At 42.3% G+C, this 60,948-nt stretch overlaps 1 protein-coding gene across 2 annotated transcripts; it reads left to right on the forward strand.

Moving 5' to 3' along the window:
- The first annotated feature begins 1,692 nt into the window (after nucleotides 1-1,692).
- Nucleotides 1,693-54,355, forward strand: LOC141046738 (transmembrane protease serine 11G-like). 2 transcript variants are annotated; one of them, XM_073541381.1, is made up of 10 exons: nucleotides 1,693-1,914; nucleotides 18,379-18,506; nucleotides 24,544-24,683; nucleotides 27,608-27,675; nucleotides 29,537-29,694; nucleotides 35,506-35,544; nucleotides 40,403-40,571; nucleotides 42,606-42,865; nucleotides 52,118-52,260; nucleotides 53,060-54,355. In XM_073541381.1, the coding sequence occupies exons 2-10, from the start codon at nucleotides 18,380-18,382 to the stop codon at nucleotides 53,219-53,221; spliced, it is 1,266 nt and encodes a 421-aa protein (XP_073397482.1). In that variant the 5' UTR covers nucleotides 1,693-1,914; nucleotide 18,379; the 3' UTR covers nucleotides 53,222-54,355. The 2 variants fall into 2 exon arrangements, with proteins under 2 accessions (XP_073397482.1, XP_073397490.1); XM_073541389.1 differs by lacking the exon at nucleotides 1,693-1,914 and adding an exon at nucleotides 1,982-2,060.
- Nucleotides 54,356-60,948: the final 6,593 nt, after the last annotated feature.

The following is a 60,948-nucleotide window of genomic DNA, read 5'->3' on the forward strand; positions in this document are numbered from 1 at the left end:
GTATTAGCGTGCACTCAAGGTCACTGTAGAAGCAAGGTGCTGGTAGAACAGACCGTGGTGGTCCCTGAAATAAGTAGCAAAAATTCACCGCACACTCTAATGGAATAATTTGCAACCATCAGTGGAATTTTATTTTAGACAAACAGATAAGTGCCAAGTTACAAAAATTGGTCCACAACACAGTAAAATAGAAATACCCAACGTCTCGACCCTCCCGGGTCTTAATAATGGGGTTTACTTGGGTTCAATAAGAATGGGAGCCAGGGTTAGGGAATAGGCGTATATAAGCTTCCATGCGGGTAATGGTAGGCTGTAAATAAATGGTAACCTTTGGAAGATATGAAGTGAACCAGGTAATGATAGGTAATAGGTTAGAGGTAACCTTAAGAGGCTTTAAGTGGAGGCCCGGTAGAGTCCTGTGCAATAAAAGGCGTTGCTTTTTGTATGTAATATTATTCGTATCCGGTATGGTAAGATATACGTATTGCTGCGCACTTATAGTCAGAGTGATGCTAATCATAGGTGGCCAGCGGTGGTAACTGCGTTCTGAGGCTGTAGGACTGTCAGGGATATGCTTACGCCCTGCTCCCCTGGCTGGTTACCTCAAACCTATTACCTATCATTACCTGGTACACTTCATATCCTCCAAAGGTGACCATTTATTTGCAGCCTACCATTACCCACATGGAAGCTTATATACGGCTATTCCCTAACCCTGGCTCCCATTCCTCTTGAACCCAGGTAAACCCCATGATTAAGACCCGGGAGGGTCGAAATGTCGGGTGTTTCTATTTTACTGGGTTTTAGACCAATTTTTGTAACTTGGCACTTATCTGTTTGTCTAAAATAAAATTCCACTGATGGTTGCAAATTATTCCATTAGAGTGTGCGGTGAATTTTTGCTACTTACTTACAAAATAGAAAATAGCAGCAGGCAGCTACGATCTCCTCACGCAATGCGGCCGCACCATGCCTACAGCATGGCCTGCCATACTGTTTAGCCTAGTGTAAGTTTTTCCTACATTTTCAAGAGAAATAACAGAGGAACAGTACATTGTAGAGATTCAACAAAAAGGTGCTATAGCAATGTTATTTCATGAGAAACTCAAGTATTGATTAAAACACTCATATCAGGAGTGATGATAATAGTTCATCTCAGCAAAGCATATAAAGTTTTTTTTTTCAATACTTCGGTGTCATAAGGTTTAGGAAATATTTGAATTACCTAATTAGGAAATTCCTCCTTTAGGACCTTTGTCTATAAGACTGAGCACAGAGAAGGTCTCTCACTTAAGAGGACCAATGACATCTGTGCATTACAGGGACAACCTATTGATTTCATACTAGAATACCCCAAATGTTACAGTTGATTGCTGGGAGTCTCAGCAGTAGAACACCCTGGATCCAGCTGGAAACCATGGGTTCACCATGGACAGCTGCATTAAAATAACTCCACAGCAAATGTGGCATTCAACAAATGAAAAGCATGGTCAACTCTGAAAGTATTCATCCGTCAGTATAATAACACTTGAACAGTAGGTGGAAATGTTAATAATTTGCCAAGCCTTTGGCTACACACATCTCATTACCATGTGTCCTAACACACCCTTCCAACTAGTTTCTTCTGTTGCAACCAACTTAATTGAGGAAGCAGGTATAACTTACTTGTTATTAATCCAATAGCACCTTCTGCCTAGCGCACAATCTTGTATTATCAAAGTCACCTGTAGACCAGGACCAGTCTGACAAGTTTGAGGCTAAGCACATTTTTGTTGGCTTGTTTAAGGATTGTTCAACCCTTTGGCTCAGTAAGGACAGTTAAAGAACTTTCATACACCAGAGAAACTCTCATAGTGGCATAATCATCACAGAGACGATACAAGGAAGAAGCGGTGAAGGACATATTAGTCACAGGTAAATACTCTATTGATTCTGAAGGATTGTATACCAAGTCAATAGAAAGGCAGAACATTTTAAGCAACGCTGGCACTGAGGTCTGTGTGGATTTCATTTTTCTGCATGGGGATGTACACATCAGCCTTATGAAAACTTGCTTAAAGGTATTGAATGACAGATATTGTAGTTATTTTGTGTTGTCTGATGTTTTGCTATGTTGTGTACCTAGTTGTCACTGTATACAGTTAGAAAGGGTACTTCTTTTTAGTATAGATCCTAGTTCTTTTGTAATTATGCTACACTGGACACTTCACTGGGGAATCTCTTTAATTCAATATACAGCTCTGGCAAAAATTAAGAGACCACTTCTAAATGTTCAATTTGTCTGATTTTTCTCTTTATAATTATATTTTTGAGTAAAATGTAAATTCTTCTTTTAGTCTACAAACTTTTGACAACATGTCTTTGAATTTGCAAGCAATAAATTTTGGGTTTTTTTTCTGAAAAGGAGAAATGGTCAAAATAAAAACAAAACAAAACAGTGCTTTTAGACCTCAAATAATGCAAAGAAAACAAGTTCATAATCATTTAGAAACAACAATACTAAAGTTTTAACTCAGGAAGAGTTCTAAAATCAATATTTTGTGGAATAACCATGATTTTTAAAAACAGCTTTCTTGCGTCTTGGCATGCTTGCCACCAGTCTTTCACACTGCTTCTGGTGCAAAAATGTAAGCAGTTCTTCTTTGTTTGATGGCTTGTGACTATCCATCATCCTCTTATTTACCTTCCAGAGGTTTCCAATGGGGTCCAGGTCTGGAGAATGGCTGCCCATGACAGGATTTTGATGTGGTGGTCTTTTAATTTTTGCCAGACCTGTATTTTCCAGTAGCATCACATGCTGTTCATTCAAATGAAGGACCAATCATGTTATTGATGGGGTTTGAAGGAGGAGAAAATGCTTCGTTTTAGATCTAAAACAAAAGTCCTGCGCTGCAGACCCCTCTTCTTTACATAAAAAGTAGTTGTGATAATCTTTTAATACTCCATATATGTCATGGAATTCTTCATCGTGGATATTGCACAGGAACAGAAGATGATCAACAATGGTTGCCTAGTGGTAATTGACAGCCGAACTACAGCTATGGCTGGGATCGGAGAAACCAATATTGACGGAGACATCTAAAGAGCTTATTAGAGAAAAGGGGCTTTCTCTGTAAGCCCATCGGTGCCCCACGATAGGCACAACAATAAAGCAGAAAATTTAGTATATGGGTGCTGCTGATAATGGACGTCCAGAATATAAGTCAATGTTCTTTTATTCAAGTTACACAGTTCAATATCAAATTGGCATCTTCATCGGGTCAAGGACTAGAGGCTTAAGTTGTACCACGATAGAGGCCTAAAAAAGGACCTCAAATCTGTCATACTTTTTGGGGGGTCAATAAAAGATCAATATCTGTAAGCCTAAATCAGTAGCACTTACAGAGAAAAACTGTAGTTGAAAGCTTCACATCTGTTTTATGTTTCCCATGAAATAATAACCAAACAACTTCATAAAGGACAACACACTAAAACAATTATGATTGGGAATACTGAGTACTCCAAAAACATGTAATGATCAAGCAATTAAGCAATCATCAATCTAAGTTCCCTATTGGGACAAAAAGCACAAACAAAACAAAAAAAGCTAGAAGTAGATGGATTTTTTTTTTCATTATTACCCTTGTTCCATTGAAATGGGGGAAATTAGGGTCTCATTCACAAGATCAGAAGGGATCTCTGTAGTTTATCCCCAGCAATCAGCATCATATTGTTAGGTGATAGGTTGTTTTGGCAGGTCAACCCCTTTAGAATTTTAAAGAACAAAGTTAAAAGTATTCATATTGGGGCAAAAGTACTTTAACTTCATTTAGAGCATTTTATATAGGTTCGTTTCTAAATGAGTGCAGTAATATACATTGCTTGTTCAATTTTGTTCTACAACTATAATACCACAGTATTGCAGCTGTTTTATTATGTCCCTATATAGAGCAGCATATTAAACTAATAGATCCCTTCTAAACCATTCTGGAAGGCTGACAAAGAAGGTCAATAATCATTGCAATAAATGATGCACAATGATGCATTTAATACACTAATGATTGACATGTAATCCTAACTGCAAAGTGAAAGTTTCAATTCTCTGACTACCAGAGGATATCTTTGTCTTATTCGAGATCACATATAAAATCATTCTGATCATAAAATGTCACACATATCTGATAGCCTTCGGCTCCCGTAACTACACTTTAAATATGAACAGACAAGGAAGTCTAGACAAATTTAACCACATCAAATGCAGTGTTTGTATACTAGAGACAGAAATGTCTTGTTGAAAACATGTCACACCACTAAGGGTATGTGCAGACAATGTTCGCTTCGTCCAAAGCACTGCTGGCTATTGAACGCAGGTTAATCCGCCACATTTACTGACCGTGTACACCTACATTAAGTGAGAAAACCATAAATCCTGCTCTTATTATTCTACTACACATAGGGCTATTCACAGGATACTAAATAACAGTCACATACTCATGGTCCCAATGTTATTAATGTAATCAGGACATGTGCTTCATAAGTATACCTAAATGTGATAAACCAGACATGTCAGTATGTTACTAATGTCATCAGTATATGTGGTCCACAAGTATATACAGAATGTCATGTTTGAAACATGTCACACCACTAAATAAGAAAACTACAAATCCTACTCAGATTATACTCAAATGTGGTAAACCAGGCATATTAGTAATGTCATCAGGACATGAGGTCCACAGGTATACCCAAATGTGATAAATCAGACATGTCAGTATGTCAGTAATGTCATCAGTAAACAGTATGTGGTCCACATGTATATATGTCATGTTCAAAAGATGTTACACCGCTAAAGTGGAAAACTACAAATCCTGCTCTGATTATCCTACTACACATAGGCCATTGTTCACAAGATAATAAATAACAATCGCATATTCATGTTCTGATTATTAATAATGTTAACAGGACATGTGGACCACAAGTATCCCGAAATGTGGTAAACCAGACATCTTAGTAATGTCATCAGGACAAGTGGTCCTCAAGAAAATTGAAATGTGGTAAACCAAGAATGTTAGTAATGTTATAAAAACATGTGGTCATAAGGACATGTGATCCACAAATGTACCCAAATGTGGTAAACCTGGCATGTTAGTAATGTCACCATGACCTTTAGTAATCAAGAATACCCAAATGTGTTAAACCAAACATTTTAGTATGTTAGTAATGTCATCAGGACATGTTGTCCACAAGAATACCAAAATGTGGTATACCAGACTAGTTAGTAATGTCATCAGGACATGTGATCCATAAGTATACCCAAATGTGGTAAATCAGGCATGTTAGTGAAATGTGGGACGGGGTGGTCGCTCTGGGTGTGGTACTCATCTCTTATGTCCCGACAGTTGGGTATGCGGACTTGTGCTGTGGGGGTGCTATGCTGTTGCAGGCCACATGTAACCAATGCTGCCGGTTGGCCAGTTTGACAGTCCCTCGGGTTAACTTTGGCTCCTCTTCGTAAGGTCCCTCAAGCCATACAACATGGCTCAGTTCATCCCTGTAAGGGTAGCCCTTCACATTAAGGGCACAGTCAATTGCACCCTCATCAATCTAGGATGGGAACAGAGTCCTTCAGCTCCACTACTTTCCACAAGACAGATACACACACACAATCCCTTAGGGATGACACCCACCCTGGATTAGATTCAGTCCTCGACTGAGAGTGTAGGACCCTACAGCAGCTGCAATGTCTCTTAATTCAGCTAGGGTAAAAACAACAAGTTCAGCTATCTGATCACAGGAGTCCCAGCCTCAGCGACGCAACGAGCACAATGTGAACTTTTTGAGCTTCCGACTACATCTTCCTTCACCGGCCTTTCTCTTCCTCCTGGGAATGCAGAGACGGCTCTTCTTCTTCTCTTGCACCTTCCTTTGGAGTCTGTGAGGAACCTATCGGCACCTGAGTCTGTAAGGCCTCAAGGCTCTTGGCTTGTCTGAGGGCCATGAACCAGGCCATCTGTGGCTCAGCTCCCTGCTCTTGCCCAACCTCCTCCTCCATCAGGCCACCCAGCCTCATCTGTGCCCCACCATCGCCATTAGTTGGTGCAACTGTCCTCACCAGATCCTCTTATTGAGCGGCTCAATCCGTGCCAGCAATAACTCCCACTCCGCCATTAATTCTATCACTCTTCTGTACAGCTTTTTCTCCAACTCACTGGTACTGGTTCTCTCTCTCCGCTGGGTGCTCTTTTCTTTGGCTTCCAAATTTTCTCTGGCTCACCATCCCGTTTCTCTAACTACTCCATCTGTTCACTTGAGTCACACCTTACAGGGTGGGCCTTTATCTTCCACTTCATTTTCCTACAACGGCCACTCCTCTCTGTAGGCTGGCACTTCCAGTTCCAATATACCCTGGGATAGGTGTAACCTCTGAAGGGCTGGACACTGTTTGTCGCCCTTTTTCTTCTTCTACGCACATTACAGAGTTCATGTTCGGTGCCATCTTAGGCCAAGTAACAGTTGCCATCTTCCTTCTATTTATTGCTAACCAGCCAATGTAAAGCAGACAGCTGTGGACTTATATTATCAAGCTGGAAAGGTCCATGGATATTGGACCCTTCCCAGTCTAAAAATCAGGCCCAGAGCTACCCCAGAAATTGCCCATCACATTAGATATGTCATTTCTGGTACTTTGCCCTGCTCTTCCTGGTTGCCCTGGTGTGGTGGTAGCAATTGGGGAAATGGTAGATAGGATTGATGATAGTTGTGATTTGTCAAATTTTATCAGACACCCCCATTACTAGAAAGGAATTAAAAATAAAAACACACAGGCAAAACAAATACTTTCTTTGAATAAAGACTCCCTCACATTTTCCCGCGCTCACCAGTTTATTGAAGAAAAAAAAAATCCCATACAGATCCACCGTAATCCAACGAATCTGAAGTAGTCCAGAAAAGGATTCCTGAAAGACAGAAATAAAAACAAAATACTGTCTCTCGTTCACCATTTTTTTACCCAAAATGTTCCCATGATGCCCATCTATAGTCTATGTGTCATGGTTAGGACATGGTTAATGTCCTGTTCTCACAGGGTTAACTTTTGCCGACCTCTCTTTGGATCTGGGAGGGGTATTTATACTCACTCCAGACTAGCATTCTCTGTCAGCTATACTGTTATTCTGGCTGTGTGTCTGACCGACCCCCCTGGTGTGCGTGTACTGCATTGCTTGTTTGATTCCCGTGTATGACCCTGCCTGTCCCCTCACTCTGAACTCCATCTCACGTTTTAGGTACTATTGTCTTCTCTGGTTCTGACCTCCTGGCTTGGCTATTGTTACTCCGCTACCGTTTGCCCCTATTGTACCGTCTATTGCCCATTCTGGTTTTCTGATCTACTGCTACGTCCTGACTATCCACTCTGTCTAACCCTTTGGTACTGTCCTGCTATCTCGTGCAATGACCTCGGCTTGATCTGATTTCCGCCCCTGTCTATGCCCCTTGGTAACTTGTCCCGTAGTTACCTTTCTAGGAGTTTCCCTGCAGCTCCTAGCTCTGTGGAGCTTAGGCCATGCCCCCAGCAGTCACATGCTTCAGGTCCTGATAGTTTGAAGCACGCATTGTCACCGGTGCTACCCTGCTCCACAGGTATCTTTGAGCACGTTTTTTTGTACTGAGGACATGCGCACTGGCTCAGTGAGCGAGTGTAGTGCGGTGTTCCTGACATTATAGCTGACCATTTCAGTTCTTTTTTTTTTTCTCTGAAGGAAAAAAAAAATGTGTGTTATCCTCTTGGATCCCATAGAAGCTTTGGCTGATCAGGTCAAGCACCTGACCCAAATGTTCCATAAACTCAATGTGGAACAGCGCACGATGGCTCATACCCAGCAACAGTTGGTGGTTACTGTGCAGGGGGCTGTCGATGCAGGGGCTTCTAGTTCTGGGGTAGAGATGTGTCATTAGCGTCCCCCGAATCTCCGGTCAAATTGCCAGACCGTTTCTCAGGGGATTAAAAGGAGCTCAGGTCTTTCAGAGAAGGATGCAAGCTTTTTTTTCTCTAAGGCCCCGCTCCTCCGGTGATGAGTTCAAGAGGGCGGGGGTCATTATTTCCCTACTTCGGGGGGCTCCACAGGCATGGGCTTTCTCTCTCTCTTCCTCTGCTTCTGAACGTATGTCTGTGAATTTGTTCTTTGAGGCTCTGGGGCACATTTATGATGAGCCTGATAGAGTGCGTCTGGCAGAGAATATGGTGATGAGTGTGACACAGGGGAGGCACTCTGCTGAATGGTTCTGCTCAGAGTTTAGACGTTGGACGTCCGAAGTATCCTCGAATGACGCCGCCCTGAGAGGGTTGTTTCGCAGGGGCCTGTCTGACCGTCTGCAGGATGCTCTGGCATTACATCCGCCTCCTGATACCCTGGAGGACGCCATGATGCAGGCGGTCCGTATGGACCGGAGACTTCGTGCTAGAGGAATGATGCAGCAAGAGTCTCCCTTGTACCCCAAATTGTGTGACACTGCACCTGTATCTGAGCCCATGGAGGTTGGGTCAGTCTCGGTTAAGGAGAAATAGAGAAGACACCGTAGAGACAACCTACTATGCTTTTACTGTGGGGCCTCTGGACACTGGAAAAGGAATTGCCCCTCCTGCCCTTCTTCAGAGAACCATCAGAGAAACGACTGAGTCTGGGCAACAATCGAGGAGGTTGTCCAGACTCTCAGGTACATTTTTTCTCACGTATAAAAATGGTGCTCCAGGTTGAATTGGAACTTGCTTGCGGTCCTGTTATGACCACCGCCTTTGTCAACTGTGGTTTCTCCATTAATCTGATTGATGCCCAAGTTGTGACTCTTAATAAGATAGGGACAGTCAAGTTAAAAGACCCTGTTAAAATGGTGGCTGTGGATTCATCCCCTCTTACCCGGGATGGAATTTGTTTTATGTCTGAAGTTTTTCTATGAAAGTGGGTTCCACTCATGTGGAAAATTTAAGTTGTTTCATTATGAATAATCTGCCTGCAGGACTGGTAATGGGAATGCCCTGGTTGCAACGCCACAATCCTCTTATTTATTGGGTGAAGGGGGAGATCACCCGATGGGGATGTAATGATATTGGTCTGTGTTGTAACCCAGTTCCTTTTGTCAATCCGATAAAATCTGTATCTGTGTCATCTGTCGGTCTGGAGGGTATTCCGGAGTACCTGAGAGACTTTAAAGATGTGTTTTCCGAAAGCGAGGCTGAGGCGCTCCCACCACATAGACCATATGATTGTGCTATCGATTTAGTACCTGGAGTCAAATTACCCAAGGCTCGTTTGTTTAATTTGTCCGGGCCTGAGCGCCAAGCTATGAAAGAGTACATTAAAGAAAGCATTCACAAGGGGCATATTTGGCCCTCGGTCTCACCCGTGGCAGCGGGGTTTTTCTTTGTAAAGAAAAAAGATGGTGGGTTGCGACCATGCCTCGACTTTCGAGAACTGACCAAAATTACTGTTAAGAACACGTACCCTCTCCCGTTGATTCCTGATCTATGCAATCAACTCACGGGGGCCAAATGGTTTTCTAAGCTCGATCTACAAGGGGCTTATAACCTTATAAGGATCCGGATGGGGACGAATGGAAAACAGCATTCCTGACAACTGAGGGGCTGTTTGAAAACCTGGTTATGCCCTTCGGCCTCACTAACGCTCCTGCGGTTTTTCAGAGCTTTATTAATGTTGTTTTTTCTGACTTGATTGGACGTTATGTAGTCATTTACCTGGATGACATCTTGATTTACTCTGAGGACAGTCAGTCACACTTGCACCATCTGCGTATGGTTCTTATGAGACTCCGGGAGAACCATTTGTATGCTAAGCTGGAGAAGTGCTCATTTTTTATGCAAGAACTATCTTTTCTGGGTGTAATTATATCCGGGGATGGATTCCGCATGGATCCAGGGAAGGTTCAGGCCATTACAGATTGGGTGCAGCCTCATGACCTGAAGGGGTTGCAGCGATTTCTGGGCTTCGATAATTATTATAGGAAGTTCATTAAAGGGTTCTCGCAGGTGGTGAAACCCTTGACGGACCTCACTCTTAGGCTAAGTGCAGACGTACTTTTTAGCCCTGCGGATTTTTCCACACAGAATTGAAGAAATACGCAGGTCAAATGACCAGCATTTTTCCTGCGGATTTCTTCCTTTTTTGTTGCGGTTTTTGTGCGGTTTTCCCCTGCGGAATTCCCCCTGCGGATTTGGAGAATGGAGCAGGTGGAAAACCGCACAAAAGAAGTGACATGCTGCATATTTTTAACCACAAGAAAACCACGCGGAAAAATCCGCAGCGTCTGCACAGCGTTTTTTTTTTCCAATTGACTAACATGCTACTGTACATCACAATGCGGATATGTAACGTTTCTGCGCGGTAAAATCCGCTGCGGATCCGCTGGATATCTGCATCGTGTGCACATGGCCTCAAAGGGGCAGATGTAAAAAATTGGTCCGTGGCGGCAAAAAATTCCTTCCTGGCATTAAAGAAGTGTTTTACTACAGCCCCTGTGTTGGTACAACCTGATTCATCAAGACCTTTTATCATCGAGGTCGACGCTTCGGAGGTGAGGGTTGGGGCAGTATTGTCACAGGGCCCCTCTACCCTGACTAACCTCAAACCCTTTGCCTTTTTCTCTAAGAAGTTCTCTTCGGCCGAGAGAAACTATGATGTCGGTAACACGGAATTGTTATCAGTTAAATTGGACTTCGAAGAATGGAGGCATTTTTTGGAGGGGGCCACTCATCCCATTACGGTCATCACTGATCATAAAAACCTGGCCTATATCGAGTCTGCTAAGAGATTGACCCCCAGACAGGCTCGGTGGGCACTTTTTTTTTCTCGATTTCATTTTACCATCACGTTCCGACCAGGGTCTAAAAATGTAAAGGCGGATGCCTTATCCTGAAGTTTTGATTCTGTGTCCCCTCCAGAACCTCCTTCCTCCATTCTTCAACCGGCAGTGGTTGTAGCCGAAATCTCCTCTGAGTTACAGAGAGAGATTCTGGAAGCACAAGCACAAGCTCCCAGGAATAAACCCCCAGTTAAATTGTACCCGAGCAATTCCGTCCCACACTCCTTCAAGAATTTCATGATTCTGTGTTAAGTGCACATCCTGGTATTGCAGCTACCCGGGGGGCAGTAGCTAGGGGTTTTTGGTGGCCCTCTATGGGTACAGATATGAAAAGGTTTGGGAATACTTGTGGGGTGTGCGCGCGCTCTAAAAGCTCTCAGGTCCGGCCGGCCGGGGAATTGGTGCCTTTGCCAATTCCGGATAAACCATGGACACACCTGTCCATGGACTTTATCACTAATCTTCCACCTTCCAAGGGCAACTCAGTGGTATGGGTAGTGGTTGATAGATTTTCTAAGCAAGCCCACTTTGTGCCATTACCTGCATTACCATCTGCTGAAACCTTGGCCCGCTTGTTTATACAGCACATTGTTCGACTGCATGGAGTGCCTGTGAATGTGGTGTCGGACAGGGGTGTGCAATTTGTGGCCAGACTTTGGAGAGCGTTTTGTATGAAGTTGGGGGTCACGTTGTCATTCTCCTCTGCCTATCACCTGGAATCCAACGGACAAACTGAACGCACCAACCAGTCATTGGAGCAGATTCTGAGATGCCTGGCCTCCTCCAGACAGGAAGACTGGTGTGAGGTATTACCCATGGCAGAATTTGCATTCAACTGTCGGATTAATCAGTCTACCGGAAAGTCTCCCTTTCAGGTCAATTATGGATTTGTTCCGCAGTTTGGGGAATTTTCCCATTTGGATTCGGATTGCCCTGGTGCCGAGAGGATGGTACAACATCTCCAAAGCCCAGAAGAAGTTCAAACATTTTGCAGACAGGAGGAGGCGGGTGGTTCCTGCATTGACAGTGGGGGAAAAAGTCTGGTTGTCCACCCGTAACATCAAACTTAAAATACCCCCTATGAATTTGGGCCCCAAATTTATTGGCCCATACAAGATTGTAGAGGTGATCAACCTGGTGGCATAAAGATTACAGTTGCCCACCTCCTTCAAAATCTCTAACGTCTTCCACAGGTCCCTATTAAAACCTGTGAGGACAGTTAGAGACGATCCCTCATCTGTGGCTCCACTAGTGTTGGTAGAGGGTCAACTGGAGTACGAGGTAGGGCGCATCGTTGAATTGCGGTGGGTGCGCTGGAGACTTCAGTACCTTATCCATTGGAAGGGATATTCCATTGAGGATCGGTCGTGGGTTCCGGCCAGTTCGGTGCACGCTGATCGACTGGTGCGGGCTTTTCATGCCAGATACCCTGAGAAACCTGGGGGTCCAGTGGCCCCCCATTAAGAGGGGGGTACTGTCATGGTTAGGACATGGTTAATGTCCTGTTCTCACAGGGTTAACTTTTGCCTACCTCTCTTTGGATCTGGGAGGGGTATTTATACTCACTCCAGACTATCATTCTCTGTCAGCTATACTGTTATTCTGGCTGTGTGTCTGACCGACCCCCCTGGTGTGCGTGTACTGCATTGCTTGTTTGATTCCCGTGTATGACCCTGCCTGTCCCCTCACTCTGAACTCCGTCTCACGTTTTAGGTACTATTGTCTTCTCTGGTTCTGAACTCCTGGCTTGGCTATTGTTACTCCGCTACCGTTTGCCCCTATTTTACCATTTATTGCCCGTTCTGGTTTTCTGATCTACTGCTACGTCCTGACTATCCGCTCTGTCTAACCCTTTGGTACTGTCCAGCTATCTCATGCATTGACCCCAGCTTAATCTGGTTTCCGCCCCTGTCTATGCCCCTTGGTAACTTGTCCTGTAGTTACCTTTCTAGGAGTTTCCCTGCAGCTTCTAGCTCTGTGGAGCTTAGGCCACGCCCCCAGCAGTCACATGCTTCAGGTCCTGATAGTTTGAAGCACGCTTTGTCACCGCTGCTGCCCTGCTCCACAGGTATCTTTGAGCATGGTGTTTTGTACTCAGGACATGCGCACTGGCTCAGTGAGCGAGTGTAGTGCGGTGTTCCTGACACTATGTAGTCGCATGTGATGCACCAATTCTGGGGCAGCTGTGGGCTTGTATTTTTAGGCTGGGAAGGGCTCAATTACCATGTACTTTCCCAGCCTGATAATATAAGCCTGCAGCTGTCTGTTTTACATTGGCTGGTTATCAAAAAATAGGGGGGACCCCATGTAATTTTTTAAAAATATTTATTAGGTTAAACCACCCTAAAAACACATGCGTAAATGCGCTTAAAACACAAGTGTTTTTTTAACTATGGATTTACCACATCTAATGCAAGTCTATTGGGAAATTGCACACAGTAGACTGAGCATTCCCGCAAGAGAAATTGACATGCTGCGTCTCGGAAACCCACAATGCAGGTGATATTACACAGAGTTAAAAAGAAGCACAGTTAGCAAGGGATTTCTATAAATTTCATCCACTGCTCTCGTACTGTACAACGCAGCATTTTTGGATGCAGCGAAAAATCCAAAATGCTAGTGGTCACACAGATTAATACAGAAAAGTAAATGATAAATCAGATAGGTGGGCGAGCACTGATGTACAAACCCATATTGTGTAGGTAACAGTACAGTAAATGTAATATGTCTTTTCATTACTGCGAAGTGATGCAGTTTGTCCTGTTGAAATTAATCAGACTTTGAACTAATTGTTTCTCATAATTGATTTTCACAAAACACGGTACAAAATACACAAAAGAATAGTAATCTGGACGTGCCCCAATTTCTGTCAGTATCGCCTAACTTGTATAGAAAATTTTCATATTTCTAATGCAGTAATGCAATTCATTTTTCATATTTGCATGTTATGGCGCTACAGTGTGCTTCCTTTTTTGCTTGAACTACTAAGTGACCATCATAACATTGCGGGGGTGACAACAAGGAGGCCATTATAACAGCCAATGTGGGGCTACTATTAAGGAGGCCGTCACAACAACACGGGGGCTTCTACTAAGAGGGCCATCATAACAGCGTGGTGGCTGCAAATAAAGGGGTCATCTTAACGGCACAGGGCTACTACTAAAGGGGCCATCATAATAGCACGAGGACATCATAACAGTGTGAGAGCTACTACTATTGGGCCCATCATAACAGCGTGGGGGCTACTAATAAGGGTGCCATCATAACATTTTGAGGATTACTACTAAAAGCGTTATCATAAAATTGTGGGGGCTACAACTAAAAGGCCATCCTAACAGCGTAAGGGCTAAATCTAAGGGAGCATCATAACAGCATGGGGGATACTACTAAGGGGCCATCATAACATCACAGGGGATACTACGAAGAGGCCATCCTAAAGGCGTGGGGGCTACTACCAAGGGGGCCATCATAACTGCGTGGGCCTACTACTAAGGGGGCCATCATAAAAGTGTGGGAACTTACAGCATGTGTATCACACATTGAGCAGACTCTGCAGTAATGCAAGTGAGACTGGAGGTCATGTGACTGCTGTAATGCCGGCGTCCCTGCATGCTTTCCCTTTCTTCCCCTGGCAGGGTTGCCGAAAGCTCACTGTCAGGGTCATTCTGTGACTTCTCCTGCTCCGGCTTCCGCTGCAGCTCCCAGGTCCCAGTGCCTGTTGCGCAGGTCTTCTTGCAACGCACGTTGTGCACGCATGTTCCCAGCTTTTTAAAGGGACAGTGCACATATTCCGTAAATGTCCCCAGCTTATAGCTGGGAGACATTAGGTATTTAAGACACCCTCCACTGTAGGGAGATGCCTGAGTAACTTTAGTATAATATGTATTAGCCCACTAGTTCGGTGTTAGGTCCCTGTTTCTTTACCCATCCCTTGATGCTGTACCATAGTCTATCCTCTGTTCCTAACCCTGAATCCATTCTGTGACCCTACACCTGGGCCTATCCCGTGCTCCTGAATCTGTCCTTCTAACTGGTACAGTCTGTTCCGTAACCAGACCCCTTGAACTCATCCTGTCAGAACCTGAACCAGTTCCAGATCCTGGTCCATCTGAATAACATCAGTGTCCATACTGCCAGTAATCCAGATCTTATCCTGGCTGCTACTCTGAGTCCATACCTGCATTCCTTACCCTTGGTGTAAGCTGCTGCAGTATCGGGGACTGCCCTGGAATGGTACCTGACAGCTGCCTGCAGCTCAAGCCTAATCTCACCGTCAATGGCTGTAGACCCTTAGTTAGGCTCCTCCAGGGTAAGTCAGGCCTGTGCACAGTGGGTCCACACCCACCAGCATGATAACTGCAAATATGTGATTTGCGTACATGCGGTTACATGATTTAATATTCTTGGCCTCGCTCAATAGAAGTGAATTGACCAAAGCTGGACAAGTTTAGTTAGCATGTGATCGGAAGGATGCAAATCACATACTTGCAGTCACGTGACTGACCTCTCTCGTTGGCAACACCAAAGAATTCTGATAGTGTGAGATGAATACACAGAAAGATTTAGAAGTCAGTATCAGAAGACAATCCCTTTTTTTTAGGTTTGCCGAGTGATTTTGTAGTTCCAATGTACTGGCCCATCACCTCCCTAAGTAAATGTCACAGTTTGGTGAATTGTAATTTATCTTGATGATAACATGTAGAAATGTCACATAACATTATACAGAATTGTTCCCTCTGTAGGACTGAACACTTCTATGTCTCCCTGATCTAATGCTGTCCTCTCTCAACCTGCGGTACTGTGTAAATGATTCACATTGTGAAAAGTGACATATGTCTTCAGCATTTTCCAACACCACTCTCATCAGTATTTCCGTTTACCTGGCATTTCCTATCTCTGCTGGCTTAGGACTCTTTCACACTTCAGTCTTTTGACGTCAGTTATAAACCGTCAAACTGTAAAAAAACGGATCTGTTTCCGCTTTGCCAAAAATGGATGCATCGGATCCGTTTTTTGGATGGATCTGCTGCAGACGCCAGTGTATGAAATTTAAAGCAACAGGACTCTGTAAAAGGAGAGAGAGCGAGAAAGAGAGAGAGAGATTTTTTTTCAGTGCCAGAATGGCTTTTGGGGTTAAATTACATGAATGGAAGCTCTTCCGGGCATGCTCAGTATAAAAAAGCGGAATCCGTTGGCAGATTCCGTCAACTAAGGCCTGTTTCACACTTCCATTTTTGACCATCAGTCAAAATCCGCCGTTTTTTAAAAAAAACGGATCCGCCATTTTTTTTGGCGGATCCGTTTTTTTCCCCATTGAGATGCATTACCGGCGGATCTTAACGGATGGCCATCCATTGGATCCGTGTTTTTGCGGATCCGCCAAATTTTTTGCGTCCGCTGACATGCCCGGACGGACCATGCAACTTTTTTTTGCTGCAGGATCTGCATTTTAGAGTGCGCATGCCCAGAGGAAGGAAGTCAGCCGGAAATTTAACCCTGAAATCATTTCTGGCGGACGGAAGAAATTCTCTCTCTCTCTCTCTCTCTCTCCTCCCCGGGCTACGGTTCCTTTAAAATTCTTCATTCATCGGATCCGTAAAAAAAAAAAAAACGGTCCGGTGGCATCCGTTCACATCAGTTTAGCAACGGATCCGCTTTCCGCCATTTTGGCGGATTTTGACTGACACAAAAAACTGAAGTGTGAAACAGGCCTAATGGTTTGCAACGGATCCGTCGCCATTATAGCACATGACAGATCCGTTGCTATCCGCTGTTTCAACGCACACAAAAAACGTTTCACTGTCCGTCCACTCCAGGCAGCGGACGCCAAAATTATGACGGATGCAACGGATGACCATCCGTCACAATACGTCACTAATGTAAGTCTATGGGAAAAAAAACGGATTCCGCCCAAAAAATGGCAGATCCGTTTTTTTTCTAAAAACGGCGGATTTCAACTGACGTCAAAAGACTGAAGTGTGAAGGAGGCCTTAGTGGCATCTGTTTACTAGGCAGCAGAATAAACAGTTGCTGGTAACCCATAGCTTTGCTCTATGGCAACTTCAATAGGAGTTAAAAGAGATCACTAGTTAGCTAGGCAGCAACAGATTTTAGGTGAGTTCCAAGTTGGAAGTTGGTAATTGCTAAAACTATTTCCTGGACCCATCAGAGAAGTGTCACCTTGCCGTGGTTGACGGGCACACATGAATTGGCCAATTTATGCGCTAAGAACCTTCAAGTACAGTACATTGTCAAGGGACAATGCATTTGGAAGTTATTTCCATTGATACTATATGTCTTATTGTTTTGGCATTCACAGAGTGCTGCTATGCTTTTCTATATATATTTTGCAGTCACTAAAGTTTACACCTATTCAGGTATGGACTGGGACTCAAATTCAGCCCTGGCATTTGAAATCACACAGGCCCATGCTGTCCGCGTCCCCAAGCACCAGATGGGATATATTACTAATATTACCCTCGATGGAGGAAAGCAAAATTTACTACAAGACCAATATGTCTAATGATACCTGTGGCCTATTGGGGTAAGTGAGGGAGTCAGCTACCTTGTGCTCCGTCACAAGCGGCTCACTACCAGACAGGCCCTTCTGGCATTTGCCAGAATTGCCAGATGGCCAGTCCGGCCCTGCACCTATGCACACTTAGGAGGTGCTGGTCAGGTTTTTTTTGTAAAACTATTTCCATACATATTCATTTTTTCTATTAAATATATTTTCAGGATTTATGAAACAATAAAGGGCCTGTCACACTAAGCGATATCGCTAGCATTATCGCTATAACGTCACTGGTTTTTGTGACGTAGTAACGATATTGCTAGCGATATCGCTATGTCTGATACTTACCTCCGACCGCTCCCCCGCTGGTTATCGCTGATCGCGTGAGAACGTCCTGGGCCGTTTCTCGCCGTCAGCTTCCTGCTGGGCTTCCTGTGGCGCCGACGAGCGACGTGTGGACGTGGGCGGGAGGATGTCAGGATCGCCTCGTCTGACAGGTAAGTAGCAACCGCCGACCGCTGCTATGTCGCTGGTGAGATCTGCCTGTGTGGCAGCTCACGAGCGACCACTTAGCGATGCATCAGCGATCCTGACCGCGTCATATCGCTGGTCGGGATCGCTGGTGCATCGCTAAGTGTGACAGTACCTTAAAGGACTATTCATTGTAGATTAATCAGGTTTCGCTATTCTCAAGGCCTCTGCTTGCTGTGTTTGTGTTACTATGTAAAATGATAGAGGTATAAAGGTCTGATACACGGAACGAATAACCCCAGATTCCACTGCTGGAACCTTTCTTGCAATCAGTGTATATTGTTGTGGGAAAAATGGACACAATCAGGACAGATTAAACAATAAATAGTTTTCAAAGATTCCATTAACTAATTACAGCAATTGGAGATCAATTACAAATGGCAAGCAATCGACAGAACATTTTAGAAAGTTGTCTACATTTTAGAATAGAAAGATATCACTGAATTTGTAGATACTGAACATTAATTTTTCTATCTTTTTTTTAGGATGTCTGAATCAGGTGAACCACCAAAGTCTTCTCGGCAGCGCAAGATCACAATAGCAGTCATCAGCGTGGCTGTCACCATTATCATTATAGCTATTGTTGCTGCCATTGTTATAGATCTGGTCATTGGTAAGAAAGTCAATTACAAGATCATTTTTATAAGTTGAATGTTGCTATTTTATTTGCATCCTAAAGCCTTCTGTAAAAAAAATAGTAATGCAGAATTATTGATTCATGCAATCAAAGGTTTCATTTCAAGGCCAAATGTGAAATAGAAGAGAGGGGCTTCACCAAAAAAGTGAAAATCAGACTGCAAAACGGTGTTACCACTCAGTAAATTATGGTCTACTGTTTATTTTACCCTCTGAACCCATTTAATAAACCTTGGGTCCATTCAACCCAAATTGGTGCATATGTTCTCTCAAACTCAATAGCAAAAGGAATGACCAGGGCTGTACTCTGTCTTTCCCATTTAACATATCACCTCTTATGTAGACATGAGTGTATGATTTAATTAACATTTGTTAATCACTAACTTTTTCCCCTCTTATGCAGCCATTGCACCCTATTAAGACTACTAACATAATTCACCATCTCCACAGTTCCACCTGCTGTTAATAAATAGCTCAGTTTGTGTTTCCTTACAGAGTTAAAGCATGTTACACTGGCCACATCATGAATTGTGTCTACAGAACTGAGTAAAACGTAACTTCTATTTCTCATCTTCGCTGCAGAGATATTGGCTTGTAAAGTTTTGATTCTAATTTGCACTATAGACAAGGTGGTGTTAGCAGAGATTCTTCACAGAGGGCACACATTTTCCCCCTGTATGTCATCGACCAATCATAAGCAGGAGACGTCATGCAGAGGTAAAACGAAAAATCCCATAGATAAATTTAGAACCGACTTTCTCTGTGTGATATGGCAATGACACACAGTTCTGTTCTCCTTCTGAGGTCACATAGATCTCACTGCTTACACCTATTTGATTACAAGTGTGGGGAGGGAGGAGAGCAGAGCTGTATTTCATTACAAACACCTCTCTGAATCGATCACAGGATTTGGAGAATAATAATACTCTGATAGCTGGACAGATCCAGAGTGGTGTATGTGATACACTGCAACTTTCATCTCATAACCCCGACATTGTGGGGGGATGAAGAGGAGAGAAAAGCAGACAGTAAGATGAGAGCTGCAGTATGTCACATACTTCTCTGAATCACTACTAGCTATCGGTGCCCTGCTTGTAGTCACAGTAGATTCCAGCAATGAGATCTGTGTGGCCTAGGGAGGAGAGTAGAGCTATTTGTCATTATTTGTCTCAGCATAGTACAAAGAGAAAGTCAGTTCTGAACTTTTCTGGGGGCGGTTTCTTTTTTTTCATACTGCATGATGCCTCTTGCTGATGATTGGTCAATATCATGGAGGTGAAAAAGTTAATGAATCATTCTTAGTGAAGAATGTCTGCTAACGCTACCTCAATTATATTATAAAGTGATCGTCCAAACTTTTCAAGATAATACCTCGACAATGGAGGTGGAAATTTTTTTTTTTTAAAATATACTGACGTTTTATTCAGCTCTGCAGACACTATTCCATGATGTGGCCAGTTTAAGCATGACACATGACAGCTGATTTAGCCAGCCATCATGTTCTTTAACAGCCTCAGTAAAGCTGTGCTCCATCACTAGCTATTAACCCGTTAAATCTCACTGTCAATCTCTGACAGTGAGATGTAACACGCGGTAACAGGGAGTGCGTCATTCCACGCTCCCATCATAATGCCTGTGTCATGATTGCAGGGCGCCAGTTTGTTGTCATGACAGCCGGGAGTCTGCTGCTGACCCCTGTGTCTATCATTACAATCCTTCTGTGAACAGATCGTGATTTCTGCTATACAGACATACAGTGAATGAAATAATTATTTGAACTCTTGCTGATTTTGTATGTTTGCCCACTGACAAAGAGATGAACAGTCTATAATTTTAACGGTAGGTTAATTTTAACATTGAGAGATAGAATATCAAAAATAAAATCCAGAAAATCACACTGTATAAATTATATAAATTTATTTGCATTTTGCAGTGAGAAATAAGTATTTTATCCCCCTGGCAAATAAGACTTAATACATAATGGCAAAACCCTTGTTGGCAAGTACAGTCAGATGTTTTTTGTAGTTGATGATAAGGTTTGTGCACATGTCAGGAGGAATTTTGGTCCACTCCTCTTTGCAGATCATCTCAAAATCATTAAGATTTTGAGGCTGTCATTTGACAACTCAGAGTTTCAACTCACTCCATAAGTTTTCTATGGGATTAAGACTGGCTAGGCCATTCCATGACCTTAATATGCTTCTTTTTGAGCCACTCCTTTGTTGCCTTGGCTGTATCTTTTGGGTCATTTTCTTGCTGGAAGACTCATCCACGACCCATTTTTAATGTCCTGGCGGAGGGAAGGAGGTGATCACTCAGGATTTTACGGTACATGGCTTAATCCAATTTCCAATTTCCCATTGATGTGGTGAAGTACTCCTGCACCCTTAGCAGAGAAACATCCCCAAAACATAATATTTCCACCTCCATGTTTGACAGTGGGGAAGGTGTTCTTTGGGTCATAGACAGCATTTCTCTTCCTCCAAACACGGCAAGTTGAGTTACTGCCAAAGACATCAATTTTTGTCTCATCTGACCACAGCACCTTCTCCCAATCACTCACAGAATCATTCAGGTGTTCATTGGCAAACTTCAGATGGGCCTGCACATGTGCCTTCTTGGGCAGGGAAACCTTTCAGGCACTGCAAGATTTTAAACCTTTACAGCGCAATGTATTAGCAATTTTTTTTTGGTGACTGTGGTCCCAGCTGCCATGAGATCATTAACAGGTTCCCCCCGTGTAGTTTTAGGCTGATCTCTTACCTCCCTCATGATCAAGGATAACCTGCGAGGTGAGATTTTGCATGGTGCCCCAGATCAATGTCGATTGACAGTCATTTTGTATTTCTTCCATTTTCTTACTATTGCACAAACAGTTGTCTCCTTCTCACCCAGCGTCTTACTTATGGTTTTGTAGTCCATTCCCGCTTTGTGCAGGTCTATGATCTTGTCCCTGACATCCTTATAAAGCTCTTTGGTCTTGCCCATGTTGTAGAGGTTACAGTCTGACTGATTGAGTCTGTGGACAGTATTCTTTTATAAAGGTGATTATTAGTTATGAACGAGTATACTCATTGCTCGGGTTTTCCCGAGCATGTTTTGGTGTCGAGTATTTTAGCGTGCTCGGAGATTTAGTTTTCGTTGTCTTATGTGCATGATTTGCGACTTGTAGACAGGTTGAATACATGTGAGAATTTCCTAACAAACAGGCATTCCACACATGTATTCAAGCTGTCGAGCAGTCGCAAATCATGCAGATAAGACGACGAAAACTAAATCTCCGAGCACGCTAAAATACTCGGAGGACACCCGAGCATGCTTGGGAAAACCCGAGCAACGAGTATACTCGCTCATCACTAGTGATTATGTAAGACAGCTGTCTTTAATGCTGGTAACGAGTTGATTAGGAGTGTCTAACTGGTCTGTAGAAACCAGAACGCTTAATGGTTGGTAGAAGATCAAATATTTACTTCTCACTGCAAAATGCAAATAAGTTTATATAATTTATACAATGTGATTTTAAGGATTTTATTTTTGATATTCTATCTCTCAATGTTAAAATTAACCTACCTTTAAAATTATAGACTGTTCATGTCTTTGTCAGTGGGCAAACTTACAAAATCAGCAAGGGATCAGTATCAAAATATGAAAACATAATAAAACACAAAAGTTAAAATCACCACCCTTTTGCTCCATTGAAAAAACAATTAAAAAAATAAAAAGTACGCATATTTGGTCTCGTAGAGTTCAGAAATGTCTGATCTATCAAAATCTAAAATAAATTAATCTGATTGGTAAACGGTATAAGAAAAAAAAACAAAACACCAGAAAGTGAAAAAACACTGTGATAAATGTCGTTGCCGATTTTTGTAAATAAAACTAACTTTATTAAACATGTAGTATAGACAAATCACACAGGAGTCACTAAAGGCTAAGCTAACAGCTGCGAGCTGATATTAATAGTCTGGGAACCTTAATAAATATTGTCCCGTTTCCAGAATATTTACATCAGTCCCCAGCTGTCGACTTTCCCTCAGCTGGTTGTGAAAAGTATAGGGGACCCAACACCATTTTTTCATCTATTCTTTTATTTATTCATTCAAGATTTACAATCTATTACAATTACAATTTATTCAAGATTTACAATTATTGACTGCACTGTATCACACTGACGTGACATCTTTATTATAATGCCCAAGCGCCAGCTAATGAGAGTACTACCCTCCTCAGCGTCACCAGCTATCGCTCCTATCACCGAGGGCAGTCGTACACTGATGAGAGTAGTAGTACTCTCATCAGCCGATGCCTGACCGGCGGTAACCTTTATTTCTGCCAGTCACATCTGCTGGGCTGACTCACACACTGTCATCTGTTTTACAGCGTGGGAGCCGCAGCGTTGTGAGCATTGGTAGCATGTAATGTTGCCGCAGTTCATAGACGCTGTTTCTCCCCATACTGAGAAACTGGGTCTGAGCAGAAAAAGTAAATTAATGTGCATGCAAAATGTAATTGCATATGAACACATGACCTATACACAGAGAAAACCAAAAGCAAAACACAAAACAAATATCCTGGAATAAAAAAGTAAAAAAATATATTGCAAAAATTGCATGAAGGTAGTAATAATAGTAATAATAAGGGTATTTAGTTAACATAATTTTGATCAAAATAATGTAGAAGCCATCCCGCCACGTCACGGCAACCCTTGTGGGACAGTCCTAACTCTTGTATATACTCCCCATACTGTCACATAGCTGTTCGGGCCCCCCATGGTCCAGGTCCAGGTTTGGGTACCGCTCTGGTACCCGAACTGTACTTTTTAAAAATGTTTGGCCGAACCCGCCAGACCCAAACATCCGTGGAATCGCCCATCACTAATTTTTATACACAGCACTTCTTTATGATGCCCCCCCGACATTGGTTGCAAAAAATGTTTCAGAATGGCTTGTATGAAAGCAACTTAATGTATTAATTTGGGCTACATCTGAAGATGGAGTTAAAGAAGACCTCTCACTTGCCATAAATATGTACAAATTTTTTTTTACTTGGTATTCTCTTAAATCTGCCATAGTTAATTATTTGTTCTCCTTTTCTGAGATGTGGCCCCCTCTTCCCTATATGTAAACCTAATCATTTTAGCAATATGGGTGGGATCATAATCTCTTCTCTGTGTTTCTCTGTGTTTTATAAGACTAGTTTTATGTACAGGGAAGAGGAAGCCATATCTCAGGAATGGAGATGGCATAGGAACATAAAATAAACAAAACTAGAATTGGAAACAACAGCATTTACAAAATGTAGAAAAAAATTACATATTTATGGCATGTAACATGTCGTCTTTAAGGGGTTCTTCTCTGTCAATCAAGATTCTACCCTGGCTGCATCTTCTTATAAAACAACAAACCACGCTATACTCACCTTCTCCGGGTCCACCGGTGAGTCTCTGAGACTGCTTCCAGTGCCTGGCATTGGCTGTGGCGCTGATGTCACATCGATAGTGCAGCAGTCAATCAGTGAGCTCAATTGCTCTGATTGAGGCATATCATCTTCAAAGGCAGAGCTGCTGAGCTCACCGATTGTCTGCTGCACTGTCGATGTGATATCACTGCCAGTCCGCCACAGCCACACAGCCAATGGCAGGCACCAAGAGACACCCTGGTGGACCTTGTGAAGATGAGTACAGTTTGGTTTGGAGTTTTTATAACAAACTGTAGCCAGGGTAGAAACTTAATTGAAAGGGAACAAACCCTTTGACTATCTAGCTGGTACTGTAGTAATCTTCCAACTACACCCTATATGGTGGGCAACCTTGTGTATTTCTGGACCATTCTAATCTACATTTCAGAAATGATGCGCTTTACAAAATATGCCATGACTGCCTTAAGACAATGATTTTTTTATGATTACACACCATTAATTTATACAGAATGTGACTATACTTGCACCCTAAAAACCTGCACCCTTGATCTTTTAGAATCAATATTTATTGCTGGTTTCACATGTTTCTTCAACAGTTAAACACAATTCTAGGTCCAGTAATATTCAACATTACTTCAGGGGTTCATTCCGAATTCTTGATGTAAACTACAATGTTGCTTACGAGGACAGTAGCAGTGATGAATTCAGAAGTCTAGCAGCTGATACCGAATTCATTGTGAGTATACAATAGGCATATAGTCAATTTATGTAATGTATACACTGTATATATGTACTGATATTATTAAGCTGCTCTGGCATTAGCACTTGCTTATTCACAATTTGTCTTTGGAGTAAAATCAATAAATGAAAATTGTAATGCGAGCACAAGTGTTTTCTGCCAGCAATGCCAAGTTGAGTGTTACTTAGATGTGCAGTCAGGGCCGAATTGGGACTGAAAATCAGTGCTGGCATACAAACCAAAACTGCCCACATGCAAATCGCTGTTTTTTATACGAGAGTGTATCTTTTCTATGCAACCTTTTCTGTACAGTTTGTGTGACTGCGCCTATGCGCTCTGATCCCACTGGCAATTTTGGTTTTGTAAGGGGGAACCAGAATAAGGACTCCTGCTATGGGGCCCCATGACTTCTATGCATGCCCCTAGCTGCAAGAGGACCCAAGGCCAGTGCATAATATAATAATTATAATGTATACACTCAGCCAATCCTCCCACCTCGTTAAAGGAGTTTTCTACCCAGTGCAAAGTTTTAGTCAGCAGTGCAGCTTGCTGAATAATAACAGACTGGAATGTTCAGATTCAGCTTTACTAGTTGGTTCAAACTGTTGCTGTGTCCTTAAAGCGAACCTGTCACCAGGATTTTGCTAAGTAAACTACAGACACTTTCAGGTTGCCACTGTTATACTGATTAAAATGATACCTGGGGTGAAGAAATCCGTCTTGTGGTTCTTGTGTAATCAGTGTTAGAAGTTTTCAGTTAATGATATACTCATCCACCTAGGTGACCTGTAGGCAGAGTCTTGTCTTCCTGCTCTAAGGGTACCGTTACACTTAAAGATGCACCAGCGATCCCGACAACGATACGACCTTGTCAGGATCGCTGGTGCATTGCTACATGATCGTTGGTGAGCAGCCAAACAGGCAGCTTCACCAACGATCAGCACCAGCGAGGACGCTGGTACCTAAGGTAAATATCGGGTAACTAAACGGCGTGCGTCACTTAGTTACCCGATGTGTACCTTAGAAACCTGCGTGCTCGCAGCTCCCGGTCGGTGGAAAACGGTCCGAAACGGTCTGTGGAAAAGTAATCACACAGCATGTTGCGATTGTCTCCAAAATTCAGATCACGTGCACCCATACAAGTCTGCGGAGGCGTATAAACTATCAGACTGCACTCGGATGTCATTCGTTTTTAGTAGGGGGAAAATATAATTATCATCGGCCTCAAAAGTCAGCCACCAGCCAGTTCTGGATCACAGTGGGGAAATAGGAATATTTAAATTGTTGTCCACTACTTTAACATTGATAACCTATTCTTAGGATAGCCTTAGGAAAGTTAATTGATGTCTGATTGGTATTGGTGTGACACCTGGCACCACTGTTGATCAACTGTTCTTGGTGCAGGCGGGAACTGCTCAGTTACGAAACTGCATAGCAAAGCTCCGTTTAATGTTTAGTGGCTGCAACCGGGTACTGCACATCGGCCTCTTATTGATTTGAATAGGCACTGAATGTGCAGAACCAGGTCACGGTCACTATACAGTAGCCAGTGCTGTGCTGTGCAGTTCTTGCCCCTGCCGACACCAGAAACAGCTGTTCAGCCGAGGTACCGGGTGCCGCACCCCCACTGCTCAGACATTGATGAGCTATCCCAATGTTTAAGTAGTGGACAACCTCTTTAAATATACTAAATATGTCTCTAGGCTGGGAAAGAACATTGACTCACCCAGTGACCCAGACTGCTGCAGATTGGGGCAGGAACGACAACATACAGCGGCTGACTGCTGGTTGCTGGTCTGGAGCTGATTAGATGGCCCCCAGGGCTTACATAGAAATCATGGAGGCCAATAGCAGCACAAATATTCCTGCACATAATAGGCTGGCCCACATATAGTCCTGCACATAATATGATGGCCCCACATATAGTCCCTAATATAGTATGATGGTCAACACATATAGTCCCGAACATAGTATGATGGCCCCACATATAGTCTTGTACATAACTTGATGGCCCCCACATATAGTCCCGCATATAGGATGATGGCCCCATATTTAGTCCCCAAATAGTATGATGGCCCCACATTTAATCTTGCACATAGTATGATGACCCTTCATATAGTCCTGCACATAGTATGATGGCCCCACAAATAGTCCTGCACATAGTATGATGGCCCCACATATAATACCCCATATAGTATGATGGTCCCACACATACTGTAGTATGGTGGCACCATATATAGTCCGGCACATATTTTGATGGCCCCACATATAGTCCTGCACATAATATGATGGCCCCACATATATTCCCCATACAGTATAGTCCCCCATATAGTATGCTGGCCCCACAAAGTAATGATTGATTTAAAAAAATGCTCACCTCTCCCCATTCCTTGCTGTTTCGGCCGGTCCGCAACTGCAGGGTTTCTAGGGCAGAAGAGCACAGCAATCACTTTCTGCCCCTAAAGAACGCTCTGGTGTATGACAGCGTCAGCGCGTTCCCGACTCCATCCACATGTGTGTTGCTGCATTCAGTTGAATGCTGCGTGCGCGCACCTGATGCCCCCACCTGATGCCCCCCAAACATTGCAACACCACAGCCCACCGGGCAAATGCCCAAAAAGGAAGATTAGTAGTCTGGGCCTGGGTGCAGTGTTTTTAGACAATATAGTGATGGTGACACACGAGACACAAAAGAATGTTACATAACTGACATTATTGGTAAAAGTGCATTGGGTGTAAGATCGAAAAAATATATGGCTGCTTTTTGCCTTGAACATGATAGATCTTAAAAGACTGGTTCTGGACTTAAAATGAATTGGGGTAACCAACAATACTACACACAGTTTGTTGAAGAAAACCACTTTTCTAATTTCATGCAAACCCTTTAATGTTTGCTCATTTTTTTCTTTTCATGGTCACAGGTAAGAGAAACATATAAGACCTCAGCACTGAAGACCCAATACAACATGTCCAAAGTAATCAGCTTTAGGTAAGCAGTTCCTTGAAATCTTCACAGATAAAAATAATTCTGACCTGAAATATAACCTTTATTTCTTGCTCAGATCACTTTTGTGTTGGGAAGTGAAGGGGGATGACTGATACCTACCATCATAGTATTTGCTAGTATGCAGGCATCCGTAGTAGATATCAAGCACCTGTTCTATTGAATAGGTCAGATGCATAATAGCTGCCAATTGCACATAATTTCTGGAAGGTTTTGTTAGGCGTGACATCACTAGCGTCGCTCACCTTTTGATAAGGAAATTGGCAGAGCAGGAATACGAAATATCCCTGGTGTAGGCATGTCTAACATAATGATAAAATTACCATTTAAAATCTATTACAAAATGTATGGCAGATTAGAATTAAACTTGGGATGCATCCATTTAGAAAACAGAGAGGGCTTTCCTGATTTTTAATATATAGCATCTTGAAGAGGACCTTTAATCAGTTTTAACATGTTAAATTGGACGTATCATAGAATAGTGTCTGCACATATGAATACAATGTATTTTTATTTTTAAATTTCACATCTATGTTGTGGAGATATTAGCTGTTAAGGTTGAGGTTAGAATTTATGATAGATTTATGATAGGTCCAAGGAGGCATTAGAAGAGATTCTTCTCTGGTGGTGTGTACCTTTTCCCCTGCATCACACTGACCAATCAAAAGGTGTCATGTAAGTTGAAAAAAAATGTCCCAGAAAGTCAGAAGAACATGCTTTCTTTTCTTCTATGAAATGTAATGATAGAAAGTCCTGGTTTTTATAGATACCATGTAGTATAGAGCAAGGGTGAATGTGATTACAAATATTTCTAGCTTTTATTTCATAGCAGTCATTCTGGGGGAAGGAGCAGAACTGAGTATCATTAAAAACACCTCAGTCTTTAGACTGTTGGTAGTTAGTGTAGGGGGAGATGATAGAGCTGAGCTCTCTGTAATTTATAACAAACACTTTTGCAGCTCTCCTCTCACAGCATTGTGAACTGTGCCCCTGTAGGGCCACACTGACTGCCATGAAATCAAAGTTGGAGGTGTTTGTAATCACACTCATCTACATAGTAGATGCAGAGATCAGGGCTGAGAGTGGGGCTGTTCTTTTTTCCTCTGCATGATGCCTCCTGTTTATGACTGGTCAACATCTTTCAGGGGAAGAAAGTACACACCCCCAGAGAAGAACCTCTGGTAATGATCCATTGGACTTATCAATTATAACATATACCTTATTGCTAAAATCTTGGTAACACATAAGAAATTACAACAGAGAAAATATGTTTTATTCAGTTCTACAGCTACTGTTATACGATGTAGCCTATTTGACATGCTAAAGTTGGTGAAAAGCTCTCTTTAACATGCCCATACTCCTTCAACAATCCCTTATAACCTGCCAAAACAAAATAAGCCCATTCTGGCAAATATCAGAACTAGGGAAGCAGTGGTCTTGTGCATTGTAGAGCCAAGGAAGGAGTCATATGGCACACAAGACAATTGAGAAAGATAAGGTATGCACTAGAAATGTAAAAATGAGTTATCTGGTATATAAAAGCTAATAAATTATTAATATGAAGCATAAGGGGCTGCGACACGTTATATGAAACTTAGCAGGGGTGGAATGTAGCCATACATAATAGACTCTGCAATATATTCACTTAGCCAAAAGTTTTCTACTTCAACTTTAACATGAACATGGACAATTCAGACTGAGCATATAGATTTATGTTAATGAGGAGGATGCTTAGCACTACGGTCTTAGAAATTGTAGTGGTACCAGTAAAAACTCAGTTTCTCTTCTTACGTATTGAAAGTAAATGCAGTTTTGAGTTGATACAAGGAATATCATTGCTTTGCAGCCCTGGGAGAACTTTAGACTTTGTGACTCTGTTTGAAGTCTCGAAAGCTGACAGCGAATCATTTTCATCTAGTTCTATTCAGAAAATTTTCTATGACAACTTCATTAATTCTTCCGCTTCAAGGTTTGACATCGACAAAAACTCACTTCAGTTGTCAGGTAAGAAGTCAACAATAATAATACTTTATTTAAATAGCAAAAAATGTGTATTTGGGGGCGCTAGTGTACCTATATGGATACCCGCCCACGACAGGACAGCACAACACACCGTTGTAAATAATAATAGAAATTGTTACAATATATCTGAGCTGAGTATCCACACTCGCCTAAAGTCTGACTATTAGTAGGACAATGGATCAACGCAATGCTAAATAGGTTGCAAGGAATTAAACAGAAAAAATAAACAAGTAAACAATGTATAAAGCACAACCTACAATTCTACAATATGTGTAGATATCGTAGGATAAAAACACAAATAATCGCCCCTTTCCACTATACCTTGAAGGTGCCTGTCATAGAACTGAGTTCACGGAGCAAAGGAGAGGCTGTAATCACATATTCCAGGTTCAGCCGAGTCCGAGTTCCATTGCTTAGGAGATTAGTATAAAACTGACCTTCCCGCATGTAAAATATTGTTGCTAAACAGTAGAACAGAGTATGTCACTTCCAGCAATTGTTAAATAGAGAACTGTCCTGGCCGGTGACAGTCTCTTGAATTACTCATTATTCCCACGGTGCGCTGCAGGACCTTCGTGACGTCACGAAGGTACTGCAGCTATCTAACAGATGACGGCACAACGCTGTGTACTGTGCTGCGAAGAACGCTGGCGCACCGTGGGAATAGTGAATAATTCAAGAGACAGTCACCAGCCGGGACAGTTCTCTATTTAACAATTGCTGGAAGTGACATACTCTGTTCTACTGTTTAGCAACTATATTTTACATGCGGGAAGGTCAGTTTCATACTGATCTCCTAAGCAATGGAACTCGGACTCTGCTGAACCTGGAAGATGTGATTACAGCATCTCCTTTGCTCCGTGAACTCAGTTCTATGACAGGCACATTCAAGGTATAGTGGAAAGGGGCGATTATTTGTATTTTTTTCCTACGATATCTACACATATTGTAGAATTGTAGGTTGTGCTTTATACATTGTATACTTGTTTATTTTTACTGTTTATTTAAATAGCACCAACATATTCTGCAGCACTGTACAATTCAGAGGGGACATGTACAAACAATATCAGACATTACAGAGTAACACAAAATAGGAGTCTTATAATTGATTAGGTAATACATTACACATGCATAATAAATAATGTTTGGTATTCATCCGCTGTCATAAAGAAGTAAACTGCCTATGATGAATAGATCAAAGATAAAAAAATAACTTTGTTTATAAAGATTATCTTTAAGCACCACACTAGTGTTTTTTTTTAAATTTTACTACTGGAGTGATGTCACTATTGTAAGTTTACCAGCCATCGTCTTCTTCTGTTCTCAGTGCTACTGCGGTCATCTTCCACTCTCTGTGATCTGACGGATCACCCCAGTGTTCGCACGAAGAGCAAGAGGGTACTACTCAATGTAAGCCTATGAGATCAAGATCGAGGCCCTCATAGACTTATACTGAGAGCTTGTGACTGGTAGCTTGGACTTCCGCTCAATCAGAAGTTGCAGTCACATGATGGTGAATTGGTAGAGGACTGGCGCCAGGTATAACTGAATACGGTGGCTGGTAAATATATTACTAGGGGCAGGGAGCATGGATTAGTAGCTCCATCCATGCTGGAGTGGTGATTTAATAATGCTGGAGTGAGTGCTTACAATCGCTTTCCAATGGAGCTTGTAAGCGCTGCACTGAAGCTGGCCAGATCACTGGGGCTAGCTTCAGTATCCTCGACTCCTCCAATCTTGCAGAGGCAAAGCTACCTCTGCTTGCAGCATCGGAGAACGGCTGGGGTCAGTGAGGCAACGATGCTGCAGGTCAGAGAATTGAATGAATCGGGAACAAGGAGGCAGAGGAGCGGTGCGCTCCTGAAGAATGACCAGCAAATAACAACACACTTGGCTCTTTTCTGAATCCGAGCTCTTGTAATCAGCACATGGACACAGGTTTTCACATCTTAGCTATGAATAGCTGATATGTTAATCACGCTTTAAAGCTGACACAAACTAATAAAGTGCGTCATGCTTTCTAGACTGAACAAAAATATAAACACGACACTTTTGTTTTTGCTCCCATTTTTTATGAGATGAACTAAGATCTAACACTTTTTCTATGAACACAAGATCCTTTTCTTTGAAATATTGTTCACAAATTTGACTAAATCTGTGTTGGTGTGCTCTTCTCCCCTGCCGAGATAATCCATCCCCCTCACAGGTGTGCCATATCAAGATGGCGGTTAGGCAGAAGAAGGTAAAAGGTGTCAGCTTTCCCTGCTAAACAATAGGTCCTCGTCCTATAATTTATAGCACTAGAATACACATTGCAGGACACATGAATATACTATATGAATGTTTGACTTATCCTGTTAAATTGAACCTCGGGTGACATAGGTGGAGATGTGTCATTTCCTGCCTTTCGTAATAATACATGTGCACATGTGTGGTGACACATGCCTGGTGACCAGATACACTTGTTTTCTATTAGGCCATTTAAATATCTGTTTATAGCAGATGAGCACATTACATATAGTATGAAGAAATAGCTATAATTCACACTACCATTGCCATTGCCTAATAATGTGTATAGTATCAACTAGATGGTATCTTGAACACATCTCTGTAGGAAAAATATGGATCTAAAAATAAAATATACACTGCTCAAAAAAATAAAGGGAACACTTAAACAGCAGAATATAACTCCAAGTAAATCAAACTTCTGTAAAATCAAACTGTCCACTTAGGAAGCAACACTGATTGACAATCAATTTCACATGCTGTTGTGCAAATGGAATAGACAACAGATGGAAATTATTGGCAATTATCAAGACACACTCAATAAAGGAGTGGTTCTGCAGGTGGGACCACAGTATCTCGGTACCAATGCTTTCTTGCTGATGTTTTGGTCACTTTTGACTGTTGATTGTGCTTTCACGCTCATGGTAGCATGAGACGGACTCTACAACCCACACAAGTGGCTCAGGTAGTGCAGCTCATCCAGTATGGCACATCAATGCGAGCTGTGGCAAGAAGGTTTGCTGTGTCTGTCAGCGTAGTGTCCAGAGGCTGGAGGCGCTACCAGGAAACAGGCCAGTACAACAGGAGATGTGGTGGGGGCCGTAGGAGGGCAACAACCCAGCAGCAGGATGGCTACCTCTGCCATTGTGAAAGGAGGAACAGGCGGAGCACTGCCAGAGCCCTGCAAAATGACCTCCAGCCGGCCACAAATGTGCATGTGTCTGCACATACGGTTAGAAACCGACTCCATGAGGATGATCTGAGGGTCCGACGTCCACAGATGGGGGTTGTGCTCACAGCAAAACACTGTGCAGGACACTTGACATTTGCCACAGAACACCAGGATTGGTAAATTCACCACTGGCACCCTGTGCTCTTCACAGATGAAAGCAGGTTCACACTGAGCACATGTGACAGATGTGACAGAGTCTGGAGACGCCCTGGAGAGCGATCTGCTGCCTGCAACATCCTTCGGCATGACCAGTTCGGTAGTGGGTCAGTAATGGTGTGGGGTCGCATTTCTTTGGAAGGTCGCACAACCCTCCATGTGCTCGCCAGAGGTAGCCTGACTGTCATTAGGTACTGAGATGAGATCCTCTGACCCCTTGTGAGACCATATGCTGGTGCGGTTGGCCCTGGGTTCCTCCTAATGCAGGACAATGCGAGACCTCATGTGGCTGGTGTGTGTTAGCAGTTCCTGCAAGATGAAGGCATTGAAGCTATGGACTGGCCCTCCCGTTCCCCAGATCTGAATCCGATTGAGCACATCTGGGACATTATGTCTCGCTCCATCCACCAACATCACGTTGCACCACAGACTGTTCAGGAGTTGGCAGATACTTTAGTCCAGGTCTGGGAGGAGATCCCTCAGGAGACCATCAGCCACCTCATCAGAAGCATGCCCAGGCGTTGTACAGTATGGAGGTCATACAGTCACGTGGAGGCCACACACAATACTGAGCATCTTTTCCTTGTCATGAGGAATTTCCACTGAAGTTGGATAAGCCTGTAATTTGATTTTCCACTTTGATTTTGAGTATCATTTCAAATACAGACCTCCATGGGATATTTATTTTGCTTTATATTGATAATTGTTATGTTTTATTGTTCTGAACACATTCCACTATGCAATGAATAAAAATTTGCAACTGGAATATTTAATTCAGAGATATATAGGATGTGGTATTTTAGTGTTCCCTTTATTTTTTTGAGCAGTGTACATATTCAATCTTCTAAGCCTCTCTTAGGACCAAAGCACATTGTTTTTTTGGTCCTCCCAACCACCCAGCACCTGGGGCACATGTCCTTTGATTGTCATTTACCTAAACCGCAAGCATAGCGTATGCAATAAATTTAAAAATAGCCTGGCACTTTAGAAAGCCGTCAGACAGATTATCTTTCAGCTGACAGGCTGACTCTACTATACTTGTGACTCGGCTGAGCATGAATGTTTATTATATTGGGGAGAGGGAAATAAACCTCCAAAAGATTAGACACATTTCATCCAACATCTGCTGCTGTGGGGCCTACTTTTCAGTGGGGTAAAATGGAATGGCATACTCACACATGAACACTGACGCTCCATGCATTGTCTATGAAACTGATGGAGATGACGTGGCCCTGGATTCAGCTATCTTCATCAGTCCCAGAGATATGAATAGAGTAGCAGTAGTCATGTTCAAACATACCTCTTTCCTGAATCTCCATCATAGAGAGAAGGAACAGTGGGACCTTCAGCAATTACACAATTATTACTTATGTGGTAAACATATTTCTATTAAATGCACTCCTCATCATTGATATTGCAACAGCAAGAACGAAAAGTTCACTGTTGCCAAAGGCCATCATGGGGCAGAGCAAGAAGGCATTACAAACCGGAATGGAGGTCCTCTTCAGCGATGAGCTCTGCTTCTGCCTTGAATACAATTATAGGCGTAGATTGGTCTTGAGACCATGTGGGCAATGGCATGAAGAGGCCTTCACACAGGAACGTCACATTGGTTTTACTCCCAGGATTATGGTCTGGGTTGGCATAATGTTCTGTAGCCAGACCCCTCTAGTCTTCATTTTAGGTGAACTAACTGCTTGGCATTATGATGATTTAGTTGTGGAATCAGTGGTACGACTATTTCTTCGAAGTGTCCCATAAATCATTTTCAATACAACAATGCCAGGCCGCATGTTGCTTATTGTACTGTGAGCATCCTGCACGGGGTAAACCTGCTATTGCCCTTGCCTGCAGCGTCTCCAGACTTATGTCCCATCAAGTACATATAGGACATCATTGATCAGAAATTAAAAAGTGAGCTGCCAGCAACGGATCTTGATGCTTTGCAATTCCAAATGTATTCAGCATGTCAGAACATTCCTCAGACAACAATTAATGACCTCATTGATACAACCGAGGTGTATATGTGCAGGAATTTTGGCACGTGGTGCTCATACTTGATGCTGAATACATTGAAATGTTTTAAAAATGTTGTTTCACCATATGCATATCTTTAACATGTCTATCCATCCTGTGACTTCCATAATCCTATGACTTTTCCTTCTTGGTCTTGCAATCTCAATGTTAAGGCGTGTACTTTTAATCTATGGTAGAGGGCCAGTTTAGAGAGGTTCTCTGTAAGGCTTATTGCCTATCCTCTGGGCTGGCTGACTGGGGTTCCTGAGATCATCGTTCAAATAATCTCTAAGGATATGTAATAAATATTAGGTAGTATGTCTAAAAGTTCTTTAGAGGCCCTTTATGAACTCAATGATATAACAAATGTTAATCTTTTTTAGAAATCACAGTCGTGAATGCAGAAAACCTTCTCTATTATGGTAAGATGACATAACCTCATTTACTTTTTTGCTATGACTATAAAACATTTAGAATAAATTATCAGTTGATAGTTTCTATATTCCTTTCTCACATTTTTTGACAACTGAGAGAATATAGAGTATGTTCACGTGATCTGATTCGGCCAAGGTCTTCCCTGGTCAGATCTTCTTTATAACCTTGGGCAAACCCTCTGTCCTATACTCCTTGTCCACAATTATAAACTGTGAGCAGATGTAGAAAGGACACACAGTATATTCCTGGATATTTTCTTGCTTATTCTCTTACTGGAAGAAACAGCATATTTTTTCCTATGAAAAATAGAAGCATTAGTTTACCTCTCAAGGGTATGGGCACAAGACATTTTTTTATATTCAGGTGAGCCCAACAAGTTTTTCAAGCAGAATTTTTCTAGAAATTCTGCCGTTTTGTTTCCTAAAGAGTCTTTTGTGTCTTTTTTTTTTCCTGAGCATTGTTCTAAGTCTTTTTTCCTGTCGTTTTCCAGTTCTCTTTTCCAATCCATTGAATAATTCATATGTGCATTCCTCTGAGCGTTTCCCGCTCAAATAAGACATCGTATTCACCATAATAGTGGATTTTACCCAACATTCTTGAACATTGATTCTTACAGAAGGCATTATGTCTGTGGACTTAGCATCATGTACATGTTAAGAGCTTTTCCCAAAATATACTCCAACTTTCCAATAGGCCATTATTTGCCAGACAAAGGCCAAGTGTGGTTTTTGGCCTTGCGTGACGTGTCTGCATACCATTTGTTTAACTGTATATTGTTTAACTGCAGACTGTGTTTTGCAGTACCGAGAGCCACGGCATAAAGAGATATACGATGGGGTATGTTTTTTTGATAATGGTCACTATTGTTGACCAATGCCTCAGCATCCATCCTAACTGTGGCAACTTTGGGCAAATTCCTACCGAGCTCCTGACAATATGTCCATAGCCCAATTCATTTTTTTTAACCGCTTTGAGTCCGCTTTTTTCCTCATATATGATGGCTGATTTAATCAGTCTTCATGTGCCTTCATGTGCAGCATGTGGAGCAGATCTCATGCACTCCTGTGTGGATCACAAGCAATCAGATGATCGCAGCTTCCAGACCCCTAAGGAAACTATTAAATACAGTAAAAAGTGAAAAAAAAAGTTTTGAAAAACATAAAATAAAAAACACCACACAAGTGCAAATCACTCACCTTTTGCCCCATTAAAAATAAAACAATTAAAACAAAAATAAAAAATACACATATATGTTATTGCTGTGTTCATAAATGTCTGATTAAAAAGTAAAATAAGTTAATCCGATCAGTAAATGGCGTAACAAGAAAAAAAGTCAACAATTACATGCAAAAAACATCAGCTCTCAGCCACTCCAGAAAAGGCGCATCTCTAAGATGCGCCAATTCTGGTGCTTTGCCCAGCTCTTCCCACTTGTCCTGTAGTGGTGGCAAGTGGAGTGATAATGGGGTGGTTCATGTCACTTTGTATTGTCAGGTGACATCAAGCCCCCATAGTCACATTGTAAGAAAACTCAGACACACAGAATAAAGTTCTTTAATTGAAAAAATGACACAGACTCCTTTAATAATCTCAATTAAACCATACTTATGACCTCGCCTAATTCCACCAAAGCCCTCGATCTCCTGTAATAAAACTAAAATAAAAAAACCAAAACAATACACTATACCTGTCAGTCATTCCCACACCAAAATCCATGTCTGGGAGAGAATTAATTTTCAACCTGGACAGTGCCAAGATGCAACTGTCCAGGCTGAGAACCACTGGTGAATGAGATGCTGCGAGCGCAGCCTCAGTGACGTCACTGAGGCTGCGCTCCCAGCTGGCCTGAACTGCAGTGACATCTGGATCATGGGAAAATGCCAGTGAAGAGGTCACCGCAGTTCAAGCTCAATGTCTTCACAGCAGATCATCGTGAACAATTCTCATAACACCTCAGCAGTGCCACAGGCTGATCGCCTCCATGCCACGCCTCATGGATGCAGTAATTGATGCCAAAGGAACCTCAACCAAGTATTGAGTGCATTTACTGACATACATTTCAGTAGGCCAACATTGTATTTCTTTAGCGCTGACATATTCTGCAGCACTTTACATTCAGAGGGGACTTGTACAGACAATAGACATTACAGCATAACAATAACCACATAGATCATAACAAATACCAAGAGGAATGAGGGCCCTGCTCGCAAGCTTACAATCTATGAGGAAAGAGGTAGACACGAAAGGTGGGTGGTAACAGTTGCCCTGATTGTATGGACCAGCCATAATGTTAAGTGTGTAACAGTACAGACACACAGGGCTAATGGATGCATAAAGCATGTGGGAACATGATGCGGGGAACCTGGTTATGGTAAAACTTTTGACTGTGCCACACAGGGATAGTTAGGTTAATGTGTTGAGGCGGTAGGCCAGTCTGAATAAATGCGTTTTCAGGGCACGCTTAAAATTGTGGGGATAGGAGACTAATCGTATTGACCTGGGAAGTGCATTCCAAGCAATTGGTGCAGCGCATGTATAGTCTTGGAGACGGGAGTGGGAGGTTCTGATTATTGAGGATGCTAACCTCAGGTCATCAGCAGAACGGAGGGTGCGGGTAGGGTGGTAGACTGAAGCGAGGGAGGAGATGTAAGGTGGTGCTGAGCCATGGAGGGCTTTGTGGGTGAGGGTAATAAGTTTGTTCTGGATTCTGGAGTGGATTTCAGATTTCACATTTCAGATTTTAAAATTACTTTTTCAAGCTGGTGTTGCAAAGTATTCTAATTCACTGAGAAAATGACTTTTGGGGTTTTATTGGCTGTAAGCCATAATCATCAACATTAACAGAAATAAACACTTGAAATAGATCACTCTGTTTGTAATGAGTCTATATAATATACTGTATGAATTTCACTTTTTGTATTGGAAAACTGAAATAAATTAACTTTTTGATGATATTCTAATTTTGTGAGATGCACCTGTACATTTTAATTTATAACAATAAAATGGACCCAAAGGGTAACGATTCTCCTTGCAGAGACAGACATGTCAAGCCTGACATGCCAAGGTGAGGAGACTTTTAAGCCTTACAGTACTCCTCTGGGAAATATGCAAATTATCTTTTCAATGAGGAAGAGGACTTAGAACTCTAGCGCCAGCCATTGGAAGTAGCAATCCTAAAAGTCAATATCAAACCCTAACGAGCCTTGTCACACAACTTGGGGTAAAAGCCAACAGCAAAATCTTAATTTGCAGACACTGTGTTTCATGGTACTGCCCCTCATCAGTACAAAGTATAAGATCTGGTTTGGCTGGGTGCGAGTCTCTGAATAGACAATTTCCCAGAAGAGTATTGCAAGGCTTAAAAGTCTCCTCACCGTGACATGTCAAGCTTGGCATGTCAGTCTCCACAAGGAGAATCATTACCCTTTAGATAACGGTCTGATGCCTCTCACCCAGCACTGCTTTTGACTTTTATCCTAAGTCATGTAGCAAGGCTCGTTAGAGGATCGATATTTACTTTTAGGATTGCTACTTCCAATAGGTGGCACTAGAGTTCTAGCCCTCTTCCTTGCATATTTAATTTCCCAGAGGAGCAAGCATGGCGTATAAGTCTCCTCACTGTGACATACCAGGCCTGGCTTGTCAGTCTCCACAAGGTGAAAAGTGACCCCTTAGATCCCAGTCTTAAGCTTCTCACCTAACCAAATCAGATCTCATACTTTGCAGTAATGAGGGGAAAGACCTCCAAACACTGTGTCTACAAATCAAGATTCTGATTTGGCTTTTATCCTAATTCATGTCGCAAGGCTTGTTAGAGGGTCGATATTGACTTTTAGGATTGTTACTTCCAATAGGTAGCGCTAGAGTTCAAGTCCTCTTCCTCTCTGGAGACAATTAATAATAAAAGGTCATTTTTACCGTATTAGTTCACATTCCTTCCCTCCTCCTTTTCCCTTTACCTCATATAAGCATTTATTAATAGATCAAGGGCTCCCCCATGTGGCCACTGGCTGTATCACGCCAAACAGGTTGGTTGGGAATCTGATCTAGGGTCTGAGCTCTGGGCTTGCCTATACTAATGTGGCATATACAAGGACGGATAAGATTCATTTACTTAATAATTTTAGCAATAAGCTCCATTAGGCTAGTTATATGATGGAGTGCCTTTAGGTTAACAACAGCCCAAATGAAAGCCAGAAGTGAGAGCTTGGCACCCCCTGGCTTAATACCATCCTCTGCTTAGAGCCCCTGCGGTCAATTACCAAGGATGGACCTCAGAAATCAATGCATCCATGTTTACATTGGAGTCCTATAGCTCAGGGGGCAGCCTGCAGTGTTAGGTAATAGAGATTTCAAGGGTGGATCACCTCCTTATCTTTAATGGGATGTATAGGGTTAAAGTGTTACTCCGAGTTCTGTAAGTTATTACTGATTGCTGTGGATCTAACCACTGGTACGCCAATTCCGAGAGTGGGGATATGCCGCGCCCCATCACAGTACAGTGGAGCAGCGAATGGACAACTTCTACTCCATGCCTTGTCTGGGGCACTGCCGGGGGCTGCTCTCTGCTTTTTCTGGTGGTCCTATTTACAATGAATGACCAAGCATAGGCACGTCCGCTCCATTTAGAATGGGCACAACAAAGACAAGGATCCAGATCCCTGTTCTGAAGATCTCTGGTGGTCCCAACACTCAGACTTCCCCAGGGATCAGTAAGTTATCGCCTATCCTATGGATAGAGGATGTCTTTTGATTATGAGAATAACTCTTTAAGGGGCGTTTGTCTGAAGCAATATATGACTTAAACATTTTACCTGACACCATATTAAATTAATTTCTGAACAGACTGTGGAGTTGGAGGACCTTCAGTAACCAGCAGGATAGTAGGAGGTCAACCTGCATCTTTGGGGTCGTGGCCCTGGCAGGCCAGTCTGCGCCTTAATGGGATCCATAGGTGTGGAGCGTCACTGATCAGCAGGACCTGGCTCCTCACTGCTGCTCACTGCTTTGATAAGTAAGTGCCCATCTCCATCCTACATCATGCATTTACCATGGGAAGAGTAAGTCGGTTACTTGGTTTTTGTCAAGCAAATGAGAATATTCAGCAGACTGTAGATGTATTTTACCTGCAATCTTTTGTGCAGGACAAATCAGAATGGGAAATTAGAAGGCGATGATGATAAGCAGCACAGATCTATAGTGACTAACTATTCAGCGCTGTATAGCAGGTGCACAGATGAATATTAAAGGGAGACAGAGAGCAAAAAATGTCTTCCAATCTCAGTGCTGTGTTGCTGACATATGTAGTGTTAGAGATTCAATTATGGGGGCACTGTAGCTGAAGTTAGTATGGGGCAGCATGATTACCACTTATGGGGGCACTGTAGCTGAAGTTAGTATGGGGCAGCATGATTAGCACTTATGGGGGCACTGTAGCTGAAGTTACTATGGGGCAGCATGATTAGCACTTATGGGGGCACTGGAGCTGAAGTTAGTATGGGGCAGCATGATTAGCACTTATGGGGGCACTGGAGCTGAAGTTAGTATGGGGCAGCATGATTAGCACTTATGGGGGCACTGTAGCTGAAGTTAGTATGGGGCAGCATGATTAGCACTTATGGGGGCACTGTAGCTGAAGTTAGTATGGGGCAGCATGATTAGCACTTATGGGGGCACTGTAGCTGAAGTTAGTATGGGGCAGCATGATTACCACTTATGGGGGCACTGTAGCTGAAGTTAGTATGGGGCAGCATGATTAGCACTTATGGGGGCACTGTAGCTGAAGTTACTATGGGGCAGCATGATTAGCACTTATGGGGGCACTGGAGCTGAAGTTAGTATGGGGCAGCATGATTAGCACTTATGGGGGCACTGGAGCTGAAGTTAGTATGGGGCAGCATGATTAGCACTTATGGGGGCACTGTAGCTGAAGTTAGTATGGGGCAGCATGATTAGCACTTATGGGGGCACTGGAGCTGAAGTTAGTATGTGGCAGCATGATTGGCACTTATGGGGGCACTGGAGCTGAAGTTAGTATGGGGCAGCATGATTAGCACTTATGGGGGCACTGGAGCTGAAGTTAGTATGGGGCAGCATGATTAGCACTTATGGGGGCACTGTAGCTGAAGTTAGTAGAAGGCAATAAGGTTAATACTGTAGTTGCAATATGGTTAATACTTTTGGGGGGCACTGGAGCTGAAGTTGGTATGGGGACACTATGGTTAATTCTTATGGGGCACTGGAGCTGAAGTTAGTATGGGGCAGCATGATTGGCACTTATGGGGGCACTGGAGCTGAAGTTAGTATGGGGCAGCATGATTAGCACTTATGGGGGCACTGGAGCTGAAGTTAGTATGGGGCAGCATGATTAGCACTTATGGGGGCACTGGAGCTGAAGTTAGTATGGGGCAGCATGATTAGCACTTATGGGGGCACTGTAGCTGAAGTTAGTAGAAGGCAATAAGGTTAATACTGTAGTTGACATATGGTTAATACTTTTGGGGGGCACTGGAGCTGAAGTTGGTATGGGGACACTATGGTTAATTCTTATGGGGCACTGTAGCTGAAGTTGGTGTGGGGGCAATGCATTTCACATTTATGGGGGCAATGTGGTTTTCACCTTAAACGCTGGAGTTGGCACTTAAAGGTGAACTGTGGCCAAAAATAATTGTAGTTGTTGGAGATGGGATGGTTATAGTGCCACTTTAGAAACAATAAATAGGGAATATCAAAATGCTTTGCTCCCACCATACAAAGTGCTTCACACACTGTACATGGCGCCGAGGGGCATGGTTTGCACCTAATTAGAATTGCATCATTTTGGAGGATTTACCATAAGCCGATAAATCAATTATTGAATTGTCCTTAACCACAAAGCCAGCAGAAAGAAGAATTTATGCAGATACACATGGAACCTATATGGGAAAACACTAGGAATAGGGCAGAAGACAAAAATGCCCTGAGGATAAAATGTATTATGCATCGTATGTTGCATGTTCCACTGAAGGGCTCATTTTTCATGTTTTTATAATTTTTTCTCTCTCCTCAGTGATAATATCGCTGATATGTGGACAGTAGTTCTAGGCAAAATTTCATCAACGCCTGAATATGGATTCAAGCTCAAACAAATTATAATCTATGAAACTTACACCAGCGAAACGCACCAAAATGACATTGCGCTTCTTGAGTTGTCCGATCCGGTGAACTATAGCCAAAACACCCGATCTGTATGTTTGCCAAGCACGTCCGAGAACTTTGCGGATGATAAGTCATGCTACGTTACCGGATGGGGAGCACTTGTATCCGAAGGTCAGTACCATACGTATTATTATTAATATGCCTTGTATTCAGTAATTGTGTATTATATCTATGGGAAATATATAAATGTGCTACCCAAAGCAGCCTAGCCCCAGCAATTCTTAGAAACAAAGCTGATAAGTGGTTTTACTGCTAATTTGCATAGTCTTACAATAATTGTTCAAGGCTACGCGGTTTTGCAGGAATACTGTATTGAATAAAATGGAGGGTAACACTAAATGAAATCACCCCTGCACATACCAAAAATTGTAATATATGAAGAAAAAAGTAGTATGCAAAAAACAAGGTATCACCTTAGAAATCAGATATATAAATATTTATTAAATCATAATAAAAAAATACACAAAAAACCAATTAAAAAGATGAAAGGCCATAAATAAATCAGACAGAAAGCAATGATAAAGTTTCAGTCCACCCTATCTACCAAATGATACAGAAATCCCAACAGCGATCGCCGACTGAATGTGATAAAGGGCTGGTGTATTGCACGCAGGATTTATAATATATATGTCACTAGAAAAGGCATCAAATAAATGCCAAAATTGAAAGTTATCAAAACATGTAGACACAGGCACAATAAATATCTTACTTCAATAATAAGTGGTCAGATATAACACTGCCCATGTAAAACTAATTAAATATCTAATACAGCATGATATGTATGCAATAAAGTTTAATCACACTAAACATATAAAAAAATCAGTCTAGAGAGTCACAGGAGTGTCATGCGAGTACAATACGATTTCTCGCATCCGAAATATCACATGGTCATAAGTATTCAGACCCTTTGCTCAGACATTCATATTTAAGTCACATGCTGTCCATTTCCTTGTGATCCTCCTTGAGATGGTTCTACTCCTTCATTGGAGTCCAGCTGTGTTTAATTAAACAGATAGGACTTGAATTTTAAAGGTACACACCTGTCTATATAAGACCTCACAGCTCACAGTGCATGTCAGACCAAATGAGAATCATGAGGTCAAAGAAACTGGCCAAGGAGCTCAGAGACAGAATTGTGGCAAGGCACACATCTGGCCAAGGTTACAAAAGAATTCCTGCAGTACTCAAGGTTCCTAAGAGCACAGTGGCCTCCATAATCCTTAAATAGAAGAAGTTTGGGCCACCAGAAGTCTTCCTAGACCTGGCCGTCCAGCCAAATTGAGCAATCGAAGGAGAAGAGCCTTGGTGAGAGAGGTAAAGAAGAACCCCAAGATCACTGTGTCTGAGCTCCACAAATTCAGTAGGGAGATGGGAGAAAGATCCCCAAAGTCAACTATCACTGCAGCCTTCCACCAGTTGGGCCTTTATGGCAGAGTGGCCCGACGGAAGCCTCTCAGTGCAAGACATATGAAAGCCTGCATAGAGTTTGCTAAAAAAACACATGAAGGACTCGCAGATTATGAGAAATAAGATTCTCTAGTTTGATGAGATGAAGTTAGAGCTTTTTGGTTTGGTGATAATCCTAAGCGGTATGTGTGGAGAAATCCAGGCACTGCTCATCACCTGCCCAATACAATCCCAACAGAGAAACATGGTGGTGGCAGCATCATGTGTTTTTCAGCTGCAGGGACAGCACGACTGGTTGCAATTGAAGGAAACATGAATGCTGCCAAGTACAGAGATATCCTGGATGAAAACCTCTTCCAGAGTGCTCTGGACCTCAGACTTGGCCAAAGGTTCACCTTGCAACAAGACAATGACCCTAAGCACTCAACTAAAATAACAAAGGAGTGTCTTCAGAACAACTCTGTAACCATTCTTGACTGGCCCAGCCAGAGCCCTGACCTAAACCTAATTGAGCATCTCTGGAGAGACCTGAAAATGGCTGTCCACAACGTTCACTTCAACCTGACAGAACTGGAGAGGATCTGCAAGGAAGAATGACAGATGATCCCCAAATCCAGGCGTGAAAAACTTGTTGCATCATTCCCAAGAAGACTCATTACTGTACTAGCTCAAAAGGGTGCTTCTACTCTATGCTGAGCAAAGGGTCTGAATACTTATGACTATGTGATATTTCAGTTTTTCTTTTTTAATAAATTTGCAAAAATTTATACATTTCAGTTTTTTTTCAGTCAAGATGGGGTGCAGAGTGTAGATTAATGAGAAAAAAAATGAACTTTTTTAATTTACCAAATGGCTGCAATGAAACAAAGAATAAAAAATGTAAAGTGGTCTGAATACTTTCTGTACTCACTGCACATGCAGCAATTCTCTATGTCATTTACATATCGTTTTCAAATTAAATATTCTTCAAAACACATACATAGATAGATTGATTGATTGATTGAATAAAAGCCGGCAATTCATGTGACACATAAAATCATACTGACAGGTTAGAATAGAATAGATATAAACACATAGAATACATAAATAAATGTCAGTGACGCACACATATATATATACAGTACAGTGGGTACGGAAAGTATTCAGACCACTTTAAATTTTTCACTCTTTGTTTCATTGCAGCCATTTGGTAAATTCAAAAAAGATCATTTTTTTCTCATTAATGTACACTCTGCACCCCATCTTGACTGAAAAAAACAGAACTGTAGACATTTTTGCAAATTTATTAATAAAGAAAAACTGAAATATCACATAAGGGGTCTGAATACTTTCCGTACCCACTGTATATGTATTACATAGATACATAGATGAAAAGCCAGCAATTCATGTGCCGCGCACTGTAAAATCATTGCAGGAGCCATCAGGATAGAAGAGATGGATTACATACAGTAAATACAAATAGAATAGGTAGATATATAGATGTCAGTGACAAATACAATTAGTATAGTGTGTGGGCAGCTTACTGTACATATGTACACACAACCTCCTGAGAATTATTTGGAGGCAAGATGAAAAAAATGCCAAAAATTTTTTTGTAAGATTAAAAAAATCTTTATTCATTGAAATATAATAAAATGGTTAAAAAGTTTTTTTACACATCAAGCTAACGGAACATGATGAGGAGCAGCACTGGGAAATGTAAGGCGAGTACCAAGAACACACACAAATTACTTTAAAAATCAATGCATGAAAAATAAAAAAATGTATGGAAAAAATTATTTAATGCAAAAGTGCATGTTGCATGTGAAAGTACAAAATCTGAATATCTCAGAAAAATTGGTATTAGAATTATATCAATGATGATAGATATGCCCACCACATGCTTATAATGAAAAAATCATGCAAATGCGAAATATTGACGTACGTTTGCTTCATTTATTAGTTATAAGACTGTATTTATTAATTAGCTTACTGTACATGTATTTAATTTGTAAAAGATTATTTTTCGTGAAAAAATGGAGTGGGCTCCCCCCGCAATTTTCGTAACCAGCAGAGGGAAATCTGATGGCTGGGGGCTGATGTTTATAGCCTGGGAAGGGGGTAATACCAGTAGCATAGCTACCCGGGGGGGTAGAGGATGCGGTCGCCCCAGACCCCTCTGAGGGGGCCCACCTGGAACTGCGCTACTGGAACTGTATTGGTGTGCGCAGTAAGCTGCACACACACTGCACTAATTCTATTTGTCACTAACATCTATATATCTACCTATTCTACATGTATTTACTGTATGTAATCCATCTCTTATATCCTGTCGGCTCCTGCAGTGATTTAACAGTACACGGCACATGAATTGCTGGCTTTTCTTCTATCGATCTATCCATCTATGTAATGCATATACTGTATATATGTGTGTCTCTGACATCTATATACTGTATGTGTGTATTCTATGTGTATATATCTATTCTATATATTCTATTGTAACCTGTCACACTGTGATTTTACAGTATGCAGCAGATGAATTGCCGACTTTTCTTCTAATATAAATATGTACTGTATATGCAGGGTGGTCCAAAAGTAGGTGGACAGTATGTGTAACAGGGTTATGAAGGGGGAGATTTATCAAACATGGTGTAAAGTGAAACTGACTCAGTTGCCCTTAGCAACCAATCAGATTCCACTTTTCATTCTTCACAGACTCTTTGGAAAATGAAAGGTGGAATCTGATTGGTTGCTAAGGGCAACTGCGTCAGTTCCACAGATCCAGTTTTCATAGATAAATCTCCCCCAAATCTGTTTTCAGTTAATTCAGATAACCTATAATGGCAAATAATTTAAATACAGATCAAAGAAAATGGATTTTAAAAGAGTATTGGAAATTTCAAAATGCTGAAACAGTTAGAGCAAATTGGGTTGAAACATTGAAACATTTGGTACTCAAACCCCAAAGAGACAAACCATTTACCGCATTCGTGACAAATTCGATGCCACTGGCTCAATCCTTAATGCTCCAAAAACTGGTCGACCCAAAACAGCCTGTACAGAAAATAATAAACAACTTGTTGCTGAAACATTTGTTCAGAGTCCAAAAAAGTCCACCAGAAGAGTCTCTTCAGACTTGGGAATTTCACGAGCTTCCATCATGTGAATCCTGAAATCTATTGGGTGGAAAGCTTATCATCCACGTCTAATTCATGGTTTATTGGAGGATGATCCAGACAGGCGGCTGCAATTTAGTGAGATTATGCTTAACGAAATTGAAGAAAATCCAGTAATTTTAGATAACATGTGGAGTGATGAAGCTTCTTTCAAATTATCTGGCCATATTAACAGACATAATTGTATTTAGTGGTATAATGAGAATATGTATTTAACATTAGAGCAACAACTAAATGAGCCTGGTGTCAATGTTTGGGGTGGTACTTCAAGTTTTGGTGTTGTTGGACCATTTTTTTTTTATATGGAACAGTCACAGGAGATAAGTATCTCGAAATTATAATGAATCACGTTGTTACTCAGTTACAACAACACCCTAATTCAAATGACCTTTATTTCCAACAAGATGGGGCCCTCCCCATTATTCAAGAGTCCACGAGTATCTTGATGAAACATTTCCTAATAAATGGATTGGCCGAAGAGGCCCACTTGATTGGTCGGCTCGTTCACCAGACTTGACCCCAATGGATTTTTTCTTTTGGGGAGTACTCAAGGATAAAGTTTATAGTCGAAAACCAAAAAGTGTCAGTGATTTGAAAAATTACATAAGAGATGCATTTCAAGAAATTAATACCCAAAGAGACTTGTGCAAAAATGTTTGCTGAAGCGTAAGAGGCAGTCTTCAGAGCTGTGCAAATTGTGATGGAAAACAGTTTGAGCACCTGCGCTGATAAAATTTAAGGGCTTTAGTATTGTTCTTCAGAATAAAATGTAATTGTCAATGTTCTGCTTGTGTTAGTGAATATAATTTTATATATAAATCAAAATAAATGTTATTATTTTCTGTCCACCTACTTTTGGACCACCCTGTATATATTTGTGTGTGGGTCACTGACATCTATATAGATACAGGAAAGATGTATATCTTTGTACCGTGTTAGCCAGTGGATAGAAAAATATTCAGGATTGAGAGTCCTCAGTAGTTGATACCTTTTAATGGCTAACTGAAAAGATGGTAATACATTGCAAGCTTTGAGATTTTGTATTAGTCTAGCCTGATGAAGAGACCTGAGTAGTCTCGAAAGCTTGCAATGTATTACCATCTTTTCAGTTAGCCATTAAAAGGTATCAACCACTGAGGACTCTCAATCCTGAATATTTGACATCTATATATATTCTATGTCTATATCTATTCTATTCTAACCTGTCAATGTAATTTTACTGTATGCAGCACATGAAATGCCGGTTTTTCAAAGGACACCGGTGCGTAAAAATGAGACAGTACTCGCATGGTCCAAGTGCTGTGCGATTTTTGACTCGCACCAATAGACTTGCATTGGTGAGTCTCGGTGACAATCGCAGCATACTGCAATTTTACACACACGCTGAATACGCTCGAGAAAATAAACAGTGATGTGAGCTGCCCCATAGATTAATACTGGGCCTAGTGTTATGCAATATTTCTAGCATAGCTCTCGGCCATATTCCATAGTAGTTCGACGCCATCCTTATATAAAATCCGAAAAACAATCTAACATACTACTAGTACAGCAAAGAAGGGATCATCAGAAGGATCGAGTGATAAGCATGTTGGTGTAACCTGTATAGAGAAAGGAATAGAGACGATAGTGGTGTGAAAAGGCCACGTGTTTCGCCACAAAATGTGTGGCTTCATCAGGGGCTTAAGTGCAATGCAAAATGGCTAATAAGATGATCTATATAAACAATATAAGGCGTTAATGGCCATGCAGCTTTGCAGGAATACAGCATTTTTAACTGCAATCCTATGTAGTCCTTATTAATCAATTTAAAAAAGTAATGATTTCTAGTAAAATCACAACAGTTTTCCAGCTACATTGCGGGTGTACCTGGGTACATAGTGAGCGCTAGGTGTAGACTAAGCACACGTTCACATGTTCAGTTCGGTCAGTATTTTACATCAGTATTTGTGAGCCAAAATGGGTGATAAATCCAGAAGTGGTGACGTCTTTCTATTATACTTTTCCTCTGATTGTTTCACTCCTGATTTTGACTTACAAATACTGAGGTAAAATACTGACCAAATACTGAACGTGTGAACATGCACAACAATAATTATGGTCTTGTTCTTCCAACTTTTTTACTTTAATGTATTCTTGTAATTGCATCCTGTAAAGTAAAATAATGTGCATAAGCATTTAGTCTATCAAAACCATCTCTGTGCATTCAGCTCTCATTAAGGTGGGGCAAAGGTCTATGTATAGAGCCTTCCATGCACATGGGATGGTCAGCTGGACCTACTGAAGTCAGCGGGTCCAGAAGACTTAATCTAATGCACTTAAAGGTTTTTGCTATGTAATCTGAGCAGCATGATGTAGGGGCTGAGACCCTGATTCTAGCAATATGTCATATGCATGCTGTTTTCTCTGGTGTGGATCTAGTAGTTCTTAGAATGCTCCGCCAACACCACTGATTGGCTGCTTTCTGTATACAAATACATTGACAAGAAGCTGCTAATGGTGGGGGCAGGTTTACACAGAGCAGTTGACCAGCAGGCATGAGACACATAGTCCTGTAGATAATCTTCTGCTGATGAAACACTTATTAGCTGGTGTACAGAGAAACACAATACAACAAACGTGAAAAAATACTCTGCTGTAAAAAAAATAATTCAACAATAAGCAGCAAGTGCTAGTAAAAAGATGACAGCAAAACAGGGTATTTAGTTGACACGTTTTCTGCAAAAAATGTATGCTGAGCCACTCTACCAATGCCAAGGTACACCCATCAGAGCAGTCCCATCCAATGCATTTAAAACCTGACCATGTGAACAGCACCTACATGGTTCAGAGAGGCAAAATGTCCGATGTGGACACGCTGTGTGAGACCGCTCTATATGTGCATAGCCCACAAGAGAGGGGTGGAGACCTCCCAAAAACTTGCAGAAGCAAGAAACCAATAGAATACAAACGCATGGGCCATGCACACACAGTGAACGAGTTGGTAAGACAGTGTTCACACCACCAAGAGACTGGAACACAGAGAAACACAATACAACAAACGTGAAAAAATACTCTGCTGTAAAAAAAAAATTTCAACAATAAACAGCAAGTGGTAGTAAAAAGATGACAGCAAAACAGGGTATTTAGTTGACACGTTTTCTGCAAAAAATGTATGCCAAGCCGCTCCACTAATGCCAAGGTATACCCATCAGAGCAGTCCCATCCAATGCATTTAAAACCTGACCATGTGAACAGTATCTATATGGTTCAGAGAGGTTATTTCTGATGTGGACCCGCTGTGTGAGACCGCTCTATATGTGCATAGCCCACATGAGAGGGGTGGAGTCCTCCCAAAAACTTGCAGAAGCAAAAAACCAATAGAATACAACGCATGGGCCATGCACACACAGTGAACAAGTCAGTAAAGGCTCATTCACACGTCAGTATTTGGTCAGTATTTTGCATTAGTGTTTGTATGCCAAAGCCAGGAATGGAACTTACCGAGAAAAAAATATAATTGAAAGACTGACTCCTGTTCCTTATTTTGGAGACATTCCTGGTTTTGGCATACAATTACTGATGAAATACTGATCAAAAATACTGATGTGTGAAAGAGGCCTAAGACAGTGTTCACAACACCAAGAGATCCACCAAGAAAAATACTCTGCTGTAAAAAAAAAAAAATTTCAACAATAAGCAGCAAGTGCTAGTAAAAAGATGACAGCAAAACAGGGCATTTAGTTGACACGTTATTAGCTGGCGTGTTGCTGTATCAATCAAATAAGTGACAAATCACTAGAATCAGGCTCTCAGCCCCTACATCATGCTACTCTCAGATTGCATAGCAAAAAATGCTGGCAGATTCCCCTTAATGGTTCCCATATACAAAAGATGAAAGTCATCCAATTTCAGCAGGACTGACCGAGCCTCTGATGTGCATGGTGGCTTCCTGAGTGCCCCCAACAAATGATGGAAGAAAGAATAGTCTGGGCATTGGAATTTGAAAGGCCATATCTTTTAAATAGTACACATAAAAATAATCAACTTTGTAATATATTGGTTTTTTTTTAGATAAATCTGCTGCTATTGCTGCCTAGATTAATCTTATACTTTCAATTTATGGGTAAAATCTTACTCCATTTAGACAGATTTCTACATTACTGAGACAGGATGACAGTTGGAGCTTTTAAAATTCTATATAAAAGGGAGAAGGAGGAAGAGAAGGGAAGAGTTAGAGGCAGGCACAGCAATTCTGCTGCAACAATGACAGTTCTCCATAGAACTTTATGAGCTCTAACCATGATCTCTTAACTCATTATGGGTAAATCTGTATTCACTGATCTTACCTGTGAATTGAGAATTTTGACAATGAATGATTAGTTCTGGTGGAGAAATAAGCAGATTTCTCTAATAAGATATATTACAAAATTTCCTATTTTCACTTGCACTATTGAGAGATATATATAAAACGACTGTTAAGCTTTAAGGCTCTGTTCTCACTTGTGTAGTGATTTTGGTTGAAAACCAAAACCAGTATGTATGGCAGGTCTACAGTAACCTAACCGCACATCTGCCAGGAACAAACAGAGCCTATGACAATAGCGAGAACATGACCTAATACAATAGCTCATCTACTAATGAACAACTAGAGATTTACAACAAGATGCTATAGATGTAAAAAAACAATAGAAACCGAGAATCTATACTCTTCTAATTCTAAGTAATTAAATATGATAACCTCATAAGCAAAAAAAAAAACAGGAATTGCCTGGTAGCTTTGACAGCGTAAATTCAGATTTTTTTGAATTTTCTCCCTTTTCAGGCCTGACATCGCCAACTCTACAGCAAGCTGAAGTACGGATAATCAACTCCAGTCTATGTGGTAGCCAACAGATGTATGGAAATGTAATAGATCTATCCATGATATGTGCTGGATATGCTGAGGGGAGAATTGACGCCTGTCAGGTAAGTTAGGGAGTGTTAGTTATATACTAATTACACTGTGTGCATCAGGGGCAGACATATCATTAATGCACCTGGTAGGCCAAGTGGTTAGGGGCCACTTCTGTCTCCAAAGCAGAAGGAGTTGCGAATTATGATGGGCTATTGGACTGTAACGGGCCCATATACTGTTCTTGCACAGGAGCCCTCTTCTGTCTATGCCCGCTGCTGTTGTGCAGGCATACATATGATTACAGGGAATGTGTCAGCAGGTTTTTGCTATGTAATTTGAAGGCAGCATGATGTAGGGGCTGATATACACATTTTAGGGATGTGTCACTTATTAGGCTGTGTGCTGTAGTTTTAATACCATGATTTTTTTTGTGTTTTGTCACCAGAAGATTATCAGTGCCTGGACTACAGCTCCCATGAGTCCGGTTTGTCCACGCCCCCTTTTCTGATAAGCAGCTCACTGTCTATTGACAATGTGCATACAGTGCCTGCTGGGGGCGGGGTTAGCTTTCTCAGCTCTGCTACATGCTATATCTAAAAACTCTGATTGCGTCACAACTGCTGCAGCCATTAAACTAAGTGATACATTGCTGGAATCAGGATCTCTGTCCCTACATCATGTTGTTCTCAGATGAGGTAGCAAAAACCTGACGACAGATTCCCTTTAATAAAAGTCTATAGGTGTATTGACGTATAATAGGAATGGGTCCTGGCATTTATAAAAGCTCATTGTCTGTTCACAATGATTGGATGTATCTTTTAGCTTCATAGATGAAATAATATGCTGTTTCTTATATTTTCTCTTAATAAGGGGGATTCCGGCGGTCCTCTGGTAACTACACAAAATAACGGAAAGTGGACACTTATTGGAATTGTCAGCTTCGGATATGGATGTGCCTTAAGGAATAAGCCTGGTGTCTACTCCAGTGTCACCTATTTGCGGAACTGGATCAATAAGCATTCGGGCCTGTGATGTGCAACAGTTCTGTTTCTTATAGCTCAATACTTCTAAAATTTGAAGATTATATCTTAGGTCCAGAACACTTTCAGATAAAGATGGTGATGTATATTATTCCAGGGATAGATAGCGGTCCATTTTCTCCAGTAGAAGAGTATGCATATACGAAATACATGGATAAAAAAGTATCATATAGGAAATACCTGGAAAACAGAAGGAAGCTGAATATTGACCACCTTCTCCTGATTTCTTCAAAATGCCTCACGTGCAAAAAAGGAAAGACATAGAAAATACTGGGCTAATCCTATGAAAATAATAAACTCAGTGTCAGTGCTTGTCTACCTGTCAGTGCTAACAGCTCCCTACACATTTAGGCGGCCTCTCAACTGTTCCCGACTGATGATGTCAAGGGACAGATGCTGTGAGCATGTTAAAGTGAATCAGTAAGATCAGCCCTCTGCACCCTCCAAAATCGTATATAGGGTCACGCAGGTCTTTAGATTGGAAATCTATTGACACCTTTATATCTCCTGTTTCTGAATTCCTCAAAAATGTGTGTTTTATTCATATGCAAATTTGCTGTCAAGTGCTCTGGGGGTGGCAGAGCATTTAACAAGCCTCTGGCTCATTAGGTTGTTTCCCCACTGAGCATCAGCCTCTTTAGCTTGGTGTGTGTGACACCAGGCCCAAGGCAAGGAAAGCAGATAATGATCAACCTCCGTAGGCAAAGTCTTGTAACTTTTAATTTGTATGTGGCATATTTCCTTTAAATGAAAATGCCCTATCCTTTTGTTTTGACAAGGAGAGGTTTCTGGCAGGGGCTTAATCATATCTCACTTTTGAAAACACATGCATGCTTGGCCATGCTGAGAGTGCACGCATATCGGGGTTGGGAAAGACAGTTATGACACTTGTTTAAGTTGTTTAGGCACCTTGAAGGGACTCTGTCGCCAGTCTTGTGCTAACCTATCTGAGAGCAGCATGATGTAGGTGCAGAGAGCCTTATTCTAGTGATGTATCTCTCACTGGTCTGCTTGGTGCAGTTTTGATAAAATCACTGTTTTATCTGCTGCAGATCTAGCAGTTCTCTAAATGCTGAGCTTTGTATAACCCACACCACTGAATGACAGCTAAGACTGGTTTCACATTTGCGTTAAAACAACGCTGCGCCCTGCGTCGTTAAGCCCCGCCCCGAGCCGGCTCCCTGCCCGCCCCATCCGGGATCACCGCCTACTTTCGCATTTGCACGCATGCGATCGGCGCACCCTATCTTTAGCATAGGGTGCGCAGATCATGCGCTGCCAGTGTGAAAGTAGCGTGCTGCGCACTTTTGACGGTGCGCCGTGCGCGCCGAAATGCAACATGCTGCATTTCGGCGCGCACGGCGCACCGTCAAAAGTGCGCAGCACGCTACTTTCACACTGGCAGCGCATGATCTGCGCACCCTATGCTAAAGATAGGGTGCGCCGATCGCAGGCGTGCAAATGCGAAAGTAGGCGGTGATCCCGGATGGGGCGGGCAGGGAGCCGGCTCGGGGCGGGGCTTAACGACGCAGGGCGCAGCGTTGTTTTAACGCAAATGTGAAACCAGCCTTACTGTGTACACTGTGCATAGGTGGAAATCTGCCTATCAATGGTGGGGGGATTACACACAGCACATGAATATGGAGGACTACCTGGCAGCAGGTTTACTAGTCCTCTATTGATAATTTCCTGCTGATAAAATACTGATTTTGCTAAACCTACAGCAGATAACCCAGTAAGTGATACATCTCTGAAATCAGGATCTCTACCCTATATTATACTGTTCTCAGAAACCTTCTGACACATTCCTATTAAGGGCATGTTATTGAAAAACTGTAACTAGCACTTAGCACTTTGGAAGCTGATCACAAGCTTACTATCGATTTTCTCTATTAGATGTATTCCTGTTATACAGGATTGTGTATGGCATATTGCTTTGCGACAATGTAAAAACTTGATACTAAGATTTTAAATGAAAAAATGATAGCACTTCACTGTTAACATTTTATATGTATCCGATTATTACCATGTGAAATAAATTTACCGCACTATCCCTATATAATAATGCTGTACTATTACTATATTACTGTATATAATACAAATGCCTCATGATAAGGCTACTTTCACACTAGCGTTGTGCGACGGCCGTCGCCATGCGTCGTTTTGGCGAAAAAACGCATCCTGCAAAGTTGCCCGCAGGATGCGTTTTTTCCCCATAAACTAACATTAGCGACGCATTGCGACGGATGCGTCGTGTTTTGGCGCCCGCGAGGCACACAAAAACGTTACATGTAACTTTTTTTGCGTTGTCTCCGCCATTTTCGACCGCGCATGCGCGGCCGAAACGCCACCCCCTCCTCCCCGGACATTACAATGGGGCAGCGGATGCGTTGAAAAACTGCATCCGCTGCCCCCGTTGTGCCCGACTTTCACAGCGTGCGACGTTACGTCGCCCCGACTCAGGGCAACGGCCGTCGCATAAAGCTAGTGTGAAAGTAACCTTAGTCTGATGAAATTGTGGTGAAATACTGTGCACTGTTTTAGCGGTAGCATGAACTGAATATAATATGAAAAATTAATTCCGAAACAATATGAGTTTAATGTGAAGTCACCATGAGTCGTTGTGTACCTGGCACATCGTCCGACTTGGCGCTTGAGATTTTTACTGAATACAAACTGACTGAACTTAAGGAGGACATGGCTCCAGGTCAAAAGTGGCCATTTTTCTCGTATTTTATTCCCACTGCTACACTGAGATTTTGTTTTTTTTTTTGTTTTTTTTTAATCGGCCATATGGTTCCAGAGACATCGATCTTTATATTTAGTGCACATTTTACTGTTCTTCACCAAAGGGGTGTCGCACACGAGATTCTCTAGGTGGAGGCTTTAGGCTGCTCTGTATTATTTCCTTGTGAGCCACACCTCCTTGGTAAAGACCATAAGCATTAGCACTAAATAAAAAGGCCCATATCTCTGGAATCATATGGCAAATTGTAAGAAAGAAAAAGCCCGTCATACTCATGAACATGAGGAATAATGAAAAGCAAAATTTGTACACCTTTGACCCGATGCCAGGTCTTCTTTTTTTATTTTTGCACTAGTTCAGTAGCAATATAATTTAATTATTGGTTTTATTATGTAGATGTATGCCAGTCATTGTTCAGTTTTGTACTGCACTATTAAATATTTAGCATTTACCACCTTCTATTCTCTGTACTATTTAATATGTGTTTTAAGTGTTTTTTTTGTTTTTGCATATGTCTGAAACCAACTAATATCTGTGGATAGTGGCTTATATCACCAGCTTAATTATTTTAAGAAATAGATATATCCATTTTTTAGAGCTGGTCAATGCTCAGTTCTTTGAGCAGTTCCATGCTGCCTTATCTGATTTCGGCATTGAAAAGAAAGAAAAGATAAGCCAAATTCTATATAAGTTATAAAGGAGTAATGTTTTAACCTGTTCCTGCGACATGACGAAAATGTAAGTCAGTTGTCACACCATGATGTACAGTTTCGTCATTGCTAAAAAAAAACTATCTTGCTCCTTCCACTATTCCAATCTTGGCAGTTAACCTATCAAAGGGAGCATGGCTTAAGGAAACATGGACTTTATGAAACAGGTAAACTTATCAGTCTGATGGTTTCTGGGCGGGGAAGCTTGAAATCCCACTGTGGCGCCGCAAGTGACGTGTGAAGTCTCTGGTGTGATCCTGAAGAAAGTTGAGGCACTGTCTCCCGACGGAAGTGGCGTATCCTGGCTCTCCTAGGCGAGGTCCTTTGTTCCTGGAGCGACGTACGTGGTGTGAAGTAGTCTATGGCACCGCCGGAGTGTGACTCAGTTCAGTGGCAGTGGTTAAGCGACCCGGCTCTGTATGATTTACCCAGTCAGAATAAGGCCGCGAGCCCACGGCAGTCAGCGGAGCGGTGTGGGATGGATTTTCGGTCACAGGAGTCAACGGACACACAGTTATAAGTTGCTCTTAGTCAGCGTGCGCAAGGGCTGGGGAGCAGCAGCGCGGGCCTCGATTATCGCATAGCTCCACGGAGAGGGAATCAACTTTCTCCTGCTGAGCGCTCTGTTTTCCCTCCAAGTGTCACGCTTTCCCACGTACTGTCTCTTTTATCTCTGTCACGCCTCCTACAGTCGATTGCAAAGGTCATACCATGTCAGAAAGCTTTCCCCCCCGGCAACAATGGTGACAGCCCCAATAGTTCTGGAACCGACGCGAGAGAGGTACCACCGGCCCGGTTCTTCTTCCTACACAATATATGTGAAAAGGGGCTTACGTACAAAATACAGATATGAATTAAAATGAGAAAACTAACATTGACAGACTGGAATAGAGGGAGAGAGGGCCCTGTCCTTGCAGGCTTACAGTCTACAGGGTGATGGGGAAGGAGTGGTGAGGTGGCAGCGGGGTCATGGCAAATTGTAAGCTTTCTTGAAGAGATGGGTTTTTCAAGTTCCATCTGAAGGTTCCAAATGTGGTGGATAACTGGACGTGTTGGGGCACTTCCAGAGGATGATGGACACTTTTAAGAAGTCTTGGAGGTGATTAGGTGAGGAACGTACGAGTATGGAGGAGGAGGTTTTGAGATGACAGGAGAGTATGTGTGGGTAGATATCGAGATATTAGTTTGGAGATATATGGAGGGGGCATTAATGTGGATTAATCAGGCAGCAGAGAAAAGGATGTGCTGCCGAGGTGCAAGAGTGTTAGCTGGGAGGCCACAGAGGAGTATTTTGCATTATTCAAGGTTGGAAATGGTGATATTAAACATTTGTTAAAATATTGTGTACTCTTTTTAGGTATATTTTTATTTATGTTTCTTCTTGGGGAATGTGTCACATACATTTTTTAAAATGAACAGTTATACCATATACAAGGAACAAATACCATCACACCATTACCACACCACATATTACTACCACATAATGACCGGATAGTACCACAAACAAAGAACATATACCGCCACACCATGACCAGATCATATATTACCACCACATACAAGGAACAAATACCATCACACCATGACCACACCACATATTACCACCACATAGTGACCGGATAATACCGCATAAAAGGAACAAATACCGCCACACCGTGACCAGACCATATATTACCACCACATAGTGATCAAATAATACCACATACAAGAAACAAATACCGCCACACCATGACCAGACCATATATTACCACCACATACAAGGAACAAATACCGCCACATCATGACCACACTACATGTCACCACCACATAATGAATGAATGATATCACATAGAAGGGACAAATACGGCCACACCATGGCTGGACCACATATTACAACCACATAGTGACTGAACACTACAATACTGATCATTAATAAAAAAAAACAATACTAATTTTACCATACAGGAGCTTTGTATCTAGTAGACAGTGTAAAGCATCAGTGTACACGTAATAGAGTGATCACCGGTGACATACACAGCAGCTTTGTATATAGTGTCAGTGTACAGTTAATACAGAGATCACCAGTGACATACCAAGGATTTATGTATATACTGTAGCGTATAGTGTACAAGTAAAACAATGTTCACCTATGACATTATATACAGGAGCTCTGTATATAGTGTCAGTATATAGTGTCAGTGTACAAAAAATACAGTGATCAACAGTGACATTATACACAGAACCTCTGTATATAGTATACAGTGTATAGTGTCAGTGTCCAGGTAACACACTGACTCACCAGCCATCACTTCTTCCAGCCAGGATTAGTCTCTGCGGAAAATAACACAGTTATCTAGAGCGCATTCTCCAATTTTTCCCCAACTTCCCCAATAATATCCTTTAATTAGCCCCTACAGCAATAATGTCACACATCCTGCTCCCACATGTCCTCCCATTCTGGACCCCACATGTACTCCCATTCTGGACCCCACTCGACCTTCCATTCTGGACCCCAATCGTCCTCCCATTCTGGGCCCCAAGTGTCATCCCATACTGCCCCCATGTCTCTCCATACTGCCCCCATGTCTCTCCATACTGCCGCTATGTCTCTCCATATTGCCTCCATGTCTCTCCATATTGCCCCCATATCTCTCCATACTGCTCCATAGTCGTCCATAGTAGAATAATGCACCACATAGTCATCCATAATAGTATAATGCATACTATATTCATATATAGTAGTATAATGCACCCCATAGTCATCCATAGTGGTATAATGCACCCCCATAGTTATATATACTAGTATAATGCACCCCATAGTCATATGTGGCGCCCCCAGGAGTATGGTCGTCACAGTGGCATTACCTTCCTCCAGGGAGGGTGATGTCAGACTTAGAGGCAATGAAGGGTCTCTCTAACAGTTAACCTTGTCATGCAACACAGTTCCCACTCCGGGGCAGCAGAGGGAGCTCTGAACCAGAATTGGGGGAGGAGTGCTCTCTGAGGGCCAGGAAGGGAAATTGGTTAGTTAGTGTGAGGAGGGCCACGTGTGTAGACGTGTGGAGAGAAACTGGAGGTTGAGCTGAGGAAAGAGAGCTCCCTCCCAGTGATAGCGCAAGATCTGGAGCCTGGTCTCCACGGTTGTATGGAAACTGAAGGTCCTGCAACAGAAACCAGAGGAATAGGAAGCTGTAAATACTCTATTCCCACCTAAGACTCGGAGGCACAACAGCGACTGGTGAGCCAAGAGAGATATAGGGCTACAGCTGTCTGCCATACGAGGTAGTTCTAAGAGAAGATAAGAAGGAGGAACTTCAGTGTAACAAAGTACTGCATGTACCTCAAGCCAGCGCTAGGAAGGAGACTACACAACCCATCTGATAGAGAGGTCCCTGAGTTGCTTCCAGGCTAGCCTGCTCCTGTGCCATCTGTAATCAGGACCCTGGACTGCGTTTGCCAAGTAAAGGTAAAGAAACTGCACCCTGTTGTGTCCTTGCCTCCTTCCTGCAACATCCTCAGCACTGCTACATCTCTGTGCCAAACACTGCACCCTCTTCCTAAAGATTCAGCTACACTGCCCTGGGACTACAGCCCTGCCTGTGGAGGGCTACACCATCATTGCTGCACCACACCATCTGTCCCAGAGGATCTATCTGCAGCGTCGGCTTAACATCTTTATTGCCGAACACCACAGGTGGCGTCACAAATCACTTATAAACTTTATTACCAACTCAACCCCTTTTACATGGGCGCCCAGGGCCACGGACCGGGTCACCGCTGCTGTGACATTCCCCTCTGAGAGACCGGCCCGGTACCGAGTACCCCACAGCTCTGGGAGGGCGACCCATTTTTGGCATCACAAACAGGATACGGAGCCCGGTATCCCCGGGTCCTGTGTGCCAGAGACTGTTGTGTGCTATAGACTGTGTGCGAAATTGGCGCCATTGCCGCCATTATCCCGCTGATTGGCGCGCGCGGGAAGAAAAGGGGAAGGCCTTCGTGGGCGGAGCCTGCCGAAGAGCGCGAAGAAGTGAAGTGCCATGCGGGAAGAGAGGACAGCGAGCAAGAAGGGGAGGAGCTGAGGCCTACAGACGGTAAGCCGCTCAACCCCGGGGCCTGGCAACCGTTAACTAGGGGGAAGGAGAATGTCTCAGGCAAGCGCCGATGCAGCAGCGGCGGACACTGCCGCCAGCCCCTCAGCGCTGCAAGATGCAGTGCCCAACGCGGCTGCGGCTCCGGTAGCACCCACCGCAGCGGTCCCCATAATGCCGCTGTCTATGCCCTACA

This window comes from Dendrobates tinctorius, unplaced genomic scaffold (genome assembly GCF_039654945.1).
Source record: "Dendrobates tinctorius isolate UK_male_01 unplaced genomic scaffold, ASM3965494v1 ptg000011l, whole genome shotgun sequence".
NCBI lineage: Eukaryota > Metazoa > Chordata > Amphibia > Anura > Dendrobatidae > Dendrobates > Dendrobates tinctorius.

Coding starts and splice junctions, on each gene's coding strand:
- LOC141046738 (XM_073541381.1), top strand. CDS start 18,380: ATGTCTGAATCAGGTGAACCACCAAAGTCTTCTCGGCAGCGCAAGATC. Junction 35,545..40,402: donor AGAAAACCTTCTCTATTATG/GTAAGATGACAT, acceptor ATTTCTGAACAG/ACTGTGGAGTTGGAGGACCT. Junction 40,572..42,605: donor GCTGCTCACTGCTTTGATAA/GTAAGTGCCCAT, acceptor CTCTCTCCTCAG/TGATAATATCGCTGATATGT.